Genomic DNA, 67,507 nt, shown 5'->3' with positions numbered 1-67,507 from the left:
TTTATGCATTATATTATATATAATATATATTTTGCTGTATGTGGGTTTAATGAGATAAATCTTTTTAATTACTCAAACTTACTTAAATTTTGTTTAGCCCTAAATTTTATTTGGGTATAAACATATTTTTATGTGGAGTTTAAATTGTAATTAATTTATTACGTTTTTAGACGAAAATAAAATTTTATGATAGTTTAATTTTTTTAATCTAGATAGTCATAACGAATTAAAAATTTGAAATAATATTTTATAATTTTTTAAAAAATTAAATTTTATTTAAAAATTTCCTTGTGAAACTATATTTATACATATTTAAACATGTAAATAAATAAATAAATTTCCACCAAATAAGAAGCAAAGTTATGATGCGAAGACTAACACACACCATGTGGAAGAAGCAACTGAGTGGGGTGTGGGACCCACCGCCCATGTCAATGACAATAATTTCGGCTCTCCCCTCCCAATCGTCGGTGCTCTTTCAAAATCTTTTATATTTATTTATTTTTTAAAAAAAATTATAATTTTGAAAAAATAAAATATCTTACAAAATTAAATTTTGGTTTGTACTTCACTTTTTGATTTAACATTTCACCAAATAATCTATGTAATTCCCCCATTACTAACCACTCAATTATTGATTTTACTTGTTATTTAAATATTATAAATTTTAATTTTATCAAAAATATATAATTTTATAAATATATTATGAATTAATAATAATCAACTTATTATAATCATCTAACACATATAATTCATAATTTTGTAAGCATAGTATGCATTGTTGGTACTTAGATCTATGATGTTTGATGCGATTATATTATATTTTTTATAATAAAATAATATTTCATTTGGGTATTTATAAAATTTTTAATTATATATTTAAATAATATATACTTAAATTGTAAAGTTCCAGAATTTTAATAGAAATAAAGTTATAAATTAAATGCGGAAGTGAAATAATAAAGTTAGCGTTTACATTCCTTACACAATAATTTAGAATACCCAATAGGATTACGAGAATATTCATTCTAAAAGAACAAATAAAAAAAATAATAATAATAAATAAAAGACAAATAACTAAGCAATCCTATGACGACCTTCACTAGTTTTGAATTAAGTTCGAGTGATGACCTATTTATAACTCCCTTGTTGATCGTGATATGGATCTTGGTTCTTTTGATCTGAAACAGTTAATGAAGATGTGAGCTACATTAACCCAGTAAAAATATTACACTAATCACAGATACAGAAAACTGAATATTGGCAAAAATAAAGAAAAAACTAATAGAGCATTTAATTTAATGTAAACTTATTTACTATAAAGAAAACTATATATTCCATGTATGCGTAACAAGTATTTCCTAATAATAACTTATAAAAACTCATTCATGCACTATTATTTATCACATATAAGATAACAAGAAACGATCATTTTACATTTTTACCCACTTACCGGTACCCTTGGAGGTCCATAGGATTGTCCTCCTACTCGTGAACCCAATATCTAATTAAACAATTAACCAGCAATTCTCATACCCCGTCCGATAATGAACGTCAAACATTCCACCATCTTAATATCTCGTTTGATATAAATGTGAACAATATCTTCCAAACCTTACTGGTAAGGGACTTCCTAGTCCCATCCGACTGAGGTAACTTTCACGGTAGGATTTCCTATATACCATGTCCGTCCACCATTTTCCGAGTACCTAATAAGTCATTTCCATATAAATTTCCATCAGTATAACAATCAACCATACAATAACCATATCTCATTTTATACTCACTGTTCACTTAAACAACAATATAATTTAACATACCCAAATAACCAATGACCAAAATACCGGCACGTAATGCAGGGGAAACAAATAACAAAATAACCAAAAAAATCATAAAAATTATCAATTGACTTACGCACAGTATAATAGTAAATAAATATAGGCAATACAAAAAAAAATAAATAAGAAATTGAAACAACTCTGAATTAACAAATTCCGCCTCTACTAGTGACCTGTAATTATTTTTAAGGTTATCTAATTTTTCATAAAAATACACAATTATTAATTATTAAGCCTCAATTTACCGTAACGGATAAAAATATTATGGATCCTTACCCGAATCGGTGTCTGAAATACCGAACATTCTACTGCGCCTACTAGCAGTCCCCAGATTTTCTAAATTTCCATACGGAGATTAAAACACGTTTCACGTACCTACAAATATCCCAAAAAAATCTAAAATCAATGTTAAAAATTATTTTCGACCAATTTCGGGATTCTGGCTCTCGGTCTGGCCGTTTTCGACCAGTTTTAGCCGGTTTCGGCCACCTTTATACATATTTCTGCAAAAAATTACATTATGGGGTCTCAGTTTGCCGAAAAAATCAGAAAATAGAAACCTATCGGTTGTGAGATTTTCTGGGTGCGTCGGCTCCACCGGGTCACCTTCGGGACTGAAATTTTTTTCTTCGGTCAAGCTGTAGAAGATAAAACAGTGAAAAAATTACACGAAATGAAAAACGGGAAGGGGTTCATCGGAGGAGGTTACGGGTTTTACTCGCAACGGTGTCGTCGGGCTTTGCCTGCAGTTTCTGACTCACCCGCTATTCGTTTTGCTCTGATATGGCCACAAGGGTGCTCGAAATCGAATTTCAAGTGGGTAGAAGAATTTTTACCTTTTTTGACGATTAGAGGTGGCTCCAGTGAGGCGATGGTCGGCAGTCGACTCCCTTATCCGGTGACTGGTTCTTCTTATTCGGCGGGAGGCTAGCAACTAGAGTTTAGGTTCAGTATGATGTGAAATATTTATACTCATATCGTATTAATCTGAACGATTCTTCACATTTGATCTCGACCGTTAGATCGCACTAAGGAGAAAATGAATCTGTACCGTTCATCGTGTTTGATCTTGACCATACGATCACGTTTAAGGAATAAATAAATCTAGATTATTCATTGCATTTGATCTCGATCATCTGATCACGTTTAAGGAAAAAATAAATATGAACTTTTTATCGTGATTTGATCTCAACTGTTCGATTGTGTTTAAAGGGAAAACAAATTCGAACTGTCCACGCGCGCAAGATCAATCCTACCGTCCGATCGCGGAGCACGCTGATTGCCTGCGTGGCACCAACGTCAGCATGCCTTGTCATGCGTCGTGCTCTAGTGGTTGCTGATTGGGCAATCTTACGTAGCAAATTTTTTTTATTTGCACTTTAACCCCCAATTTCTGATTTTTCTTTCAAAAACACCAACCGAATCTAAATTTTCACCCATTTTTCTCAAAATTATTTTCAGTTTTATTCAGAACCTATTTTTTTTCCATAAATTTAACAAAAACTAAGATAAATTTTTTTATATATTTAAAATATTAAAATTAATCCTGAAGTAAATTTCGGATCTAGGAATTACATAAATAAATTTAAAAAATAATGTAATTTAAATTCAAATAAAATAATCTAAAGTACCATAACTATTAAATATGTATATTTTATTATTTTTCTTTAAAAAATTAAAATTTAAGAATTTGGTTACATTTTCATTTGACTTTTTCTTTATAATGCCCTTGAAGCCAAAAATCTTTTTTAAAAAATAAAATAAAATTCATTATAATAAATAAATTAAAGTTTTAATTATCAAACATAAAGAATGTATATGATTATTTTTGTAATACCCAGACCCGGAATTTGGACTGAGATTAATTTTAACATTTTAAATATATAAAAAAATTAAATTAATTTATTTTAATTTTTATTGAATTTATGAACAAAATAGGTTATAGATGAAATTAAAAATAATTTTAAAAAAAATGAGTAAAAATTTGGGTTTAGATGGTATTTTTGAAAGAAAAATAAAAAATTAGGGGTCAAAATGTAAATAAAAAAAAATTGTCACGTAAGACCGCCAAGTCAACAATCTCGACGAACCGGAGCACGCTGCGTGGTAAGGCACGCTAACTTTGGTGCCACACGAGATGTCACGCGGGCAATCCGCATGCCCTGCGATCAAATGACCCAGGATTGATCTCACGCGCATGGAAGGTCTAGATTCATTTCTTACTTAAATGCAATCAGACGGTCGCAATCAAATACGATAAATGATCCAGATTAAGGCGAGATGAGTATAAATATTTCGTATTATACTGAACCCAAACTCTAGCCACCAGCCTCTCACCGGAGAAAAAGAATCGGTCATCAGATAAGGGAGCCGATCACTGACCGCCGCCGCACCGGAGCTACCTCCGACAGCCAAAAAAGGTGACAATTGCCCTACTCGCTCGAAATTTGATTCCAAGCACCTCCATGACCAAATCGGAGCAAAACGAACGATGGGTGAGCTAAAAATCGCGGGCAAAACCCGTAACCTTCTCTAATGAGCCCTTTCCCATTTTTCTTTTCGTGCAATTTTTCTACCGCTGTGTTCACCATTCTATTTTCTACAGGTTTACCGAAAAAAACTTTAAGCCGTAAAGGTGAGCCGGCGGAGCTGCCGCACTCAAGAAACCCCATTGCCAGTAAGTTTTTATTTTCTGATTTTTTCAGTCAACTGAGGCTCCTTAACATTTTTTTTGCATAGATATGTATAAAACCGGTTAAAACTTGCCAAAAATGGCCAGGCCAGGTAAACTACCGCCGCAAGCGGCAGTGTCATCGCCATAGCACGGTGATGCTGCCGTGCCAGAACTCCAAAATTAGTCGAAAAAGATTTTTTACACTGATTTTGGATTCGTAGGGTATTCTTAGGTACGTGACAAGTGCTTTGAATTCTGTAGGGATAATTCAATAAATCCGGGAACCGTTAGTACGCACAATAAAAAGTTCAGTATTTCGAACATCGATTCGGGTAAAAATCCCTCATTCTTTTATATATTATGGCAAATTGAGACTTAATAATTAATAATTGTGTATTTTATAAAAAATTAGAGAACTTTAAAAATAATTACAAGTTACTAGTGGAGACGGAACCGGTTAGTTCATAGTTGTTTTGATTTCCTATTTATTTTTATGTATTGCCTATATTTGTTTACTATTATACTGTGCATAACTTAATTTATGAATTTTAGGGTCTTTTTGATTATTTGATTATTTATTTTCCCTACATTGTGTGCCGGTATTTCGATCATTAGTTATTTGGATGTTAAACTATATTGTTGTCTAAGTGAATTATAAGTATAAAATGAGATATAATTATTGTGTGGTTAATTGTTATACTAATAGAAATCTATATGGAAAAGATTTACTAGGTACTCGGGAAAGAGTGGACAGGCTCGGTACATAGGGAACCCTACCGTGAATATTACCTCAGTCGGACAAGGCTGGTAAGTCCCTTACCAGTAAGGTTTGAGAGATATGGTTTACCTTCATATCGAACGGGGTATCAAAATGGTGGAATGTTTGATGCCTATTACCGAACGGGGTATGAAGATGACCGATTAATTATTTAATTAGATATTGGGTTCACGAGTAGAAGGACATCCTATGGATCCCCATGGGTACCGGTAAATAGATAAAAATGAAAATTGATTGTTTCTTGTTATCTTATATATGATAAATAATAGTGCATGAATATTAGTTTTCATAAATTATTATTGGGAAAGACTTGTTATACAAATATGAAATAAATGACTTTCTTTATAAGAATTGAATTTACATTAAATTAAGGGTTCAATTGATTGTTTTTCTAATTTTTACCAATATTCAGTTTTCTGTATATGTAACCAGTGGTGATATTTTTACTGGGTTAGTGTAAGTCACCATTTCATTAACTATTTCAGATTAAGATAACTAAGATTTATATCCCAATCAATAAATGGGTTACAAATAGTTTATCACCCATACTCCTTTTAAGAGCTAGTGAAAGTCATTATAAGATTGCTTAGTTATTTGTCTTTCGTTTATTTATTTGGTTTTCATTTGTCATTTATAATGGACATTTCCGTAACCCTATTGGTCATTCTAAAATATTATATAAGCAATGTAAATCCTAACTCTATTATTTCGTTTCTATATTTAATTTATGATTTTATTTTCATTTAAATTTCGGACATTTATAATTTTTAATAAAAATAATTTAATAAATAAGATATTATTAATTGCAAATTGCAATTGATTAACTTCAAGGGTCTCCTTCACGTTTCTATCATATAAAATATGATTTTTCTCATGTGAGTATTTTCCTTTTTGTCATGACCAAATTATTTGGATATTAAATCACATATATTGTGTATATATATATATATAATTATAAAAAGGATAATATCAATATGTGTAAGTATAAATTACGATAATTATTTTGTTTGGAAGGAAATATAAACCATGAATTATTAAGAATCAAAATAGATCTAGATCTTGATTTCGTTTGATTTTTTTTTATTTTCCATGCAATTATAGATTCAATCAATAATTATTTTATATAATAAAAATAGTGATATTATTATTATTTAAGGTTTCTTTTTATAATTAAAAAAAATTAATTTTTTAATAAAATTTTCACATGTCAAACATACCATTCAGTAAACACCTCACTATTAATTAACCATAATACTGTGAATTATTATTTTTAATTTTAATTACTCTTTATATTAATTATTTATATACGTACATCTTATTTTATTTGTTTTATCTATTATAATTTTATAATACTTTTATTATGTAACTTTATATTTTATTAAATATTATAATAAAGAATTATTTTTTGTCATTATAACATAAAGTAAAAAAAAAAAATTACTAAAAATGTCATATAAAATAATTGCTTAGTGTTGAAACAATTAAAAGTTTTGCATTATTTATTTACATTTTTTGTTATATATAATGTGATATACAACATAATAATTACTCTTATTATTTGACACATTCATTTTTACATTTTTAGTTGATAAATAATTTAGATTATAGTATTAAATTCATAAATGTGACTATTAGTACATACATATATATATATATATGTATATAATAAGGGACATTATTAAGTTTTATAAAATAAAGATAAGTGGTATAATTTTTTAAATAAAATAAAATTAAACAAAATAAATTTAAATGTTAGTGTATGTATAAATATAATATTTAATATTATTTAAGAAATTAATAATTGGTGTAAATTAATTAAGAACAAACAAAATTTCTATTGGTTAAAGTTAAAAAGCATGTTGAAATCATAGTACGCAAGTGTACAAGTAGAGTACAGTTCAAAAAAAATAATAAATAAATAAAGGTTTCCCCATGTGAACAAAATAAAAAGAGTTGCTTGTTTTTGGTACCAAAACTTTTTAAAAATAATTCAATCTACACGGTTTAATGCCACGTGTCGTCTGATTAGTACGGATCCTCACGAGTACTCCATGTGCTCGCTCGCACAGTAATATATCTCTCCTTCTCTTTCTCCATTTCGTTCTTACGCTTCCACACAAACAACAATCCCTAATAAGCCTAATCTCAGACAAGGAGAGATTCAAAGGGAATCTCCTTTTCTCTCTCTCTCTCCCTTCTCACCCGGAGAATGCGCTCAGTGAGTTGCACCAAAGGTAACATGCACTGCGCTCTCTCTCTCTCTCTCTATATATATATATATATCTCCCTTCTTCTCTCTTTCTCTCTCTCTCTCTCTCTCTAGGGTTTGTGGAATGTACCCTTTCTGGTTTGATTTTCTACCATTTGAACGGTTTTCTGATTCTCATTTTCAAAATTTTGCTCTGCGTTTCTGTTGCTATCGTCTTTCTGGAAGTAGATTTTCGGTTTGTGTTGTATCTGGTTGCTGCATTGCGTTTGTTTCGTTTCGTGTTTGGTTGTCGAGAAGATAAGAGGAAGAATAATAGGACGGAAAGAGAAGGAAATTTCTCAAATGTCGTGGTAATTTATTTTTTTTTGTGTGGGATTTGTAACAAACGTAGGGGGAAAAGAAAAGAGTGCTAGAAAGATGCCTTCCCTAACTGTGTCTCGACTGTGTTTTCTTCAATAGAATCAGTTTGATTTTCCATGGGTTCTCAGTGTTTGGTTTTTGTGTTTTTTCGTCATTTCCATACGTTTTCTCGGTAACCAAACATGTCTTTAGATTTTATCTTATTATTTAATTATTTTTTCGGTCTGAGAAGCCAACCCTTATTGGTTGGAACTTAGGGAGGGTAGTCAACTATAGCATGGAAAAGAACATTGCCTTTTTTTTTACCTCTCACGTTGTTACCTGGTAATATTTTTTTTCATCTGTAACCTGGAAACTGGTAATTAACTCAGTAGAATGAGAATATCCTGTGATTTTGAGAGTCCTTCATTAGCTCGTATATGGTTTTTGAAGGTTTTGACTGGGAAGCTATTATTTCTAAGATCTTGCTGTCAATTACTTTGGGTAATTCTAGTGGGTTAAGGAAAGTAAATTAGGTAATAATCCAATCATTGAGATAACATTTTCATTATTAACTTTGACGCGGTTTTATCTATTTTTCATGGTATAATTTAACTTGTGTCTAGTTTGTATTTTCATACTAAAGAATATCCAATTTTTGAATTAACTTTGTCTTCTTTGTTTGTTCTTTCGTGTTTTGACATTTGCAAACAGAATTAATATGAATAGTTCGTGGTTTTTTGACGAAAACTTCAATGGCCTCTCTGATGACTTCTTTGATGATGTCGTCAAGTGTTTTGACTTTCCATTAGAAGATGTGGAGTTGAACAATGGAGAAGATTGGGATGCTGGCTTTCAAAACCTTGAGCCACCCCCTGCTAATGTCTTGGCAGGTTTATCATCTGATTTATCTGATAATACTTGCAAACAGAATGTGGGAGTTCAGCAGAGCCGCCCTATGCCGGTGCGTTTTCTTGTTTGGTAGCCTTGATAATTGGCTATGCCTTGGTATTATCTTACCATAGGTTTGCTTTAGTTACTTTACATGCATATTAGGTAATCGATGACTGGCGATAATTATCATCTGAAAATTATTTTTTCTGAATGCTTGTCATCCTTCATGTCACGTGCTTAAAGTCAACTCACTCAGTTTGGGCAGGCAAAAGAGATACAGAATGTTCTGTGCCTGGTTATATGTAAAGTGACCTATATCACGGTTATCTTCCTCTTCTTATGGGATGAATTCACATGTGTGCACTACAGTGCATGGAGTATAGCTATAACTGTGTTTATTGCATATGGACCACTGATGCTTGTTAAGTAAAAGAAATGTGTGGTTGAGACTTTTGCTAAAACACATACTAGTGTTGGTGCAAAAGATAAAGAGAAAATAACACTTAAAGACTGAGATTGAGACAAATTTGGTTGCCCTTCAAATTCTGACTTTTTGGAGATATAATATGTCTATTATATATATATATATATTTTTTTGTATCTGCAACATGAGGAAGCAAGTCTGCTGAAATGATCAGACAAAGCTATACGGAAGCACGTTAGATTTAGATGATCTTCTCTATATTAAAACATACAGGTGTTGGCGTTTTTTTTTTTTTTTTTTTTTTGAGTATATGTTCTTTGGTTCAGGTAGTTAACAGATACTCCGCTATCGATCATATTATGATTATATTGCTGATTTTATCTATCTTAACTGCTTTATACTAGATGTTCCTTGCCCTATTCTGTTAATCACATGTCTATTCATGGGTGTCCAGATTGTATCACCTTATTTTTTATCCTTAATTGTGAGATATTCAGAAGTTTGTTTAAACTCTCTGCCCTCAAGAACCATAAAATCAGTTGTTGCATTAGAAATTGTTACAAAGACTTTTTTATTTGAACTTAGTTATTACTTTTCCTCAAAGCAACCTTCCATGGAACTAGGCCATTTTTGAGTATATTTTTTAATCTTTCACATGGTTGGCAATCTTTACTAACATTTGGTACTTTGCTAATCTGTCTTTTTGTTGAGCGGTATGGTGCCATTCTCTCTTTGTTGGAAATAAAAGCATATTGGTAGATTGCCTCCCGTATCTTGTCTTCAGTTTTTTAACTAGCGCTGTGGTTATTTGTCCATTATCTCAAAAATGATGTACTTAAATTAAAATCTTGTCCTCTCATCTGACCTTTGTTGAATTACATATTAATCTCAGTTTCAGTACAGCGGTACTTCTGAGGTGAAACAACACCCAAGCACTTATGGAGCTCCCTCCAGCAGAAGTATTTTTATCCACAAGTCTACTAATGGCAAAGATTCACGGCTGCTTCAAACCTCCAGTCCAGTTTCTGTCCTTGAAAATAGCAGTTCTTCCTCAGCCGAAAATCCTGCATCCTTAAACACTAAACTTAGCATCCCAGTGAAGCGTACTCGAAGCAAGCGTAGACGCCCCTCAGCCTCCTACCTGCAATCCACATTTCGTTTCATCTCTTCTGTGACTGCTTCTGGAGAATCTCATGCTACTGTTGAATCAGAATCAGAAAGCTGTCTGGCTGAGAAATCGTCCAAGAAGAAGCAGAAAAAGAAAAGGAATCTGACACTCCTCTCAGGCTCTGGTGAGACTAAGAAATCCCTGCCAGACCAGTCTGTCCCAACTAGAAAATGCATGCACTGTGAGGTGACTAAGACCCCACAATGGAGGGAAGGGCCAATGGGGCCAAAGACTCTTTGCAATGCATGTGGGGTTCGGTACAGGTCTGGGCGTCTCCTTCCAGAGTATCGTCCAGCTGCCAGTCCTACCTTTGTTCCATCCTTGCACTCAAACTCTCACAAAAAGGTGATAGAGATGAGAAAGAAGACTGAGCAGTTACCCTCTAAGTCTGTGACATACACTGTGACACCAGAAAACTCACATGGTTCGTGTCTGCTGGATTATTATTAGAAGAGGAGCTTTAGTGGAGGAGAGCTTTCTTGTTCTCCATCAGTTTTTCTCCCCGTAATATGTCTTGTTTTTTTGTCTGTCTTCTTGTACAAGTAGGTATTTTAGATGATAAAAAATGTTTGTTCGTAGGAGCAGATAGGAAGTAGATGTTCAGAGTAGGATTAGGTATCTTATGTGCCCTCCAGTGTGCGTAACATATTTGGCCAGTTGATTACTAGGAGCTGGAGGTCCAGGACAGTGTCAGGTTCAAATACCCTATTCTTTTATTCTTAACTATAAAGTTTTCTTATCTCTCCTTAGTGAAATAATTATCAGGTACCAAGTATAGATGTGAACTTGTTACATCTGTCTATGATCAGAATGCCTTCTATTACGTCGTCTTTGTAGCAGGATGAAAAGCAATCGGTTGAAATGTGGCAAAGCCCGTGGAGGTAAAACTAAATTAGTTCAGGCCTTACATTGTTTTTATCATTTTTGTAAGCTTGCTTATTTTGATGCAAAAGACAATGTACAAAATAGTGACCTTATTTCTTGCTAATGCTTACTGAGCAAGCACCCTGGCTGCAACCATACACCATTTCTTCATGTTTTAAGTTCCGTGATTCTTATCCTTTGATAGTCTTTCTACTGTCCGAAACTCGCAGAACCTGAGTCTAGTGTCACGTGAAGACAAAATAGAAGATAAATAAGGTTTTTGATTGTTGATTTGTTATTGTGGTAAGAAAGAGGAAATGTAGGAGAAGTGCCGAATGGGCCAAGATATGAGGTGTTTGATTCAGAAATCTGTTGGAACCATGAAGAAGGTAATGTGTGCTTTTTGAGGGCAACAAGAAGCTCAAATTTGATGGACCAACAAAGCGGACAGCTTCGAGGTAGCTATCAAATTTGGGCACTCTTGTTGCAAAGTTCCTTGTCAGGGTAGGTTGTTACCTTTCAGAATCAGGGAGAAGAGATGGAGCCGCCCTCTTCCGATTAAGTTTGAATCTTAGCAAGCTCTCTTGGCTCCCACAAGACAATTTCCTTGCGGCAAGCGGCAGGCTAGCTCAAACTGCAAAAATAAAGAATCACTCGTAGGATGTCAGAACAACACAGAATTCATGAGGTAGGGCTCTTTTAGAGCCAATAATTTTATGGTAAACAATCATGGGTCCTGTGCAGCAGTCTGCCTGACTTGTCTTTATATCATGCTTGACTTCACATCCTCTCCTGAGGCATGGATGAGAGACGAGCAAAGCTTGTCTGCAACTCTTGTTTCTCGTTCCTTCAAATGAAAGTTTGATTTATGTTTTTTTACTAGGCAAATTATAGGTGATAATGTGGGAGTATTGAGACAGAGATCCTTCGGGTTCACTCAAGACATCTATATATCTGTCTTATACCTAGAAAAATAACATGAGTTTTTGTTTAATTGCAGGTTTAAATGTAAATCAACCAAGGGAAGTATAGGGCAAAGTTAACTATTGAGTTCTAACCGCGGTTTCGTATCAACTGGGATCAAGTCTTTTTACTTATACGAATTACCTATTAGTTGAATAGTTGATATTTTCGTCATTCTCTAAAAAAAATTATATAATTCAGAAACTTTTTTTTTTTTTTTATATATATGGAGGTTGTGAGTTGAAGGTGTATTTTTTCTTATAAAACAATTAATTTTTTTAAAAAGAATCCTTTTATTCATGATCTAACCCATCAAAGGTGAAGCTCAAATCATGTTGGGCTGAAACTAGAATTGTGCCTAAACATGAGTTTAGAATCACTCGGCCCAAATCATCTTAGTAGAAAAAGTTATTAGAAAGTTGAAATCCAGCAAAAATGTTTTTTCTTTTTCTTTGGACTAATCAATTATTTGTTCATGTTTTAATTATATTCTCTTCTTGAATTATCAAACATAATTCTTCTCAATGATAATTTGTATTCTTTATGGACAAAACCCATATTATTATTGATCGATTTCACATTGTAATTTTCCAAAGTTTCATACACACACTCAAAACCCATATGAAACCCTTGTAGGACACCTCCTATAATGGAATTATTTGGGGGGCATAATCATTTTCAAACTCCCTTATAATAAATATTACAAAAGCAAATGCTCGTAACCTTAAAAAAAACTTCCACACAATGTTCAACTCACAAAACCCCAAATATTATATATATATATATATAATATCATCAAACCAATATTGAAAAAGTATCCCTAAAATAAATTTAAATTTATAAAAATAATAAATAATTTACCTCCAATCATTTAATTTTGTTATATTTGCATTATCTATTTGAAGATTTATTCAATATTATTTTAAGTAATTCTCAATATGGTTTTTGAAAAAGTAGTAAAAAAAATAAAAGAAAGCAATATTTATATAAAAATAATAATAATAATAAGAAATAATTATGAATTATTAAAATTTTGCAATATAATATTTGGTATTAGTGTCTGATTATATAGACTGCAGAATTGGCATGTCTGTTGTGTCCTTTCTTGCAGATAACATTTATAACCCATTCTCATTATTATGGTTATAAATGAGAATGGGTATATAAAGTTATAATTTTATTAATTATTACTTTATAATTTCTAATAAATCATTATTATGTAAAAAAAAGAAATTAAAGCCCTCCACGTGGCAGCGAGTGAAAGAGGGAACCAGGCCGAGTCAACGGGTCAACTCAGCCGAAACGGACAAACGAAGAGGGAACTCTGTCCTGTGTATCTGAGGACATAACGACAGAGATTCCTGGGCCTGTCACAGAAGTGGGCCCCATCCAGCCCATCCATCACAGTGCTTCTGTAACGTCCCATCATCATATCATCACCACAACCACCTTCAACGGGTCCCACCGCGTCATCAATCATCAGGAGACTTCATTTTTTTTGGAAAAAAAAAAATAATAATAATAATAATAATAAAAAGAAACCAATAACGAGAGCCACCCTGATCTTGCCACGTGTGCTTCGCAAATTAACCAGGTCGCCCGCGGGTCAACTCTGTACGACCCGCTTAAAGCGTTTTTTTTGGGGAGGGGTTGTTTTGTTATTGTTCTTTAACCATACCCTTTTCTATAGAGGGCTTTAAAAAGCTTTTGGGTGTTAACATGCACGCACGGCGTAGGATAGCAATTGAATGTCATTAGTTGTGTTGTCGCCACGTGCGGGGGGGGGGGGGGTCCCCCTTGTTTTTAGCTTTGATACAGTCGGTAACTCCACACACATTTTTTATACGTCTTTAATAAATAAACAACTTATAAATATCAATGGGTTTATCTTGAAATTTCTATTAATTTTTATCATTAATTTAAATAAATTAAAATTTAAAAAATATAATCTTATGGTAAATAAATACTTGGTTACCGACAAACTTACTTATTAAAAAAATAATAATATAAATAAAAATTTAGTGGGAATTTTAAATGCCAACCAAAATTGTTGTGTGGTCATGTGCATTAAATTAGGGTTTGATGCATTATGTCGGTTTCAATGTTGATTTTTCACCAACCACCACACTTTGTTATTTCTTCGTCTATTTCTCTAGCTTTTGTGGGGGGTTTTTTTTTTTTTGCCTCGTTTGGATAATTTGATTTATTTTTGTGCTTGGTGACATTTCTTTTGAATCTTACTTTTAATTGGTGTATGCAATTATTGTGTCTTTTATTTTATTTTATATTTTTATGTGAATTTGGCTTTTGGGTTTTTGATTCTTTGAATCTTGATGTTGTTTTTTCACCAAAAATATTTGGTCTTTGTATTCCCAACTATGGTAACCCATTAGAGATTCCACCGTGCTCTTTACATCATTTGGGTATTAAATCGAAATATAATTATTTTTTTAAAAAAATAAAATTTAATTTTACCATTATATTATATGTACATATAATTATATAATCATACTACCCGTTATCTTATTTATAAATAAATATAAATTTTCGATATCATTCTCTACGTTGAGATGTTATCATCAAATTTTTTACTTTAACATTTTTATTTTTAATCTTAAGAGCACCTATTAAATATTTTTAAGAATATTCATAATTTTTTATTTTAATAAAATACATTTTTTAAATAAAAATTATAAAGTTCAAGTAAAATAATTAAATTTTTTATTACGATAAATAAATTATTGTTAAACATTTCACACTTAACACTATTTGTCAACGACATTTTAGCTAATCAAAGTCACATGGGCAAATTTTTTGCCTTTCCCCAACCACTATTTCATGCAATTTAACTAAACCCACCCCATTCCTCTTTGCATGAATACGTGTAGGTGTATGTATATGTATGTGTATATATTACAATATTCACCTTCCCAAAATATTTAATTAAATTACATTTCTTACATAATATAATTCTAATATTATAAATCATATAATATTTCGTGATAATTTAGTACTTCGATGTTTACTATTTAATTCTTGCTTCTTAAATTTATTCAACTTTCAAATTTTGCACACTCACATTTAAAATTTGAAATTATATGTGTAAAATCATAAAAATAATTAATATAACACCGAATTTTAGATAAGATATTTTTTTTGAAAGAAAAATAAACTAAATTTAAATAGTTAAAAAACAAATAATATGAAATAAAAATTGTAATTTTTTTATACTAAAACTAAATCTAACATATTTTAAAGAAAAATTTTACTAAAAAAATAATTAAAATGAGAAAAATAAAGAAATCTAGTAAACGTGTTAGTATATGATCAGCTTATACATTTTTGAGTTGATCTCGACCAAAAGATCAAAGAGTCACCCTGCTCCACCGAACTCTCGACGATATTCATCAATATGGGTGCACAACATTGACCAATTAAAAATCAAAATTTTAATATTTTTACTTTAAATTTGTGACTTATTTATAACTATAGTTAATATCAGAACACAAACATATAAAATCTTAACTATAATTAAATTTTATCTATTTATAACTGCTCTGATACCGAAGCAATAAAAATTATAATATTTCGGTAGTTGAAGAACGAGTAAACTCACGATATTTTCGTGTATTTTTTATTATTTTTGTCGCGCTACGAATTTATTAAATTATTTTTATTTTTTAAAAATAATATTTTATTAAATTACTCCAATCATATTCACCAATATAGTTTAATACAAAAATCACATATTTATGAGAAGTTTAAATGGTAATAAGATTAATAAAATACGATATTACTAAAAAAATCACCAAAGTTTATTGTCAAAAGTGAATCCATAAGGGTTACCATAGAAAATATTGTAGTCATTATACAAATTTATAACTTGAAACTTGTTTAATCTTTAAAAGTTTTTAAAAAATTACTGTTTTTATTTGTAAATTAAAGCATATACTAAAAAAATATTTATAAAAATATAATATAATATTAAGATTTGACTGGGTAGGAAAAGTAATTTCTCAATTTAACACCACTTTGTAAATGTTTTTTTTTTTAATTTAAAAAATATAATATATTTTAATTGCTTCATTAAATAGTGACCCAAAAATTTAGCAAAGAAGGATGAAACAGTTTGTTCGGAATTTAAAGACTGTTTCTTGTTTGTTCTATTTCGGTTCTAGAGGGAGAAAGTTGGTTTTTGAGACGATAAGAACACGATCAGGAAAATCAGGTGATGGAGAGAGATATTTTCTGTGATATCGTCCGTACTCGATTATGGCTGCCACTCCAACAAAAAACTACTCTGATGCCGATTAAAGTCTTTCTGCATGTGAAGTAAAAGAGAAAGAGAAAGAAGAGGACTCTGTTTTTTTTTTTTTTTTCACAAAACCTCTGCAAATCTTTTGGGTGAAATCAGAAGTGAAAGCAGACTTCTTTCTTTTCTTTTTTTTTTATTACCTCTTGTCGGTTACTTGTTTTGAAAGAAGAAGAAGAAGAAGAAAGAGTTCGGGGTTTGGTATCTGGTGAATGAATTTATCAGTGTCTGTCTCCATTGAAAATCTCTCTTTCTGTTTTTTCTTTTTGGTTTTGGCTTTTTTTTTTTTTAATTTTTAACCTTACCAAATTTGTTGTTTTCACTGTAAATCCTGTAACCCAATTTGAAAGAATTGTCATGTGATGATGGAGGACTGTGTGAAACTTGTTTGGTTTTTGTGAAGTTTTGATTTTTAAAAATAGTCAAAGAACTTCAGTATATACACCATTTTGTTCTGTTAATCAGAGTCTTGAAAGCTTGACTACGACCCACCAATGGAGGAGTGAAGAGAGTAAAAAGGAAGGAAAACACCCTTTTCAAATTTCGTTCAATCAGATCAGTCTCGCTTTCTTTATCTTCTCGCCAGTCAACCAAAATCCAGGACTCAAAAAAATCCGATGAAGGAACAAGAGAAAAGCTTGGATCCTCAACTATGGCATGCATGTGCAGGATCCATGGTTCAAATCCCTGCTGTAAACTCCATCGTCTTCTACTTCCCACAAGGCCATGCCGAGCACGCTCAGGCCACCGCCGTCGATTTCTCATCCTCGCCGCGAATTCCTTCCTCCGTTCTATGCCGGGTGGCCGCCGTCAAATTCCTCGCCGACACCGAGACAGACGAGGTTTACGCCAAGATCAGACTGATCCCACTACCGAACAGCGAGGTTGATTTCGACGACAACGTGGTTTTCGGGTCGGATAATCCGGAGAAACCGGCTTCTTTCGCCAAGACCCTAACTCAATCCGACGCCAATAATGGCGGGGGATTCTCCGTTCCCCGGTACTGCGCGGAAACAATATTCCCCCGGCTGGATTACACGGCGGATCCTCCGGTTCAGACGGTGATCGCAAAGGACATTCATGGAGAAACATGGAAGTTTAGACACATCTACAGAGGGACTCCGAGGAGGCATCTGTTGACCACCGGGTGGAGCACTTTCGTTAACCAGAAGAAACTCGTCGCCGGCGACTCCATCGTGTTTTTACGAGCGGAAAACGGTGATCTCTGCGTGGGAATCCGGAGAGCCAAACGTGGGGTTGGTAGTGGACCGGAGATGATTTCCCCGTCTTCTTCTTCCTCTGGCTGGAGCACCGGTCAGGGAAACTGTACCCCATTTGGTGGGTTTTCGGCGTTTTTGAGAGGAAATGAAGAGAGCAAGATGTTAAGAAATGGAAATGGAAGCTTTAGAGGGAAACTGAGGCCGGAATCGGTAGTGGAAGCGGTTGCTCTGGCGGCTGCAGGGCAGCCATTTGAGGTAGTTTATTATCCGAGAGCAAGCACGCCGGAGTTTTTTGTGAAAGCATCGGCTGTTAAAGCCGCCATGAGAATCCATTGGTGCTCTGGTATGAGGTTCAAGATGGCTTTTGAGACTGAGGATTCTTCCAGGATCAGCTGGTTCATGGGGACTGTTTCCTTTGTTCAGGTTGCTGACCCTATCCGCTTTCCCAACTCGCCATGGCGCCTTCTCCAGGTCCAGTACATACATAGATACATATATATATATATATATATATCTCTCTCTGATTTTTTCAGTTGTGGGTTTTATCTGTTTAATAGTCCACAATGCTTTGCCTGGCTGTTAGGGTTTCAATCAAAGAACATGAAAACATTAGTTTATGACTAAGTGATGGAGGATTATGATTGTTTCCGATTCAATATGATCAACATTGATTCATTTCTTTAGCAGAATTTCTTGAGACTAGGTGATTTAAGTAACATATGCTTATGTTTTTCACTCAATGTTGTTTCCTTGGGCTCGAAATTGGGATTCTACGGAGAAAATTTCATGTCCTAGATTAGGAATTTAGACAGTCTGTGTGATTTCTTGCTACATGCAAAGTTTATGGCTTTTTGTTGACTAATTATTCTATCACCCTTTGAGCTAAATTTGTCAGAGTAGATGTTCAAGTTTGTCAATGTTGCATTGTCCATATCTTTGTTAGATCATTCTATTCTTGAATCCGAAACTTTGTAAACCCTTGATTCTGGATTCGAACACTGTTTAGGGTTTTGATTCTTCTGTAAGTAATATCCGGTTAGTGTGATAATCTGTTCTTCCATCTGATTTTCGTCATTGGTAGTATTTCAGGTGGCATGGGATGAGCCGGATTTACTACAGAATGTGAAGCGTGTGAGTCCATGGCTGGTGGAATTGGTATCAAACATGCCCACCATCCATCTCTCACCATTCTCACCTCCGCGGAAAAAGTTGCGTCTCCCGCAACCTTTGGAGTTCCCCCATGATGGGCAACGTTCAAATGCAATGCCGTTATTTACAGGCAACCCCCTTGGGCCTGGCAGCCCGTTGTGTTATCTATCCGATAACACTCCTGCAGGCATACAGGGAGCCAGGCAAGCTCAATTTGGAATATCTTTATCAGATCTCCATCTTAATAACAAGCTACAATCAGGGCTGTTTCTTTCTAGCTTCCAGCGGTTAGATCAACACTCTAGAACTTATGATAGTGTCAGAACAACAGGGCACACGGAAGGCAACAATGAGAATTTGTCTTGCTTGTTAACGATAGGTAATTCTAGTTGTAATTCGGAGAAATCTGATAAGACGAAGAGACACCAGTTCGTACTCTTTGGTCAGCCAATACTCACAGAGCAGCAGGTTTCTATTGATACAACAGTCACTTCGAGAAGTTTATTAGAAGAGAGCAAGGAAAAAATTAAAGAGCTTTCTTTGCAATCTACTTCTAGGGATCGAGTTTCCCCCGAAAGGTTTGCACCCGCTGGATTCTCATGGCACCAGAGCTTTCAAACCACCGAATCTGGCCTTGATACCGGTCACTGCAAAGTGTTCATGGAGACCGAGGATGTTGGCCGGACTCTTGACCTCTCTGTTCTTAATTCTTATGAAGAACTATACGGAAGATTGGCCAACATGTTTGGCATAGAAAGATCCGAGATATTAACCCACGTGCTCTACCGGGATGCAACTGGTGCTCTTAAACAAACCGGAGATGAACCATTCAGGTACTACTTTTGAGAGTCAACTTTTTTGCGCCCCTGAAATTGGCTTCTAGGTAGGTGCTGCAGTCTTCGGTTTATGTTCTCACCCACCATCAATCTTTCTCATTCTCTGTTTTGCAGTGATTTTATGAAAACAGCCAAACGACTGACTATTAAAATGGGTTCGGGCAGTGAAACTATGGGTAAGAAAGTAAACATCTTCAATCTTTTCTTTTGTTAGGTTTGATTGGAAACCTTGGTCATCGAAGGGACAATAAAGGCAGCGGCACTAATAGTTGAATTTGTCTTTCAGGGCATGGATCACAGGGATTCGGAATGCTGAAAGTGCACTAGATTCGCCCAATAAGACGGGTCCATTGAGAATATTGGTTTGATATCTAGTGGCAGCCAACAGCAGAAACCAGAGAATTGAGAATTATCAAAGAGTTTTTCTGTTGTTTGGTTGATATAACTTGGAAGATGTATAATGGACAGAACTCCTACCTTTTTCTGTTGGTGTTGATTTCTACTAGTATTTGTTTTGAGTCTTAAAAAACCTTGTGTGTATTTGCAAGTGCAAATGTACCTTTTTAAACACATAGTTAATCTGCTTTTCCACCTGTCTTTCAATATCTTCCTTCCCGATTCTTACATCGGTCCGGATGTGATTCTATCCGAACTTTTGTGGGTTTTACTTGTCTTGCTCAGCAATTGTAAGAAATTTCTCGCCTTGTCGGGGAAAAATGGCGTAGGCATGAGCTTATATTCTCTTACCTATCTTCATCCGATTTCGTACGACTCTCAGTATGGTGTATGATCTATCTTTCTCTTAATCTTTCTCCGAACCTGTCGAAGAATTCTCGTCCAATCCGGGGAAATAATGATACGGAAAAACTTCGAAATAACCGGATCGGAATGGTTTTAGGTTTTTCCCGTCATTGCCGGAATGAGTTGATTGCCGAGCTTGGAGCTGGTTTTACTTGAAACAACAGACAAATAACCCTTTGATTTTTACTCAGTTATAATAAAACAAACTTCAAGCATTAATAAGAACAGAATTATTATTATTTTTTTAATAATTATTTAGTATCAAATATGTAATTAATAAATCCAGCTATCCTAATGATCAAATTATTTAATTGAATCACATGAAATATATAATAAGAAATAAATATTTTTCGGGATCTGAAGAATTATCCGGAAAACATGAAAGCAAGCTTGACTGTGTCTCTGTTGTCTTCGACGTGCAAACTGGGTCTGGTCTGGTCTGGTCTGGTCTGGTCTGTTAGGTTTGGTTTTTAGGGTTTTGAATTTTTGTATATCGCTTTTTTATTTCTATTTTGCAAATCCCATTAAATTTTTGTCTAACTTCATCTTCGTGTGTATATATATATATATATATATATATGTATATGTATATAAAAGACTCTGAAAAACATTAACTGAGACAATATTATATATACCGCCAATACCCAGTGCTAATAAAATTAAATTTTAATATATTAATATAATTATAATTGAATCTTCTCTTATATTTAAATTAAAAATATTAATTAATTAATTATTATTATTTTAATAATATATATATATATAAAACTATTATTTAAAGAGAGGAGATTAGGTAAGTAATCGAAACAAGCACACGTGAGGGTGGGACCCATTTAGCAGGAAGAAATGGCCCCCACGTGCCGTTCCCTTTTCTGTCGCCGTTTCGTTGGTCGGGCCCTCCCTTCCTTGCTTAGCTCCTATTTGACTTTACTTTACCCCAATTTTATTCACTTTTAAAATTTTTTTTTTATTTTTTTTTATTTTTGTCTTGTAGTTATATATATATATATATGTGTGTGTGTAAATAATACTCAATTTTTTAAGTAAAAAATCTTTTTAATCCTGTCAATTATGATTTATTCCATGTGTGATTGATCTATGTCAAACATAATTGTTTGTAATTCAATTTTGATATTAAATTGTTGAAATTTTGAATTTTTTTTTTTAGTATAATCAAAATTAAGATAAGGTATGACTTCAATGATTTAATTTTATTGGGTTACTGTTTTTAACACTTATAGTTTATTTTTTATTCTTTTATGTAAATTTTTTTTACAAGTATGTGGATTTTTAGAGGCAAATATGTAAGAAAATTGGCAAAAAAATAAATTAAATTTGAAAAAAAAAAATTGACTAGAGGCTTACTAAATAATACTCTTTTAATAGAAATTAAATCACGTAGTTAATTTAAAAAATCACAAAATTAAATTATAATTTACCCCCCCCCCCCCCCCCCCAAAAGAAAAAAATTAAATCATGTAATTAGACAATGAATTGAATTTTGGAAAAAAGAAAAATTAAATTACATTTGATAAAACCCATTAGTGAGTGTAATATATATACACACACACACACACATATAGATATATACAATGGATACCCACTAAATGTAATGGAATATGTTATGTGAAAATTAAATATATAGTCAAAGAGTCAATGACTTGGAAGTTAGGGCCAAGGCATGGAGAAAAACCAAGAGACAAAAAAATTTAAAAACAAAAAAAAAAAAAAAAAAAAAGAACATATTTCAAAGCATATTTTATTTATCACTTTCTCTGAAATTAATTTTTCTCTCTTTGTTTTCAGCTCCAACCCTAATTTCATGGGATCTGGTTTTCTCTTCTTTGGGATAAACACTTTTTGTCTTTTTCATTTACCTTTCACAATATGACAATATTTAGGTAGTGCAATTGACATAATAATTTGTAACCCAAAAAAAAAAAAAAAAAAATTTAATTTCTAATAATTTTATGTAATATTTATAATATTTAATTTAATAAAATCAAAATAATAGAATTAAATTAAATACTTTTTTTACGTTTATTAAATTTATGATATTTAACTAATTAACGTATTGATGAGATTATACTGACCACGTTGAGTAAGTAACGATTAATTTTCTTTCTTGTTTATTGTAAATAATGTTTTCATTTCATATATGTGCTTATTTATGGTTATAAAAGAGACATTTAATTAAGAAAATGTACTCCACACTTCCTTAAAGACAAGTTTTTAATGAGAGAATTCATAAATGAATGAGTAAGAGATTGTGATAAATGGGCATTGATTAGTTGAAGTCCCAATAACAAGCCTAATGGGTTTAATTAATTTAATTAATTAATTAATTCACCTTACCCAATACACTTAGAAGGCAAGAAAAATTCAACATAAAGTGCTGAATCCAACAAGGCTGTTAAAATGGGTATTGAATGTTCTACACAAGATCCAAGAATAACCCAGTCAACAACCAAGTGCTGTAATTTTAATATTTAATATAACTAAAAAAATATATATTTTTAAATAAAAATTAGTGTGCTAATAATACACACAAATTAGAGATAAGTACTCATTTTAAATTTAATTAACTCTTGGTTTGAAGACAAAAAGTACTACAAACAACACAATAATTTTTTGGATTATGTACTTGAAAATAAATAAATTTTTTTTTTTTTGGAATTATGCAATTAAAAAATACGGACAAAATTATTTTCTTACGTGTCAATTACCATATTTTAATGGTGAAAAAAAACATTATTATTTATTATGAAGAAAAGTCACGGTGCGTAAACAGACAGAGATTTGATGACGTGGCCCCTTCGTGCGGTGAGGCCCACTTGTTTTTAATTTTTTCGTCTTTCTTAACTCTTGTGGCTTCTCAAACCGTCGTTTTAGGTTGACACAGCGGTTACGTGTAAAGACGAAAGCCAATGAATCAACGGCCACGTGTACGGCCAGGATTGATCTTGATTAGTTAGTTAGTTTTTTTTTTTTTGTGGAGATTTCGTGATCCGGTTTCGCCGGATGTCGAAGATATTGGGGACGACAAAATGAAAACCGCATTAAAACGATATTATGACCTTTCGCGATAAATAAAGGTTTTTTTTTTTTTTTTTCTTCTTCGTCTTCTTCTTCTCTAATTTTATTTTATTTTTTAAATATTCTAAATAATATTATAAAGTTTTTTTTTTTTTTTATAAGCAATTAAGAAATAGTTCTATTTATTAATCATAATTTTTTTTTTATTAAAAAAAAAATAGGCATTGAAGGTGGGATATAGTCGTAATATATATATATATATATAATAAATGCTGGAACATGGCATGTTCGTGTTGTAAAATGGGTTTATTAGGGAATTAAAATATGTTTATTTTCAAATAGTTTTTGCAGGCTGAATAAGAAAAAAGTCTTCAAAGGAAGTACGAAAATTACACCCCCATTAAACCAAAACATCACATATCTATGCTACCTTTTCCCCTTTTCCCTTTTTCCCTTTTGCAAATGCTCATAAAGCTCATCATGCAACATGTAAATACACACACACACACACATATATATATATACATGAAAAATGTATGTATGCAGGTAAGCTGTCCTTTATTGTCTCCACTTTTTTGCTATACTCAGATATTTAACAACCCACTTAGGATCTAGCCTAGAAGGGGTAAAAGGTATGGATCAATAGAAGATTAAAAGAGATAAATTATACAATTAGGTTAAAACCAGGTAAAGATAGAGATCTTTACCCGATTATCATTCCGCTACTAAGGCGATTACAGCTTTCTATCACTCAAGGAAGTTTCCGTTCTCTTTTTTCGTTCATTTTTTTCACCATATATAATTTATAAATGACAAAATTTCAATAAATAAAAATATCAAAAAATTTATTATAAATTAATCTTAAAATTTTTATTTTAAACAATTTGATCGCAAAATTTATAAATATAAATTAATTGTAGAACTTCATATTCATTTTATTATAAAATTATAACGAGTCATCCTACCAGCTAATTCTAATAAAATTTATTATAAACTTTTTAGAAATATAGTGTACGAGAGTATCATATTACTAGAAAAGAGAGCAAAGAGACAAGCAAAAATGGTGGCTCCAAATTTAGTGGATGCTTTCTTTCTCCACCATCAACATGCACACCATATTATGTTGATGGGACACCATATTGCATAGTGAAATTAGTGGATCATATCCACGTGTGTGTGTGTGTGTGTGTGTGTGTGTGTATGTATAACCTGTCATACAAATAACTACGCTAAGTGAAAAAATTGTGAAAAAAGAAAAACACTACATAAGACTATTAGTGTAGAATCACAGATATTTGGAGATTCGTTGCCTTCCAGAACACCTTAGTATAAATATAAATATATATATATATATATATACATGTAGATAGTGTGTGTGCTTGCTTGAAGAAACAGATAGATAAAAACAGTCTTCTTTGAGAAGACTTACAATGCTAATAATACAAACAGATCAATTATATTAGTGATTAAGGAAAGCAAAATGATTATAATGGTGAATGATGGAAAAAAAATGTATCCCAACGACTGTTGCAGATGATGACTAGATGTTCTAAATAGCAATCAATGTCAATGTTAGGGACATATGATGATGGCTAATATGAAGATAAAGACTTGGATTATCTAGTGGCTACGGCTATAGTCAAAATACATTATCATAGAAGCATGAAAATAATGTATATGACACAATACTTGGGTTAAAAAAGCCATCAACGTTGCGAATGATGATGTTCTCCAACAAAATCAACTAAATATTGCATTTAATACAAGTTTTGTCAATTTTAATCATACATGGGTTTGGTATCTGGATGAGTTATTCAGGTTTACGAGTCTTGAGGTTGTGAGTTCGGATAATCTCATGTCATGACGTTCCAAACTTGAGCAAGGGCAATGAATCCAGTGGTTCGTTGTAGCTTCCTAAGTCTAAACTCCTTTTCAGAATGCTAAAATGAAAATCATGACAAAAATGCCATATGGGTCATTGCTAAAATTCAACTACTAAAAAAGAAACAGTTCTTTCAAAAAGTTTAGGAAGGTAAATATCATTAAAGACAAAATCTTGGAATATTTATAAAAGGGCAGTAAAACTAGTTCAACAGAATAAGAAAAATACTGGGAGCATATGTAAAATCACACGCAAAGCATACGTTCATCAGTTATAGACAACCGCGTACTGCATATCCATAGTTTAACCAAGTATATAGAGTCAGGAATATCCAGACACCAGAGAAGAACATGGTGAAGTTCATGGGCATATTACATAAGGAAAGAAAACCAGTAGCGAGCCTTCATCAAGCATGCCATGCATCTCTCAATTCTCAGAAAATAGCTAACTTCCAAATCCATTTTCCTTGTTTTAGATGGATATACAAAACCTGCAAAGTGCAAATGGACAATCCACATGCAATTATTGAACAGAGAAGTTTTTGACAAGGATATCAAAGGTATCAATCATGGATATGATTATCCCTAATATTACCATGAAATCAAGAAACATAAAAGTCGCTAAGAATCCATAAAAAAAATTCAGATGTATCGAGTAAGTTCCACTACATATTATAATTGTTCTATCCTATCTAATGCAGGTAGGGCACCGATAGTTTAATTGAAAGCTCCGAAGGGCTATGAACCAATCCATGTACCTTAAAAAGTTACAGCCAACATTGAGCAACTTCTGACAGTTCTTTTGGAATATAAAGCCTAAATAAAAGCCTGGAGAACATATCTGCCATGGGTTTTTCTATAGCTTAGTTAAGATTACTGGTTTGAAACAAAACAACCCGCACATACCAAAAAGTTGCAGGTAACATTAAGCAACCTCCAATAATTCTTTTGAAAACAAAAAGCCTAAATACAAGCCTGGAGACATTTGCCATGGGGTTTTCTGTAGCTTAGTTAAGATTTATGGTCAAGGAAAGTTCAGTAACATATTCGAGCAAAATGGCTAAAGAGAGAATTCTTTTCTGTGCAAATGATTTTAGTATATGAGATAAACCACAGCAAGGGGAGGCAAAGCGCAATCATTTTGCTCATGGTTATAACAAGAATTAGAATTTACTTTTGAACTCCCCAATCCACTGACCTTATTCTGTTTCCTGGGTTAGACCTGTGAGTTGTTTGAGTACGAAGGTTGACCTATAAGCAAAAGTTAAATGGATGTATAAGCAGAGGATTTCAGTTTGAAAATTCCTCTTATAGAAGGTCCTGAGCCTATATCATCTAAGGATGGGGCTTAATACTTAATGGTAAGATATCCATATTTTCATGTAGAAACTGAGAGGAAATCAAACAGTTCTATACAGCTAAATAGGAACAATTCCATTTTGCTCCTGCTTGACTCGATAGAAATCAGATATCCCACCAATTTTGAATTAAAATGAAACTGGAAACAGTATATCATTTATCAATCCATTTCTATGGTACCCATATTCCAGTTCTATCACTTCCAAACCAATCATAACCAATCTAATTTGTTCTTCAGATTATGGAAATCCTTTAAACAGTTTGAAGGTTAGAAACTTCTTTGGCAGTCTGAACCAGCTTATATTTCTCCTCACTCCTCTTCCATGCGACTATTACTCACTTCCCCATGATTAGCTAGCTAAGCTTGTCATATATAATCTGCCTTAGCTAATCTCGACCACAAACATAACCAATCTCAAAATTCAATAACGTTAATGGCTTCATAGCATGCACTAATCAGATACTAGCAAACAAACATCGTGATCAAGCCAAAGACGGTAATTGAAAAAATAATACTTAATTATTAATTGATAAAAACCGGGAAATAAACAGAAAGAAAAAATGAACAATGATCGATCAGTGAAAAAGGATGGGGAAAACTAACAGGCATACCAAGGGAATTTAGTTGTAATAGAGCTCGAGGCCCATTCCGTCGTGGATCTCATAATCCTTAAGGGTGATATGGTCTTTGTAAATGGTGTACCATTTCTGAATCCGGATCTTTTCGGGTCGGGTTCCGGTATGTGCAGCAACCAACTTCTTGAGGTCACCGATGGTGTCGTCCTCGTTGCATTTTACTCGGACTTTCTTCCCCAGTCTATCGTTCAATACCACCTCTATCATCTTTCCTTCTCCCTCTCGATTCCTGCTTCACAGCTTCAGTTCTCGAGGATGCTTAGAATTCAACCCGGCACTAACCCTAACTCTACTGAAACTCTGCTTCTTCTTTTTCTTCTTCTTAGTTTCTCGATGATTCTCTCTGAATGGAGAGAGACGATTTTTGGGGTTCAGAGATTTATTATGGTTGAAGAGTTGAGAGGAGAGAATCGAACTTCTGGAAAATTCGATTCCATTTTCCGAAGTGTTCCTTCTGCATGACCATTTGGTCCAGTACACGTGGCGTGATGAGATAGGTCATCGAAAAAATGCCATGCATGATGATAATCCCAAATATGGGTATTTTCTTTGTTTCTTTAAGGTTTGATTTTTTTAAAAACACATTCAAAATTTGGAATTTGGACGTCATCAAAAACAAAAAAAAAAAAAGAAAAAAAAATTAGAATTTGGATTGATGAGTAAACTAAATCATCATATTTTTATTTGCTTAATGAAAGGAACTTGGTTCGTTCCAATATATACATTTCGGAATTTTATTGTTCGATTTAAATATGAAATGTTTAAAATATCGATAAATAAATATAATTCTCTTATCATAAAATTAGACTTGTTTAGCCAGAGTTACCACTCAATTGATAACATTTATAACTAACAAAGTTAATTAAATATTTAAAATTGTAACTATTTTATTTATATCTTTCCATATATAACTAGAAAATAGAAACCCGAGATTTCTAAACCTAAGCCCTGTATCCCTTTTCTTCCAAATTCCTATAGAAAGGTGAGGCACTTTTCCTTATAAGGCCTATCTTTGGACATTAAAAGATGAGTTTCAAAGGGTTTTCTCCTATTTTATCAGGCGGATCATCTAAGGCACATTAACATAACATGCTTTTTCTGTTCGAACCAAGATTTGACACCGAACTTCTCCTCAAGAAGATGACATCAAACTTCTCGAGAAGATGACATCAGATTAACTTTGCATGTATCTAGTATAGTCTAGTCTCATTTGATAAATAAAAATCTTCAAATAATTAAAATTAATTTTCTTATATTTTCATTTCCAAATAAAAAAATTTATAGAAATACTTAAAATTAGCCCTCAACAACCAACCATTCAATTGATTAAGTTATTGCAGTTTTCTGCTTTGCTTGCTAAACCTTTTCCATTCAGGATTCATAAGAAAATAATTTCAGGATGCCGCCGCTGATGCTTACAAATATTCTCCGAACTGCTCGTATAAAGCTAGAGATTCAAGGCCCAAAATGCATCTGCTTCCGCATGAAATTATTTTCGGTTAAAGACTTGCTACTTTTACCAAAAATCATAGTACAGGAATTATAAACAGTTAAAATACATAAATTTAATCCAAACAAACAGTACCCAACTTCCTATATTTAGTCAATTCACAAATCAATCCTGCAAATCGAGGACTTCAAAGCCAAATCTTGCTGTGCTGACCATCTGAACCCCATAGCAAGATCAGATTCCCACCCGACATCTTAATCTTAATCATAAGCAAATAATACTCTCTAATTTGAACAACGTAGATGAAACGAGATAAGCACAACCGACTCTAAATCCCATTAAGGGAAGTCCCTACTCAAAATTAGAAAATGCAAAATCCTTCAATATGCAATGAAATCCCCGATAAAAATGGAAGAAAAACAAATAAGTATTCCAGCTAAAATAAAAATTTAATGGACAAAGGGCCCCGTGTGTCAGTGACAGAAAGATGAAAAACCTTGAATAATAAACAACAATAAGAGTAGCAATAGCTAAAGAGCATTATAACCATAACACAACCTACCGTCCAATCCCCATTTGGATACAAAATTATACTGTACATACCAGTGATCCTAAGCCCTTCTCAGCCAAAAATGGGGTGTGGCTGTTGGGAGTAAAGTATCAGGTTAACCCAACCCAATCCGGACCCAGCCACCTCACTCCAAAACTGCAACCTCTTGGTCAACCCTCCAATAGTTTGCATCGTTAAACTCTTTAATGCCAGCCCCACCATCTTCTGACTTCTCATTTTCCGGCACCTTTGGTACAATGTTCCTCTTCAATGGCCCAGCTTCTCCTACTATTCCTTCCTTTAGAGCCTGTTCCATTGCTTTTTCAGTACCTTCTAACTCCACCCCTACAAATTCAACATCCTCTTCAAACAATGAAGGCACAGGGGGAGATCTCTGACTTGCATCACTGCTCACAGATCCATCGCTGCAATCCTTGGATGTTGGAGAACCATTTGGAAGCATAGAGTCCCCGCTCGAGGGAGATTTAACATCAGTCATTGGTACATCAACCTCCCCAGAAAGATTGACATCTGAATTATCATGATCAACAAATGGATTGAAACTTGATCCACCCACTTGCAAACCTGATGACTCCCCCCATCCAACCCATTCAGGTAAGGGCCTATCAGCAAACAGTTCTTCATTGTCTGGTGTATCAAATCTGAAAAATCCCATGTCATGAGTAGCATTTTCATTCACACTTTGTTGGTTTAAGCCTCCGCTATTGATGGAATTGATTCCCGAAAATCCATTCATCACGTTCGCATTGGAAGTTGATGCGCTGTTGAGGGAATCCTTGCTTTCTGTCAACTCATCATCCTCTCCAACAACAACCTCATCATCGCTACTACTATTACCACCATTGGAAGTCCCATTCAAGTTTATCTCATCCATCACTTCTGAAGGTGATGTACCCACTGGTGTATTACCAAGTCTATCGTCTTGGAAAGCAAACCAGTTTGAATTTGTAAATAGACTGCTGCATGTAGAAATGATCGAAATTACATTCCAGATACATAGCTAAGCTAATTAAATCATAAGCTTCTAGATATTATGCTCAGCCATTTTTAAGTTCTTACATGATTTCCCTCTCATGAGACAAATTTGATGCAGACAAACTCAAGGAACAGTTTCCAAATATAGTTGATGACCCTGAATTTTTCTTTTTTTCTTCTTTTAATAAAAAATCACAACTAGAAGCCCACATTTGTTCAGGCTCAGTATCTTTTCATTCAAGCATTAGAAAGAAAAAGTCTATCCTGATGGGATAGCTTTGTGCTTATTCATGGCAGCCAATTTTGTAAACAAAATTTGAGTTTTTAACAGAGTGATGGCATTCAATGGTCGCAGTAGCATCAGAAGAAGAGTAGTTTTGGTTGATTACAGGATCTTTCTAATGCAATTTGATACTAGTAAGATTTTATTTGAAGTTTAAATTCTTTTTTTAAGCTTTCTACTGGCAACATTTGGACGTTAGAATTACTAAAGGAGGTTGATTTTATCATTTTGCAATAGATATGCATTCCTATAGTAATAAAATTGTGGATTTCCGAATTAATTCCAAAAAATTCACTTGTTCCAAATGTAGCCTTAGAGTTTCTAGCTAATCAAACCAGGATTAACTCAAGCCTATAAATACTCTTCTAATTTCTTTGAAGAGAATAAAGCTATGTTACTATTCAGATAATCTTCCAACAGATTTCTTTTGTATGATTGCATAACGCAATTGTGACCAATGAAATCATTCTTAGGTATGATGTCTAATGACCTCTAACGTGATGCATAGGTTCATACTTATTTCTTAAGTAGGCAGATTCTTACTAATTTGTCCATTGGAATTGGAGATTATATACCACAAAGTGCCTTCTGAATCTAGAGGCCTATACTCTCTACTTATACCACATTTAAGTCTTAAAAGCAATTAGGCAAGCCCCACAAAACAAGCCATATATCTTTGTAACATATGCTTCCTTCCGTTACATTTCGGGGAGTGGGGAGGGAGGACAAGGGGACTGCTTTCAAAAGATTGTATCCTACATCTGTTGTCCTTTGTATTATTAAAAAATTGAACATAGTTGCACATGCATGCACAATTATAGAAATAGGGCCAACAAGGATTCTGTCTTATGAGAGCCTTTTACCCCTTACCAAAGCCATAGCATTGTTATTCAAAACTTACCTCCCTTGATCATCACCAAGCCTGAGTGACGATATGACAACTTCAGCAGATTCATCATCAAAGTAGACATCCTGCACATTTTGAATAATGTTCATATAAAATCAGAAGACAATCAAAAACAGCCTTCAGTATAGTTCCAATTCTGCCTCACAGCTGTTACCTCATCATCTCGATCAAGAGTACCATGGTCCTATAACCAAGATGATAAGAACAAGCAGTCAAGCCATCAACAGTTTTAAAATGGAAACTTACAAGAAGAGGATGCACCAAGTCCAACTAAATACCTCTTCGGTGTCATCATTCCCATATATTTTGTATCTAAAAGCTTGGCTTAAATTATTAGCTAGAGCTGCAACATCATAATCCCTGTCATGAAGGTCATCCTCATCACTATCCCTTGTCCTATCTTGCAATGCTGTTGGGCGGCTGCATATAACAAGGAACAAGGTAAATTTCCACAATCAACCATGAATGCAGCAAAAAACCCAATTTGTCTGCACATGCATGCACACAAGTAGACTGAAACAGGTAAAGCAGAAGCTGTCAGGAAATGAACATCTCTAATACTTAAAGTTGCAGGTAACAGGAAACGATTGTTTCTAATATAACTGCTTACATTTGTTTATGATGAAAACAAAAGTAAATAAAGAAATTACAAGTAAAAAAATAAACTTTCAATTGAAAATATGTTAAAAGGTCCTAAAAGTTTTATTTTTATTAATTCTGTTTCTGATAAATAAATAAATAATTGGATAGAGAAAACACTGTTGAGTAGTAGCTCTATTCAGAGAGATCTCAGTAATATTTTTTTAAAAGGAGGGATCCTGGTAAAGTGATGGGGGTATAGAAGGCTACCTTTGAGCCTAAGGGTCTTTTTTATCATGGGAATATTCTTGTAATTTTGGGTTCTCTCCCCTTTATATAAAAGAAAAGCCTAGTTTTCTTCATAAAGACAAATTTTGCATGTGGCTCCATGGAAGAGCACATTGCCGAACCACATAAGAGTTTATCTTATTCTCTTTCATTTTCCCTCTAATTATGTGTAGTGCATAAGTTATTTCTCCATAAATATACTGAGGATCACCATGAAGACAATACATCTAGCAACTTTTCAATAAATACTACAACAAGGATCATTATTATATATATAATGCAAAACCTTAAGCTCTACCTAATAATTGTCAGATTGAACTCCTACAAATGTGCAATGCAGAAAGGAAAGAGCATACCCGCAAGCCCAACGGTAAACATTTTCAACTGCATTACGCTCTTGCAACACACTAAACTGCCACTCATTCCATTCGCTGTTTTCCTAGAGATACCAAATGAACATAAACCAGTTAGCAAAGACATTAAAGAAACAAAATACAGAGAGAATGACCTTCCATTTAAAGATTTTTATACCATCAACTTAATTGAACACAGAACTTCAATTTCTCTATTTCTAGAAATGTTTAACACCATTTCTTAAAGGCAAAAGATTCTATTACAAGCATCAAGAGGGTGCAACACAAAACAATATACAAAATTTATGATCTCCTACAGAAGAAAAGAACAAAAAGATCCAAAACATCAACACCATCTAAAATGCAGTGCCCCTCAAGCAAAATACATAGCTAAACCGGGGGATCTCTAATATGATAAAAAGGGGGAGAGGAGTTGTTGAAAGCTCTTGCTTTGCTCTTTCCATGCGAACCAAGTGATCGAAAGAGGAATGCTTGAGAAAATGTTATTGAACTTATGGGGTAAGAAATGTTTAACACCATACATATGATATAAACTAAGTACAAGATAACATTTTAGAGTTAAAAACAGTACTCAAAGGGGGCTTTTCTTTTACTTCTTTTTTTTCACTTATAAGAAGCCTTAAACATCTTATTCATATGAACCTGTTCCATAATGTCATAAGCAAGGTGATATTAAATGCCAAATAAACAGTTTATCCCAAAGATAAAAAAAAGCATCCCCCTCTAGCTTTTTTTTAATATTAGCATTGAAAGTTCATTTTCTTATTTATCCTGCATATTTGTGTCTAAAAAAATTTATAAATATTTTTTCACAATAAGCACTTTTAACCAAATAGGTAACAAATCATTTTTTTTAATCGAAATCTAACTTTTTAACTTAAAAAGTTAAAAGCATGAACCAAAGACAGCTATAGATTTAAGTATAGAGTTGCAAAGCAACAAGTCCTATCATTAGTATGGATTACGTTGCATCCTCCTTTAAACAATGTTGCAGCGGAAGACCAATGGCACGCATAATCAGAAACTTCGATAGTTTCCAGACACTACAGGAATCAAACATAATCAAACATAATCAAAATCTAAGATGTACCTTGCATCAGTACATATTTTGTCCCTTATGTAAAGTGAAAAATATAATTCTCAAAAAAAAGTGAAAAATATATAATATAACATATCCAACCTGATACCCACCTGAAGACATGCTTGGATTCGGCTATTACCACTTGCCAACTGAACAAGTTTATTAGAAATTCTAGTAATATGTCCAATGTTTCCTGCCCTTGGAGCCCGCTTCCCAGCAGCAGGTAAAGTTGGCTGCAGTACAGGAAAAATATCGGAAAATTGTTAAACTCTAATTCAATGGACAGCAGTAAGGGGACAGTTCATTATCTGCATAAAATGTATGGTATGTCAAATTCTCGAATACGATTGCAATATCTTTTCTAATTTCTCCATATGCATTAATCTTCTTTTACCAAGACATTTCATCTGCCAGGCCGCGTGCAAGTTTACACTACAAGCCATATATGATCATCAATATAACTAACTAACTAGTTAATATATACCTGATTATCACCAGAAATAGTTGGATGTTTATCGGTTTGAAGAAGTTTTCCAATCAAATTAGACTCTCGAAGAAGGTGATCAACCATTGTATCATTTTTGGTTTCCAAACATGATATTATTATACTCTCCACATGATGATGCAATGCATTATTGTAGGGGTACCTGCATAATTTAAAATGATAAAGCAATCTTAGAGCAAGGTAACATCTTTCTCATATAGTCCCAGATGAGAACTTCTATAAGTCACCAGATTAACAAAAGGGATAGAATGGAAAAGCTTACTCAAAGAAAAGATCAAGGACTCTCTGAATGGTCCCTGAAGAAACTAATTCTCTTTCAGCAGCTTCATTGTGAGTTCTCAACAGAACTGCAATGAACTCCACAATCTAAAGAAAAATAAATGATCAGAAATGTTGTACAGAGATCAATAAGACAACACCTTCTCTAGAGTTCCAATTTTAACAAGAGACATACTCTACATATAAAAGCCAGACAACTACAACACTCACAGTTCGTATATTAAACAATAAGCAAGGAAAAGAGCAAGTCAAATCTCAGAATTGAAACAAGCCCAGACTCAAAGCCTTTATTCTTTCAAACCTTTAATCTATGCTTTCCAAGAGGTGGCCTTAATTCTCCATAAGTTGTAGGCAACAACTTGTCATCAGATGACACATTTAAAACCCTGAGCAGGTCAGCTGCACAAAAATATGTAAAATCTTTAAAATTCAAGGGTATGAAAGAAATTTAGATAGAATGTGCCAAATCTTAGTGAACCAACAATTGTTAGATTTTATATCCGACAAGGATGCTGCCAAAAAGGTATTCTGCTGTAAGAATAAACTGTAACATAAAAGCATAATAGTTGAAATTTCATTTAATTTCGGAAAAAGAGGAATTATCTTCAGATTGACATTTTGGGATTATTTAACCATTCATCTCTAAAAGAAATCTATTCGAGAAGGCATGGAAGAACCACAAACATAGAATAGAGAAGCTAGAACTTAACATCAATAAGTGCATGAAACATCAGAATCACAAGGAAATGTGTACATCATGAAACACTCTTATCGGAATAGAATACACGCTTACGAAGCTTAGGCAGCATGGCACTAATAGTCTCCTGGTTCACGGGGATAGGAGACTCAAACATGTGTTGACTTCGAAAAGAATGCATCAAGGGAGAAGAAACTGCAGATCTTTTTGGATCCAACAAAGATATACACACTGACAGCGCATGAACAAGTCCAGATTTTGAATGTGAGTCTTCCAGAGCATGAAGAAATATCCTTGTAACAAAGCTGCAATTAAACCAAATATCTTAGTCCCGCTCAAAAAATTTTGAACAGGCATGTATGTGCACACACTACAAAGTTCTTTCAGTACAAAAAAGGAATGAATTCTCACAAACCTAGGACTAGAGAGTTTAGTGGCTAGGGCTGATGGGGCATTTCGAGTAATTGCACATAGTGTTTCCGCAGCATTTGCATGAACTTCAGGAGGACCCTGCTCCATGTATAACAATGATGTCAGATACTCATTGTAGATTGTGTCATGGTTCTTTATCCCCAAAGAAATGAAAAAGAAAACAAAATAAGTACTCCACTGTTGACCATTGGTGCACAACAGGTTTAGGTACTATCTTTTTCCATGTTTGATCAGGGAATCTTAGGTCAGGCATCAAATTGCTAATTTTTTGTCAAGTAAAAAGAAATGGAGGCAAAGAGTTGTTAACCAGTCTAACTTAAAGGATCCAAAACAAGCAGCAGATGTCATCAAAGTTCACTTAAACAATGATATTTGACATTCACAATGAAGTAGAAGGGAAGAGGATAAATAACAGATTCAAGATAGTTTCAATTTTCAAAACCAGAATTCAGGCCACATTTCCCATGATTTTTCTTCCTAACCCAAAAAATTAAACCAGAGTATAAAAGAAAATTACAGAAAATAACTGCCGCAATTTTTTTACTTACATAAGGATTCAATTTATCCACAACCATTTCAAGCAAATCACTATTAGCCAACCACTGCATCACATCCATAAAGTTGGGATAGACATGATCATCAGCGCCAACTAGACGAACCAAAACCTGGATAATTACAGAAAACTTCAATAACATGTAAACAACCAGAGAAAATAATGGGAAAGGCAAAAAGACTAAGGTAAACTAAACCAGTTACCTCCATGATTGATGTAATTCCTATCAAATCGACAAGTTGGCGAAAAACATCCTGATGGACCTACAATCATTATTCAGAGTTAATTTTACAAGAAAAGAAGGGAAGACCAGCTATCATGATATAATGCACTCAACATACACAAACAAAGACTAAAATAAGAATTTTACTATCATCTCCAGCTATATTAAATTAGCTCTGCAAATACAGGGCAGGATCATTCACATATAACAGATTTTTAAAATGGTATAGTACATGGATTTACCAAACAAAGCAAGAATATAAGTTCTGATAGCTTAAGAATTATGCACAAGAACCAGACAGGACAGCCTGAAAATGAAAAGGCTCAGCAGAGTTTCCATCAGCATATCTTAGTAGAAGGGCTTATAAGGACAGAAATACTGACACTTCTGCTCTTGATACAAAGGGTGGTTTTGATGATTGAGATTTGACAGACTTCTAAAACTCCAAAACAACAGGCCCCAAGTTCTTCTGGTTCAGTTGACCCACAGTGACAATAATACAACACAGACAGATAGCACTGGATGTTTAAGCTAGCCATGGCTGGGAATAAACAATTACAGTACATGAACATAACTTTTTCATATGTGGAAAAATTTTCTCAGTAACTGCTTAAAACCAAGACCACTAAATTTGATAAATGCATACATATGCATTTAACTCACTCCACCAAGCACAAAGTAGTTAGTCTCCTATTGCTTTGGCTTTTCCGCAAAGATAAAGAATCTGAAAAACTAGATTTCACACCTCTCAAAAGTGCATTCCTTTATTGGCATTTTATTTCAGTATTAGTATTGTGTAAACTGCAAACCCCACAACAACTGCCAGGGTACTTGAATATGTCCCATTGTATGCCATCCAAGAGTAATGCGTAGTAAACTAATTTAACCATCTTGCATAACCTCAATCCTAAATTTGCACCAGATCTCAACTTAATCAGGAAACCACTTGTACCATGTACAAAGCAATTAAAGACTGTAATTGCAAAAAAAAAGATGCAAAATTGAATTGAAAGTATTGGAACCTTGTGTAGAATAATCAACTGTGAAAACCTCACCAAAGGCTGTCGTGGTAGGTTTTATACACCTTGTACATGTGTACCCACTCATGCCATGCGCAAAATAAAGCTTTTATATTTCTACAAAAAAATTTAATTAAAAAAATTCACCAAATTTCAGATTAAGTGCATCTTCTTGTCTCTTTTAATAATACCTTCACACAAATTACAATGGTAATTACAAGGATAATTTTCATGAGATTTCCAAGATGCACCTTCCTCCAGTCACTCTAAACTTATGAGAATAAAACCTAGTTGTTCTAAAAATACACAAGAGACGTGGAATAAAAAAAAAATAACACAAGGGATGCAAATATACTAAGGCCTCACCTTCAGTTAGCTATTCAAATAAACAGCAAAACAAGATATCGACCGATAAAAAGAATACATGAAACACTAGACATATTATCAAACTTTTTGACACATCAATAGCCAGAGAATGCTTGCAACAGCATCTAAAATGGAAAGATAAGCAAGAAAAAGAAACATTACTCACTTGTACATAGTTCATGAGTGGGATTGTCTTTCGTATCATGAGGCACACGACCACCTAAGATAAAACAGGGGAAATCTATTATATGGTAATAATCCAGTGCATGAAGAAATGAAAATTGTTCAAAAATGCATTATTTAGGTACAAAGTACTAAGAAGACACACCTTGCTAAAATATCCAGCCAGCAATGCACTATGAGGACGATTTGGTTCCAAGAATGAGAAAAGTAAGTTCATTAACTGCAGAAAGAAAAACATGTAATACACTAAATCAGCTTAAAAACATACACGTGAATTTCTTGAGCACAACTGTTGAGGCCCATACCTCTTCCTCTTCAACCAAAGTCTTAAGAATAACATCAATTTCACATGTAAATATCTCACAGGAGATGAATGGGAACCTAACATAGCAAAAAAAAAATCAATAGCAAGATAAAATGTTCTATATAAGAGCAGTTGCAACATGGGCAAATAAAATGAATTCTTGGTTTACTATCAAAACAAAGTGTTATACTTGAATGCTCGTTTGCTGTCAGCGTCCTCCGGGGGTTCTTCAACAATATACCGTATTAACTGCTCCACTTGGGCTCTATCTCTTAGACTGCATGTAAATATATCATAAGGATTTCCCGGTTAAACTTTGTTGTTACATTGCTTGCTAAAAATTTAAAGATGAAAGAAAGTCATTTATACTAATAGTTGTCCTAATAATACTGGGAATTAAACTGAATCCATATATGGGGAGGGAGAGGGAAGCCAAATCATAAACTCAAGGTGCCACCAATGAAAATAACTTACAAATTAATGAGTCGACTGTTTAAAGCTTTGCATTCTTGGATTATTTCTTCCTCATCCAGAAGCTCTTCCAATGTAAAATTTTCTTTGTCCAATACTGATTCCACCTGCAGGAGGTGATTAGGAAATCACAACAAAAAGAGCTGAATCGATCAGCAAAAAAGCAGACTACAAGCCTCCTAACGGTAATTTAGATGAGAAACTATGTTGAAAGGAAACAACATACACGTATAACTTTACTGAATATCTTCCCTACATTTCTCAGAAATAACATAAGAGGGAAACACAATCAAGTGAAGCAACAGTGAAAATTTGCACATGTAAACCGGAAAATTAGAAGCAGGAAAGAACAGAAACAACAAAAAAAAAAAATCGGCATTCAAAACACAATCAATTTTAAGTAAGTCATTCAACATTTAACAAATGAACATCAATTGCAACAAAATGCACACAAATCAGAGAAGAGAAACTGCCACTCCGCATGCCAAATTACCCAGCGAAGCTAATTACAGTGAGAATGATAATCAAGCTCAAAGAAGAAGTAAACAAACTTCTGGAGGACAAACACCCGATGCAATTACATATAAACGACATAAAACAAGCTTAACAAGACCAGAAAAAGACAAATTACAAAAACAAGTAAAACGGAGCAAATACACAAAAGGCATCAAAAATAGAAAGTGTGAAATTAGGCACGAATTCGCTTACAGGCGATGAGGTGGAGAGAGCTGTGAGCTTCCAAAACATGATGGAGAAGAAAACGGAAGAGACGAGATTTTCTTCAAGCTTAGTACAGAGGAAGAGGAAGAGAAGGCTAGATCTGTAAGACCTAAAAACAAGCAGCAAATCTAGGTTTTGTTTCCCGTGTCAGCCGAACAAGAAGGTTAAAATAAAGTGAGCGAGCACGAGATTCCAGATGTTGAAACGGAGAAGAACCTCTTATTCGCAGCTGCAGAACTCGAAACCCTAACTTGATCGAGAAAGAAAGGAAAAGAAGAGGAAACAAAAGGCCTAAACCGTGAAGATCGCGAGCAGAAGAGAGAGATAGAGAGAGAGAGAAAGAAGAGTCCACCAACGAAAAAAATCGCAGCTACTGTAAAATTAAAATTTTAAAAATTAAAAAACCCAATTTATATTTTAAATAATAAAAATTAAAATAATATTTTAATCGGAAAAGTACAAATAAGGTACTCCGGAATTACCCACATAACTTTATGCTGGTATGTATGTATGCATGTGGATGTATGAGAGTTTTAATGGTATGGATGATGTTTATGTGATGATCGTGGTGAACTTAACTTACCCGACGGTGACGTACGTTGAACTTCACAGAAAACTTTATAAGGTGGTTAAATCGGATTAGAACTATATCTTGTCTTTTATTTTTCTCTTACGTCACAGCTTTGACTGGTAAGAAACAGTGAAGTTGGTTGACAACGAGAATTACAAATTCTGTTAAAAATTTATTTTTTTTAGTATTTTTTAGTTTTATTTACTTGGTTCTAATATTATTTCGACATTAAAAATGAAGTTATTTTGTTTTGATTTTTTTCCAGAGTTTATTTTAAGAAAAATAATAATAATTTTTCGAATTCAAAATTTTATTTGCATTTTTAAAGTTTTTATTATTGCTAATTTATTGATTAATAATTTCATTAATAGTTAAATTAGTTAACCAATTAATTAGAGATTTTGAATTGAACAAACTATAATTATAGTAAAAATAGTAAGAATTTAAAAAAAGAATATCAAATTTCATTAATAAAATATATGTAACAAACCGATGTAGCTTAACTTATATATAAATGTGTCCGATCAAGTTGTAGTTATGCATGGTATAATATTTTTGTATAAATAAAATTTGGTCAATTGTTAACTTTTATATGTTCAATATGTTATTTTGTTACATTTACCTCTAACTTAATAAGTTATAATATTCAACTCTATTTGTCTATTAATATTTTTTAAACGTTAAAATATATTTTTGTTCTTAATATTTTTTTATTTGATTTGGTATTTATCTCAATTTTATATCATATTTATAAAAATAATTTAATCAGTCTATTTATATCAATTAACTGTTAACATTAATAATTTATTATAGATATTTATATATATATTACATTATACGTAATGTGATATTTTATGTGAAAAAAATACATATAAAATATTATTTTTTATTTTAAATTAAATATAACAAATTAAATAATTTGAATCTATTTAGGCTGATCTAAATATTTTTTACGGGATATATGCTGTAAAAAAGATTACTAATAACAAAATAAAAATAATTTTTAAAATAAAAAAATAATAATTTATATAATTGTCAAAATTTTAACTTGTAAATAGATAAAGCAAGATATATGAATATTTGATTAAAATGAAAATATATTGCACAATTCAATTCAATTTGTGTGATTCATAATTGATTCACATAATTGCTTAAGAATTTATTATTTATTATTATTTAATTATACATTGTAAATTATGTTGATGTTAAATTAAATTATATAATTCGAATCATGAACATTAATAATAATGTTTAAGCATTGATAATATAGACGATCACTTTTAGTTCATTTTAAATAAAAATACATATAATTACTACACGTTCAATAAATAAATATTTTAAGTTTTTGTCTTGATAAAATATTAAACTGTCATCTATATTATTTTTAAATATTTAGATTAATTTTTATATTTTAATCATTATATTTTAAATACTTTTTAAAAATAAATAACCATTAACTTTATAATTAATAAAAATATCAAATAAACCTAAGTTGAACATGTATCACGTTATGATTGAATTATTATTTATATAAAATGTCACGTTACATATGATATATATAAAATATTTGAATAATATTTAATATAATAAAATAAATAAAATTTTAAATATGCAATTACAAAAAAATTATCAGGCCTTTCTCTTATTCTTCATTCTCTACCCCGGTGATCCATCCCCATTTCCATTATCATTGCAGGTGATGGAATAAGTGCTAACATAAGTTAAGTAGACACTTATCCTATAATTAATTTATCAGAACCGACAACATAAAACAATAATACAAATATTATTATTACTGTCAACTATAGCAACTCATGTATCCACACTCATAAATAATTTATTCGTTATGTGTGTATTCTTATTATAGTATTATTACTTGTATTTTATTTAGTGCGTATTTGTAATTTAATTGTTAAAACTTAAAAATTTAAACTCAAAATTTTTAATAATTAAATTAATAAATACTTTAATATATAAAATAGAGTCTTATGACTCTTGTGGAATGATAGAACTAAAAACACTTTATTAGTAGATTATTAATTCAATAATAAATAAATAAATAAATGTTGAAATTAATTATTTTATGCCATGAAATTTTGAATGGTTTATGCCTTATAAATTTCAGAAAATGACCAACGATGGATGGTTGATGCCATAAAAGTTGATCCCATGCAACATGTGGCTACAACGTCATATACTGCACATGGCCCCCACAGGATACCCTTCCCGCTTTTTATTTGAGAAAAGCGAGTCTATTTGTGTGATCAAAAGGGAGGGTGACGTAGACTTCTTGCAACCTCACATAAGATCGAGTCCTTGGAGAATTGGTCAACCAATTGGGCGATCAGATAAAGCCCTCAGTCAACGGATTGGGACACGTGTAAAGCATCTAGCCGGTGACATATCGTGGTTGACGAATACACCATCACGCCTCCGTGACGCTAGCATAATTCACTCATCTGTCGCACTTGGTCGTCTCGCAAAGGGCGGGCTCATGCTTAATGTCAATCAAAAATTCATCTGTGGGTATCCATGGATCATCATCATGTGCATGCAAATGCATGTAGCATACCAGGATCATCACTTGTTTTTTTTTTTTTTTAAAGAAATTTTGATTAAAAGTTAAAGCATTTATATTTTTAAATTTGTCTCAATTTCAGACGTTGTGCTATGGACTATTCTTTTTAATGGGTAAAAAAAGTATGTAAAATTCTTGATATATTACGATTTTTCAAACTAAAATAATTTAATTGTCACATCATATTTTTTTATCAAAAAATATAGTAAATTTATTAAAATGTAATATAATTTGGTGACTGTAACACCATTAAACTAATTTTTTAATTCATAATTTATATTGTGCTACCTATTTTATTAAATTATATTTTACCTTAAAATATCTATAATAGTATATATTTTTTAATAGTACACACAAGCGATGCATTTAATAAATTTGTAATTTTGTATAATTTATTCAATAAATTATTTTTAGGTTACTCAAAATATAATTGTAACACCCGGACTATAAATTTGGACCGGAATAATTTAATATTAATAAAAAAAAGACATTAAAATTTTTTATTATTATTATTTTTATAAAATTTTTGAAAAATATGAATTTGGGGATGAGTTTGAAATCAATTCCGAAAAAAAAAACGAGTTAAACTGTAAATAAATGGAGATGTGTTTGAAAAGAAATCTGAAAAATTGGGTAAAAATATAATTTAAAAAAATACGGCCACGTGGGATGGATACATCAGCAGTACAACGAGTTAGAACACGCCGCGTGACAAAATACGTTGACATCGGGGCCACGCTGGAGACCACGTGGGCAATCCGCGTACCTGGGAATCCGACGGTACCGATCACGTCTAACGTGCATGGATGACTCAGATGTATTTTTTCTTTAGGCGCAATCGGACGACCGAGATCAATCGCGATGAACGGTCTATATTCGCCCACGAAATCAGCCTAAACAAGCAACGATCGGATGACTCTCTTCGCTTCACATTGATGCAAACAGACAATCCAGATTGACGCAAGATATGTATTTAAACATTACGTCGCAGAAGAATCTTAAACCTAACCGCACCTGCTCTCGCCGAAGAAGAAGAACCAACTGCTAGAAAAAGAGATTGACTCTTAGTCGCCGCCGCATCGAAACCACCACTGACTGCTAAAAAAGGTAAAATTTTCTCATTCCTGCGTGAAATTTGATTTTGAGTCTCCCTGTGGCCATATTGGAGCAAAAAAGACGACAATTGAGCTAAAAGCCATGGGTAAAACTCGATAGAGCCGCTGCATTTGAAATCCTAAAACCCCTCCGATGAGCCCCTTCCTGTTATTTATTTCATACAATTTTTTGACCATTGTGTTCACCGTTCTTTTATGTCCAGGTTAGATGAAAAAGAAACCCCAACCGCGAATGAGAACCAGCGGAGCTGCCGTACCCGAAACTCATAGTATTTGTACCTGGTTTAGAAAACTATTTTGGGAACGTCATCTGCCTTGATATTTACCTAATGGTAACATGAACGCAACTCTATTTTAGAAAAGACCTGGACACCCTACAACTGATCAAAAAGGTCATCGATCTTGGGGAGCGGGTACTTATTCTTGATCGTGATCATGTTTAGTCCCATGTAGTCAATACATAACCTTAACGTCTCATCCCCCTTCCTTACAAATATGACTCCAGTACTTCAAGAAGACACACTATGTCGGATGAACCCATTGTTCTACAATTTATTGATCTGTTTTCTTTATATTTTCTATCTCAACACAGCTCATGCGGTAGAGAACAACCGAGATAGGCTGGGTCTCTGATTGAAGATTTATGGTGAATTCAACTTCTCTGTTCACTGGCAGTCCGGGTAGTTCATCAGGAAACACATTCCAAAAGTTTCGGACTACTAAAATATCTCAAATGCAAATTTTTTTTCTTAGATTTGTCCTATATCATGTCTAGGTTTACTTCTGCATCTTGCTGAATAAGGTTGTAAGTTCTGCCCTAAATAGGAGGTATGACTTGGTTTTTTCTTAGGTTTGTCCTATATCAAATAGTTGTCAACATCCTATCGAAGTGAACCCTTATGTGCTGCTCAATTTAGTGGAAGTTTTCATCTCCTCATATATATGCACGTGCATTTTACAATGAATGGTTGAACGATAATTCATTTTTTTGGTGTTTCCTTAGGTTTTATATAAGGAATGGTTCCAAGGAACTGAGCTCTGATACTAACTGTAAAGACCCATAACTTAAATGAAAATAATGTCATAAATTAAATGTGGAAGTGTATAATAACATTAGGGTTTATATTTCTTACACGTAAATTAACATGCCCAATAGGGCTACAAAAATGTCCATTTCACAGTATTTCATAAAACAAAAAACGTAATAACGTATGAAGATAGTAAATAAATTTTGTAGGGAGATTAACATCCACTAGCTCTTGATAGGATCCGGGAGGATACCTATTCACAGCCCTCATGCTGATAAATATTTGAATTTTAGTTTTCTTGATTTGAAATTATTTATTGGGAATGGGGTGAGTTACACTACCCCAATAAAAATATAACACTACTCACTGATACAGAAACTGAAGGTTGGTAAAAATCATAAAAACAGCAAATAGAGCTCTTAATTTAAGTAAATTCATTTATCATAAGAAACAATATTTATTGCATACTTACCGTTTCAAGATTTTAAAAACCGACCTATAAATAACTCAAATAACCATATTGATCTCATATTAATGTGAGTAAGAACAATATTTTTTCCTTTTTATTTTGCTTACTGGTATCCCTGTTGGTACATAGGGGTGTCCCACTACGCGTGAACCTAATATCTAAACTTGTCAACTAATTGGATGTCCCATTACCTCGTCCGGTATGAGCACCAAAAATACTATCCCTCGATACCTCGTCTGGTATGAGGGTGAGTCGAGCTGTCTTCATAGCCCATCTGGTATGAGCGCAAAAATACCATCAATCGATACCCTATCCGGTATGAGGTAATGTTCACAGTAGGGTTCCTTATGTACCCGGCCTGTCCACCATCTCCCATAATATCTAGTAAGATAATTGTTTATTAATTTACATAACCAAGCAATTTTTCATTTGCATATTAGTTTTAAATTTCACAAATCAACCGTAAATCACGCAAGACAAGTGATATATGCATCAAGGAAGTACAACTGAATTTATTTAATAATTTCAATATATTATCATGTATTTAGAGCTGTAAATTCAAATAATCAGTTAGCTGGACAAATAAATAACTAATCAGTTCTGGCTCCATTAGTGATATGTAATTATTTTTAAGATTTTTTTAAATTTTATAAAATATCATATTATTGATTATTAAGCTTCAATTTCATAACAGATAATAGGGTGAGGAATTTTTACTCAAATCGGTATCCAAAACACCAAACTTTATATTGCGCCTACTAGTAGTCCCCAGGTTTCCTGAATTTTTATGTGAAAATTAAAATACGTCTCACATACCTAAAAATACTCAAAAAATCTAAAATCGATGTTAAAAATCGTTTCCAGCCAATTTCGGGGTTCTTATTCGGTGGCATCGCCGTGCTCCGACGATGGCACCATCGCCCACAATGGCGGTTTACTTCCGCCTAGCCATTTTCGGTCGATTTTGGCCCGTTACGGCCACCTTTATATATATCCCTGCGAAAAAATATGTTAGGAGATCTCGGTTGGCAAAAAAAATTAGAAAACAGAAACCTACTGGTGTTGGGATTTTTCGATGCGGCGGCTCCGCTGGCTCACATTCGCAGCTGAAATTTTTTCTTCGGTCGACCTGTATAAAACATAACGATGAAAAAATTATACGAAACGAGAAACAAAAAAGGGCTCATCGGAGGAGGTTGCAGGTTTGTGGAAGGGTTTTCTAACCTAACTTCTCCTCTGACTCGATTCTTAAAAAAAACATTAAGTTTGAGTGGGACGAGAACTCTGAAAGATGTTTTTCAAAACTAAAGAAACAGTTGACTACTGCACATGTGTTGGCTTTACTGAGCGGATCAGGTGAATATACAGTTTATAGTGATGTCTCCTACCTAGGGTTGAGTTGTGTTTTGATGCAGCATGGGAATGTCATAGCCTATGGGTCCAGGTAGTTGAAGAGTCATGAGAAAAACTACCCCACTCATGGCTTAGAACTTGACGCAATTAGCGCCATTATTTGTATGGGGAGATCTTTCAGATCTATACCGATCATAAGAGCTTAAAACACATATTCACTTAAAAGGATCTCAACATGCGTCAGATAATGTGGATAAAACTCCTTAAGGACTATGATTGCTACATCTTGTATCACTCAGGTAAGGGTAACGTGATAGCCGACGCACTCAATAGGAAAAGTACAGATACATCAGCTCATTTGATGGTTTCAAAATATAGACCGGTAGGGGCCGCACAACAGGTATAACTTCAGAACTTGAAGAGAGTCACATGTTTGGGTCACATGAGTGTTCAACCTGAGTTAATCCAGAGAATAAATGAAGCTCAGTCCGCCGATTCTACCATAGCAACTCTCAAGAAGAGATACAAAACAGAGAGTTAATTCAAAATTTCGAGTCTCTACCGATGGGTTGCTCAGATTCTAGGACAGGGTATGTGTTCCAGGTGACAGTGAGTTGAAAAAAGACATCATGACAGAGGCTCATAACTTAAAATTTGTCATGCATCCCGGAAGTACTAAGATGTATCAAAGTATGCGACCCCGATTTTGGTGTAACAAGATGAAAAAAGATGTGGCAACTTTGTTTCTAAGTGTTTGATATGTCAGCAGGTCAATGTAGAACATCAACGCATAGGCGGGCTACTTCAGGCATTACCAATTCTGGAGTGGAAGTGAGAACATATCACAATAGATTTCGTGATAGAATTGTCTAGGGCACTCTTAGGACATGATGTCGTCTGGATAATTGTTGACCGACTTATCAAGTCTTTCCACTTCTTAGCCATCAGGATGATCGACCCTGTTGTTGCACAAGTTAATTAGAATGTATATCCGGGAGATAGTCATATTACATTAGGTGTTAGTGACAGTAGTGTGCGACATGAACCACAGGTTCACTTCTCGGTTCTGGTATAGTTTTCAGCAAGTCATAGAAATAAAACTATCTCTTAGTACTGCATTCCACTTTCAGATTGATGGACAATCAGAAAGGACGATCCATACACTTAAGAATATACTTCGAGCTTGTGTTATTGACTTTATGGGCCATTGGGATGATCATTTATTCCTGATAGAGTTCGCCTACAATAACAGTTACCAAACAAGTATCGACATGACTCCGTACGAGATGTAGTATGGCTACCCATGCAGATCACTGAGATATTGAAAAGAAATGGGTGATAGAAAACTGTTCGACCAAGATCTCGTAGAGGAGACTACAGCCAATATAGTTAAGATCATGAAGAACATTCAAACGGTTCAGAGCAGGCAGAATAGTTATGCGGACACCCGGATGAGAGATTTAGAATTTGAAAAAGACAATCAGGTGTTCCTTAAGGTCACTCATTTCAAGAAAATTAGTAGATTTTGCAAGAGGGAGAAGCTAAATCCCTGATTTATTGGGCTATTTAAAATCTTAGACATAATTGACACTGTCACCTACAGATTGGCACTGCTTCCAGAACTTTATAGGATCCATAATGTATTCTACATGTCCATGCTACGCAAGTATAACCCGGACCCCTCTCACGTCTTAGCTCACGATTCTCTTTCGCTACAGGAGGATCTGTCATACGAGAAAGTATTGGTCGGCATTGTGGACCGAAAGAGTAGAGTACTCCGGAACCGAAAAATTTTTTTTGTTAAGGTTCTATAACAGAATCACACTCCGGGAGAGGCCATAGGGAGGTAGAATCAGACTTCAGAGCCCAATATCTCGAACTGTTTGATTGAGTAGGAGAGAAACAAACTTAAGCGACCAAATTTCTTTTAAGGGATGAGAGTTGTAATACCCTTAATTAATTTTAAAATGTTTAAAATTAATCTATAAATATAATTTCTACAATTTTTGAATTTTTTATTTAATGTATAAAATTTAATTTTTAATTTCTTAAATTATTAATGTAAAAATAAAAAATTAAATAAAGGATGAAATTAAAAATAATTTTGAGAAAATATGGTGAAAATTTGGGTTCTGATGGTATTTTTGAAAAAAATCTGAAAACTGGAGGTAGAAACGTAATTTAAACAAATTGTACCACATATGACACTCAGTCAGCAGACTCGACAAACTAGAGCACGCCGCGTGGTAAGGGACACTGACGTGGTGCCATGCAGGAGACCACGCTGGCGATCCGCGTGCTCGCAATCGGACAGTTCAGATTCATTCCCACGTGCATGGACGATTCAGATCCGTTCCTTCCCCATACACGATTGAACGGTCAGATTTAAACGCGAACGGTCCAGATCCACTTCCTATTTAAATGCACTCGAACAGTCCAGATTAAATCACGATGAACGGTCCAAATTCACTCCCTATTTAATTACGATCGGACGGTCCAAATCAAATGTGATGAACGGTCTATATTAAAAGGGGACGGATATAAATAACCTTATTCACACTAAACTTTAACCGTAGCGGCCAGACCCCACCCCCCGCTGGAGAAGAAGACCCAGTCATTGGAAGGAAGCCGACCACCGTTGCCGCCGCGCCGAAACTACTTTCGACCACCAAAAGAGGTAAAAAAAAAAATTATTTGCTCGATCAATTTTAAACACATCCATGGCCAAATCGGAGCAAAAAGACTGGCAGATTGGCCGAAAATCGCGCACAAAACAAGACAGCACTGCCGTAGAAAATTACAAAAACTGAATTCGATGAAACCCTTTTCGATTCTCGTTTTGCATAATTCTTTCACTATTGTGATCTCTGTTTCATTCTCTACAAGTTGACCGAAGTAAAATACCTAACTGCAAAGGTGAGCCAGCGGAGCCGCCGCATCGGAGAACCTCACCGCCGATAAATTTCAGTTTTTTGATTTTTTTTGGGCCAACCGAGACATCTTAACATATTTTTTTGCTAGAATTAATACAAAACTGGCCGAATTCGACTGGAAACGATAAAAAACAACCGACTCGATGCAAACCGCTGTCGCCGGAGCACGACAACTCCTGTAATTGGCCAAAAAGGGGTCCTGGTATTGTTTTTATATTTTTTTAGGATATTTATAGGTGCTTGTAGCGTGTTTTAATTTCTGAAAAAAAAAATCAGGAAATTCGGGGACCTTTAGTAGGTGTAGTTAACAAGTTTAGCTTTTCAGGTATCAAATTGAGTAAGAATCTCTCACTCTATTTTCTGTTATAAAATTGAAGTCAAATTAACAATAATACGGTATTTTGTGTAATTTAGAAAATATCCATAATTAATTATGGGTTATTAATTGAGCCATAACTATAAATTATTCACTGTTGATTGATTTTACAGTTTGAATGCATGGTAGTATATGATTGATCGATTTTATAGCTTTTAATGTATGTATTGTTTGTTTTATGTGTTTGCGGTTGAATTAAAAAAATGATGATTAAAGAAAAACAAAAAATTGCGTTATTAAGTGAATGGATGAAATGACAGCTTTATTAGATATTATGGGAGATGGTGGACGGACCGGGTACATAGAAAATCCTACTGTGAACGTTGTCTCATACCAAACAGAATATTGAAGTTTGGTAATTTGACACTCATACCGAACGAGGTATGAGGACGACCCGTTTCACCCTCATACCGGATGAGGTATTGAGATTTAGTAGTTTGACGCTCATACTGGACGGGATATGGGGACAGTCCGTTAATTAAAAATATTAAAAGAAATGGTTCACGCGTTGTTGAGACATCTTTATGAACTCCTATGGATACTAATAGACTAATAAATGATAAAATTATTTTTTCAATTAATTACATATGAAATCATGATCTGCGTTATGTTATTGTCTCTATAAGTTGTTTTGTAAATCTCGCTACGGTAAGTAGATAGTAAACGATTTTGTTTATGGTAAATGAATTTGTTTAATTAAGAGCTCCATTAGTTGTTTTGATTTTTTTATCATCATTCATTTATGTGTCGGTGAGTAGCGTGATATTCTTACTGAACTAGTGTAACTCATTTCTTATTTAATCATTTCAGATTAAGAGAACTAGGATCAAGAGCCCGATCCACAATAGAATTGCGAGTAGTATGACAGTTTTATTTATTTTTTGTTTATTTCCTTATTTTTTTTGTATTTCCTTCAAATTGGTAATTTCTGTAACATTATTTGGTACTTTAAGTTATTGTATAAGGAATGTAAACCATAACTAATTATTTCGTTTCCGTACTTAATTTATGATTTATTTCATTTAAAATTCTGGAGTCGTTACATCATCGACTATAATTATCTTTTTATTTCATTTGTTAGTTTTTGTATTTTTTTTTTGTGTGAGACCATAAATAATATTATACGTGGCTTCTTAGCTTTGTAATATATATATTAGATTATTAATGATGTTAAATAATATGATTTCATCAAGTTGGTAAATAATTTTATAATGATAAACCATTGTTAAATATCACCATGCTATTAATTAAGATGTATAAATTTTTAGAAACTCAAGTGGTATAATATACCAGACAAAATTATTTATGGGTAACTATTTTTAACTAAGAAAATTATTAGATAACTCAAGTTCTCTATTTCTCATAAATTATTCCAATGTTAAAAAATAAATTTTAGAGTCATAAAAAAACAATTTTTAGTTAATAGGATATAGAAAATTAAACGGTTTATTAAAAGAATTGCAAGTTAAAAAATAATGTTAATAATTGGCTAAAATTACATACGGTTATTAATGGTAGAAAACTCAAGGGAACTTTACCAATGATTGCTGACCAATCTGCCCACTAACCTTGACCAAATGTTACAGCCAATAGCATCGCGCGTGCTAGTTAACAGCTCATCAACTTGTGTGATTTGACCCTTTCTTCTCCATTTTCCATTTGTAGAGTCTGCAATCCTTCGATTCCATTCCTTTTGTTCGCTTCTATTCTTCAGCTTAAACCTTCAAACTCGAGTTGATGATGCAATGAACTAGGGATTATTGGTCTGGTACGTCACGCGCGATTAACAGTTCAATCAGTACTCTGTTCTTTTAGCTCCCTCTTTTCGCTGGAGTCAGGTGCGTTCTACGTATACTCGTGTTGTTTTTCTGGTATTTAATCAGATTCCGTGTTTTGTACTTGAGGTTGTGTTTGCATATGTTGGATCGTCTTCTTCTTTTTCGGTTGTCCGAAAATTTGGAGAGAAAAGAGAAGGTAGGGGAGGGATTTTTGGAAATTTTGATTTCATTTACAGTTTTTGATGCCTTGAAGTTCTGGGTGTGCCGTTTGGTGGTTGTAAAAGGAAAAATAGTTTGTTAATTACGGCGTATTATTCGTTATTGAGATAAATTTAGTACTTAAAGAAGAAGAAAATCTTAAATATAGTTTCCTTATGGTTTTCTTAGGGAGCAAATGGAGTTAGGCAGTAAATCTTGTAATTGGCAGCTTGGTTTGATTATTGTTTCATATATACTTGTTTGGATTACTAATTTTCTTTAGTTTTTAGTATAGGTGCAGTGAATTAAGGAATCGAGCACTATAAACAGAAAATAGCAAAATTTGATAAGCTGAGAGAGAGAGAGAGAGAGAGAGAGAGAGAGAGAGAGAGAGAACGAGCTATGAATTGAAGTTTGTGGTGGAGAGAAATGAATGTGAGCCATGCCTCAGTTCATCCAGTTGAAGATCCTCCAACCACTGAGGGCGGTAATGCACCAAGGGTGAGGATGAAGGACATACAAGGCATGCCGGGCACCCCTGGAGGGCTCACATTGCGTTTGTGCCAGTTTATGTTCGCTGTTGCAGCACTGTGTGTCATGGCAACCACAAGTGACTTCCCTTCTGTCACAGCTTTCTGGTAACAATCTCATAGTTCTATAACTGTTCTATGCTATTATGCAGAGTCTCACACCCCCCCAAAAGAAAGAAGTTATACGCAGTCTCTTGTTTGTCAAATACTAATTGTAGAAGCCTTAATGAAATTTGGTTCACAATAGTAAAATAGGAAGAAGGTTGAACTTGGGCGTAATTATTGGAAAGAATCTAAAACGTCAGATATCCAGAGCTACTTTTAAATGGATATTCAATGTTTTCAGTGAACATTGATTGGCTTTACTTAATAAACTAGATCTTTATTTGGTCTCAGTGTGACTTTGAGATGAAGTCCGTTAATCAATCAATGTGACTAGCAGTTTCCTTACACGTCCTCTAAGTTTGCAATCACTTAACCTGGAACCAGACAAGGCATTCTCATTCTATAGCAATAACCTTATTGCTACCTTCCTTGTAATTTTGGAACATTAGAAATTTATATCATCAACAATCATGGACAGTTACAATAAATTGTTTTGCGCTCTTTAGTTTTTGTCACAATATATTGTTTTGTATAAACAAATAGGACCCTAGAAAAGAAAATGTAAAAATTACTAAGTTTGGTGGTAAAGAGCCAATGTTATCTTATGCTCTGAAATTCTTATCTCACTGAAATTTAGTGCTCACCTGTTCGATTGCATTCTCAATCTAAACATTCGGTTGGGACTTAATATAACTTCTGTACAATCCTAATGATGTGAGGCACCTGGCAGTGATCGGTTACTATAGAATAAATATCTTACATATGAATGGACAGAAGAAAGCATCTCCATTGGTGGTAAATAAACTTCCAGTAGCTTAAGAACTAAAACTTAGGTTTTGTAAGTACCGGAAAGATGTACTTTATATGATACCTTTGAATGAACCTTCTTTGTCGTCACATCTGTCATCTGTATAGCTTTAGGCTGAGCCCTGAAATTCACATTTTTATAATCCATTTGATACCGCGAACAGAGACACCTTGGGGTATTGGAGATTAGGGGGTTTCTCTTAGGATATTGGATTAGGAGATCATGCAAGGGGGACAGATTCCTCCATTTTTTTTTTTTTTTTTTTTTTTTTTTTTTTTTTGATAAAGCATGCAAGGAGGTGGATAAGAAAGAAGGGTCTCCGAATAGAGCACTGGTAACTAAATGGTAATGCTTTTCACACCTTAGCAGTAACTCTGGGTGTATCTTCTCCTTTGTTGGGTTCTGTGTCTCAGGTTTGACCCTATACAAACCCTTTGGGCCAAGCAGAAAAAAATAGTAACTCTTTTTCTCAGGGTTAAATGACAATGATTTGAGTGCTCTCATGTTTGTGCCTTCTGGTGCTTTGGGATGACACTAGCATTCATACTCCACATATAGCACTCTGCTCAACCCTCCCATAATTGTAACTAAGATGCTGTAAGGTGATGTTTGCACGTCTTGGTACTTTTGGCTTGGTCCTATAACATGTTCACATTGTGTTTCATGTCAAGTGGTCATTTCGTGCTCTGTTTGATGTATCTCACTTGAGGATTGATGTGAACCTGTCAGAGATTGTGGACTTCCCAGATACACTTAAATAAGTGACTAATCCGAAAATATGAGAAGGAGAATTTCCAACTTAATTTATTATTCTTATTCTTATTCAAGCAGCAGTAAAATAAAGCTCTGTGAGCAATATGGATAACGTTAAGTCACCCTATTTGATGAACGAATCGGAACAGTTAAATGTTTCACATGTGATCCTGCTGCTAGGTTTTGATTTAAAACAAATTTCATTCATCACTTTTGATTCCTGTGCTGGTAATTGCCTTTTCATGATCCATTTGTTTTCTACATCAGCTATCTCGTTGCTGCTGCTGGTTTGCAAAGTTCGTGGAGCCTTTTGCTCGCTATTATTGACATATATGCTCTTTTAGTGAAACGGTCCTTGCAGAATTATCGAATTGTCAGTTTGTTCACAATTGGCGATGGGGTAAGAGATTTTTTTTTGGGCAGTTAGTACTAAATTAGATTGTTGCAACACTGAGCAACAGCTTTGATCACTGAACTTATTATGCTGATGCACTTGAACAACTAAGAAGCCTTTAACTGTTTTAGTCTCTTGCCTATTTCAAAGAAAGTTTTCAAATTTTCTTCTTAGGGCAGATGAAATGATACTTTGTCAATCAACTTGTTTGTTCTTTAAAAGACAAGGCTTTTTTTCCACAACATTCAATTTAACTTTCCGCTGGGACCTCGTTCTGGTTACCGGATCTACCAATCTAGTGCTGGTGCTACCCCAATAATTGACCTACAAGTTTTACCTTATGAGACTTGTGGGTTGTTAATAAGTTAAGGCATGCTGGAGCAGTCTAGTCTGGCTTCTATTATTCTTTAATTTTAAATAATTTGCGATTAATTTTAAACCACTGAAGAACAGTTACCAGAGTACCATTCTCTTTTTAGTTAGAGATGGCTGAGTTCTGGTGGATTAACTCCAATAACATGGCAGTAATTTTATTGATCTTCTTCACAATACTTCACGGTTTAAAAGAGGAACTTTATCTCCTTGAGAAACTCTAATAAAGTTCATTGTTAGTCATGAGTATATGCATTCCTACTCTGGGGAAACTGTAAAGGTAGACAGATTAAATGAAAGGAAGAGAAAAAAAAAACATAGAGAATTTTAATGTGGATTGATGATGTGTTGTTTTACTCTTAAAGAACTTAATCTTAAGATTTGAGAATTTTCCTTTATATAATTGAAGAAGAAGAAAATCCAAATTTTAGAATACTTCTGTGATAAAAAAAACTGTCAAATGCGCAGAAATCACATAATTACAATGGAGGATTCGCTCCCGCATCCCAGTGAACTTGCCATAGGACAAGGCAATAGTTTATCATTACCCATCTTGGTAGTTTATGCAATATTAGGAACTCTTCAGAATTTTAAAAAGAAGCTTCTTTTTATTTTTATTTTTCACAATGTTCATTTCTTACTACTTTCCGAAGTTAGAGCAGCTAAACTTAGAGCCACTTCCATTTGTTGATTTTTAGTGTATGAGACCTGTCCTTTCCTGCAAAATGTGAAAATTATCACCTTAAATGCCCCAATGTATATCTGCATCAGCTTCTGAACTTAGTTTTAGTAATTATGTGTTACCAACTTGCACCTTGCAAATAATAAAAGTATTGCTCAAGATAATTTTGTACTCTATGTATGTGCTTATGCCGTAGTCTCTCTTACTATTGTTGGTAGATTCGTAAATAATTCTATCAATTTTACTGGCCATTCTAGTATTATCTTCCAGTGATAGTGGATGGGATACCATGTCAGTATATTCATCTTACACAATAATTTTTCAACGTATCTAAGATCAACTTTGCCACTATCATTTTATTCTTGAGGAAAAACTAGAATGACATGTAGATGGATGATAAAATAGCTTCCAATGTTATTTTCATTTTCCTCTCTGCAGATCACATCAACCCTGACATTTGCAGCAGCTTGTGCGACTGCGGGGATCACAGTCCTCATTGACAATGATCTTCAAAGTTGTGCGCAAAACCATTGCGTGCAGTTCGAAACTGCTACTTCCATGGCCTTTATTAGCTGGTTTTCTGCCTTACCGTCTTTTCTCCTAAATTTTTGGTCTCTTGCATCCCGATGAAAAGACATTAACGTGAACTTTGAACATAAACCCGAAAGCCACCAGTAACATGCAAACACAGTTGGAATCGCATTGTTCATGTACCGACTTTTCTACTTCGATTATTATTGTGGTGTGGAAACCCGAAGTCCTTTATTTACAAAATGAACAAATGGGGGGTGTGTAGTGCTTTTTGAAATTAATTTGTGTTGTTGTATGTATAGTTTGAAACAGATATTGAACCATAATGAGTTTGTCTAATGAAATCTCACTGTTGTTGGGAGATTGAATTGATCTTGGAGTATTACTTTTAAACTGGTGAAATTATATATGGCATGGAGAAGAGCTTGCAGTATGCGCAGGTATACTTTTTGTTCATTCTCTCTTTATTGTCTGTTAACTTCAGTTGCCTGCCATTTTTTTCAGTATGTCATTCAAATAGATGGAGGAATAGCTGTTGATGCTTTTATTTTTTTCTAAAAAAAAATCATTAAAAACTAGCACCGATTGGACCAGAAGCCTCCTTTGTTTCAAAGAAAAGAATGTAAGTTAGTTTCATTTTATGGTTAGAAGTGAATTGAGAGTTAACTAGTGGTAATTTTTTAAGAAAAAATAGAGATGTCTCCTATATTACCATAATATGTAAAAAATATAAACGTAACTCTTGTAGAAGCTTTCGGTTCGAATGCTACATGAAGATCGCAAATTAGATGATGGAATGGGAAAACTTGGGAAGTAGAAGATCATAATATGAGTTATTTCATAGATTTGGATCTCAATGTATCCACTTATGTAGTATTATATTCTATCATGTATATATATAAGATCTATTTATATAAATATCATCATCTACATCTAGAAATCCATATGCTTTGAAAGAAATTTATATAATTTGAGATGGAGTTTTGATTGATCACAAGAAGAATATTCTTTTAAGTACATATGTGGTATACCTTTAAGTATCACGATACATAATAAAAAAAATTATACTTAAAAATAATGAACAGTTAGTATATTTTTAAGTACGACGATACACAATATAAAAATTACACTTAAAAATGATAGACAGTTAACTAGAACGACGAATGTGTAGCGAAACTAATTATAAAAAATAAAAAAACTTAATTTATCATGCATCGGTAATACACTAATAAATTAAATATAAAAATCTTTACATAAAAGGTAAAAATTTTAACTATTATAACATCATGTCGTTCTTTATTTTTTTTTTTAATTTCAAGTTTAACACATTAGTCATATTAATTCTTAAATTTTGTCAATTAAAAGTATTTTTGTTCAAAGAATTTTGAGTTAATTTAGGGTAAGTATAAAATATCAAACGAATCATATATATATATATGTATTATAATTCTCACATAAATATCATATATTGTTATGATGCATTTTTGAACTTAGCTAAATTAACATCAGTAAATAGAACACAAAACAAATTATTGGAAATATGATATAGCAAACTCACGGTAAAATTCTAGAGCTCTAATAAATATAATTATATCATTATACACACACATACACATGTATGCATCTGGTAAATAATATATGTATATATATATATATATATATATATATGTATGATTGTCATTTGCCACCTTGGCAAATTTCTTTGTGAAGCCATAATAATTTCAACCTTGCCACCCAATTGCCTTCTGCGTATCTACGACCACCATTAAAGAGAAAGCCATCATTATTATCATTTTAGAGCCCTGTGAAAATTTTTGTTACTTTCAAAAATCCCCAGCAATTTAATTTGGAGAAATGATTTTTTTATTTTTAATTTTGTAAAAACAATATTCATTTTTAATAAATATAAGTAACAAAAAAAATTTAATTTTATAATAAATGAAGCTCTCTTTATATATATATATACATATCATAATTAGATTTTCCTTCATAATGTGTTATGAGCATAAGCTTCTTCAGCGTACACTTGAAGTTAAAATTAGAATTATTATCTTCGCTTTCTTTGGGAAAAAAATCATTTAATAGAAATCTTCTCGTGGAGATTTTGTAATTTTTACATGAATTCAAGTTCAAGTTTTATAAAATTATAAAGTAATTTTTTTTTTTTTTTTGTGAAATAAAAATGGATCATCATTTTTCTTATTTGTTTTTAATCGTATTTAAATATAATTTAATTATTTAATGTTTTTGTTAAAAAATTAAAAAATATATATATACGAACACACTCGAAATAAATAAATAAAATTTTAAAATTAAATAACTTATCTTAATATTCTTTGTGTAAGACACACACTACACTAGCTTTTCGTTTAAGGCACCACCGATAAAACATTTTCATTGCATGTAACCAAAAAACCCAACTCAAAAAAAAAAAAAAAAGTAAAAAAAAAATATATATATTTGACTACCCTTTTATACACATAGATAGATAGATAGATACACCCACATGTATATATATATATATATATATATGTATATGTATATGGTAATAGCTATAACGGTAATGAAAAGTATATATAGTAACAAAGCATAAAGCACAAAAACTTTTTTTTGGGGGAGGGGGTTTCACAGGCGGTCCATGGTTTGTTTTTGTCCCAACAAAGAAGTAAAAAGTAGAGAAAACATACATAATTACACACATTGAAAATCAAAATATCATTCTTATAAACATTCTTCAAAATCCTTACAAATTTTTATTTTTTCAATTTAGGGTTTTTTTTTTTTTTTTTTTTTCTTTTGGAGGGGCCACTTTGAAAATTGATTAGATTTGATGGGAAACTCAATCATTACACCACGTTTTTAATTCCCCTAATTTTTCAGTCCCCAATTCAAATTTCACCCAAAATTAAAGAGATTGTTGTTGAAGATAAAAAAAAAATATGAAATTACCCAATATATATATATATATATACACACACACCCAATGAACTTGTTAAAAAAAAAAAAGGTGGGGTTTGGTGATTATAACGAAAAACCCAGAAAGCCTTATTGAGGTCTCTTGAGTCACAGGACACTGCCTCCTCCATGTGACACAGGCCGACACAAGGTTATCCCAGTTGACCAGGACATGGCTTCCTGAAATCACTCTTAAGACTCAGGAAATATCTACAGTCTTAAATCTACTTGTTATAAAGTTAAATGACTCGAAGTTTGAATTATACCCTTTTAACTCATCATCTCAACTATATAAACAATGGGATGGTAGAAAACCATGGATACAATAATATTCGACTAAAACATTCCTAACCCTAGTTTCTATCAATTACAAAGCTAAAACCCACATTATAATTTCCACTACTACGTTTCTCTCTTCAACCATTACGATAACAAATACTTCCTTGACGCCGACCCTGATGGGCATTAAACATTTTACTCTTCCACATCTTGAACAAATAAAAGTTTGAACTAACAGCTTTTAGACTCGTACCCAGTTGGTAATAAGTAGAAAAAAGACAAGTTTGTTTCAATTTATGAGCGTTGAGAAATGAAGAAAATGGCATTAATGGCTGGGAAGCCTGCAGATAGTGTCCAAAAAGAGCCAACAAGACTTTTTGCAGACTTATTATATAGTACAACGATTTATAAAGACAGCAACAGTTCTCCTCCGTTCAAAACCCTAATTAATGCAGAATCAATCCACCCAGAAAGACAAAACAACGAGCGCCGGATTAAGTACCACAAACTTTTTACTGCGGTTAAAAATAATAAACGACTTTTTTCTTCATGATCTGGAAAAAGGAGTTGAAGCCTGTAAAACTTCACCAACCACTAAAAGAATTCAAGATTCCATCTCTTTTTTTGTTTTCCCCCAAACAGTTTTAGTTTCAAATTCCAAGATTAATAATACGAGTCGATCTACACAAGGAATTTACATTAGGAAAATTTGGAGCAGTAAAGAAAAATTTAATTAAATTAAATATCATCCAAGCCTGCATGAAGCTGGGTTTAAAAACATTACAAAACTTTTGGGTTTTTTCTTTTCCTTTTCCATTTCTTTTTTACCCTTTTTTCCCATAGTTTTTCCATTTAATCAAATGGGAAAACTTGAAAAAGGGTGTTTTTAAGTTAATAAATTATCTTCACACAAAAGACCAGTTTACAAAGGAGAAGGCCAGGCAATGAACGCTATTTTCTTCTGCAGCAAGGACTTTCCAAGCAACTGCTTGCTCGTATGACACGTGTCGCCCCATCGTCGACATGCAGATTCCGGCCGGCAAATAAGCAAATCCCTGGTGAGAAAAATAAGATTTCAGAAAAACCCAGTTCATAAAAGCCAGCATAAAATTATTAACTTCTGATATTTGATCATAATTCAGTAAATCTCTTCTAGTAATTAATTAAGCATTGCATGGTAATTCAGTTCTTGCGGAAAACGTTGAGAAGTTGTCAATATCATAGATTTTCCAAAATGGTTCAAACACAAGTTCAGAACTTATACCTGCTGCATTAACTTCGAAAAGTCAGCACACAACGACTTCCGTCCAGACTCGTCGAATATCTTATCCAATGTGATGTCTTGTAAAGCCACTAATGTTGTTTCAAGCATGTCAAGCCCTGCCTGATTCGCGAAGATGAAAACTGGCAGCGACTGCAATAGTATAACAGAAAATTGTAAATAGTTTCGAAAACATTCACATCAAATGGTGGTCTATAAATCCACTGTACTCCAAGAACATGTACATGTTGTATACCTTCAATGAACAGCATAATATAGCATCTGGGTGATGCCAAAGATGTTTCAATACCGAGTCACCACCCGCAGAATCAGATCTCAACAGCTCAGTACCCATATGGAAACTGATCGAAAAGAGAAACAAAAGAACAGCAACAAGTTCAAATATTGTCTTATTGGTGAATTAACACGTGCCAACCATCAGAACATATAATATAGACTTACCTATAGCTCTGACAGATCCAGTGAGCAAGAGTAAGAGCTTCAGGGGATCCAGGAGATAACTTAGGTCCAACGGCGGGCCCTAATCCCGTAGGAGATATGGCCATGGCAACACGCTGGACCGATGAAATCACACTACGAACATATTGGCGTGCCATAGTTGCAACATTTTCCTGTAAGTTGCTCTCGAAAGGGAACTGAAAGGCGATAGTCAAGACTGACCGCGTGTTATTACACGATGAGCCATCTCCACTGGTGTTTGTTGCTGGACCCACTTCAAGACTAGATGTCAGATCTAATGTCCGATGTCTATTCAAGGTATCCTGAGGATCAGACTGCAGGATAAACCGTTAGTATCAGAAAAAAGCCTATGCAGCTAGTCCAAAATGAAGATTCGAAGGCTAAAAGTTAAGCAAGCGTAAAGTTAACCCAACTGTTTTTGAATCCAATGGTATGATGCGGAACCCAGATGGAAGAAGTGGGGCGTCATCGGGAAACATTTCATCAATTGGTGCAAACACAAGTTCTGAACAGGCTCCCACAGCATTCTCATCTATTCCGCTACATATCTGCCATATATTATAATATATTATTAGCATATCTTCAGATTAGAAGAATATTTATGAAAAAGGTTACTTATAATTGTACTAAAGAAAGAAGTTACAAAAAGATTAGACATGCAATAATTAGCAATTTGCCAATCTAGGGTAAGATATTATCCAAGAAACAAATACTTTTGCAATGTAAAGAATCCAAGAAGACGGTGAAAATCACCTGCAATAGATGAATGTCTCTCGAAACAAAAGCATCTTCCTGTGAAAGTGAATGTCCTTCAAGTCGGATAACTTCAAGCAACTGGAACAGAAATTTAGAAGTAAAATTATTACTTGTTGTCAAATCTACTCAATTTCTAAAATGAACCCAACATCTAGCACACTCGAAAGCCTGGGTAGATCAACATTATAGGAATTTCATACCTCTTCATGTTCAATAGTGTGGCCAAGAGGCATTATGATTTGGCTTCCGGTAAACCTTGTGGGCCTCATTCCAGGGTAAGCAAATGAACCAGCTTTCAATGATGCAGCAGAATATGCATCAACATTGAAATCAGCCCACTCAGAACGATGCTCCCTTAAAAACCGAACCAAAACAGCAGGGGGGACATTCTAGAAGCAAAGATAAAAAAAAAAACACAATATAATTAGCTCCAAAGTCAACAATATTTTTGCAAGTATCCTGTTCGATAAATTAATAAGAAACTAATATGATTCCAAAGTCAGACTCGTAATAACCTAAACAGGTTGAGTTGGATAAATATTTGTATGGTAAAGCATATCAGATAGATATAACAAATGTCAAATGATGATAATTTTCTCTAGAGTAATTTGAGCTTTTCAAAACATACTTGAAGGAGCATAGAAGCCTTCGCGCAGAGTACCCCACCAAGGTACGTAAGCGAATTAGCATGATTTGCCGAGGTGCTCAAGTTTTTCGTTGAATTAACTGCAAGTATCACATCTTCAGCGCCATCACAATGCATTATCGTCCATCCATCATCATTGAAACCATTTATAGCATCATTAAAACCTCTGCAAAGAACAAAACAAGATATTAAGATAATCTCGACTAGGACAAACATGATGAATTGTCGATTGCACCAAAACGTAATACATCGCGGTTGAATGTTCATGCAACTACCTGCTTAGTCTTTGGCTGAACGTTCTCAGAACAGCCGGCTGTCTGCCCAAACCATAAACCACTTCACCGCTTGTCTCCTGGGCTATTTGCCTAATGTAGCGAAGTGCCTATACAAAACCCAATTAGTGATTACCTTCTCAATATGACACATGACGTATGTTGTAGGTAATATGGCATTATGCTATCCAATTTAACCATCCGAGAACAGTCTAAACACTTCACAGAAATCCATTAGGTTATTTCACTAAAAGCTAATAATATATAATTAAAGAAGGGCCTAAAAACATGTGCATCTTGAAATATTTGAATATCTATAGATGTTTTAAGATGAGTGTTGTAAACTAGATAACCTGATACGTTGGGAGCAGTTTAAATACAAGTTGTTTCTCTCCTGGAAATTATTTTTTAGAAAAAAGAGCTACTTCATCAAATTGCCAAAAAGCCTACTTACTGAAATGGTCATCTTCTGAGCCACTACTTTCGATGATTCATAGAGTGGTCTCAGCACCTCTGGCACACTCCACGCCTAAAATAAAACATCACAGAAATTTAGTTCGTTATTGGATTGGTTCAAAGGCAACCGATTGATGGAAGGCATACCTCAAGATTCAGGTGGTCAACAATGTGGATGATTGACCCTCCACCCTCACAAGGCCTGATCAAGTAGCCACTAGGAAGTATTTCAGCTCTTACAAACTGAGCAGCAGCAGCTGCATTTGGACCGGCACCAGAACCAGAAAGAGACCTCTCACAGACCTTTAAATATGGAGAGCAAAAGGTTATAAGTGGCCATTCGGACTGGCAACTGGAACTGTATTCTACGAAGTATATAATTACAGAAAGAACCATATGCAGAATTTTGTTCAGTTGATTCACTTAAGTCAATCGTATAACAGAAATAAACTACTTAAAATGGTAACAAGAAAACGATATAATATGGGCTTCAGACGCGTAGCATACCACAAGACTGCCATTGTCTAAACTTGTCGTGTATCTCAGCGTCCAGAAATCCCGAGCAGGAGCCAAGGTAGTTGGAGCATACGTCTGCAATTTTGATTTTACTCATTTATTATGAAGCAGATGAATATTCATAACAACAACAACACGACAAGCAAATAAATAAGTGCTCATTCTTGATCACCCATGAATATACAATTTTGATTTTACTCATTTATTATGAAGCAGATGAAGATTCACGTCGACAACAACACGACAAGCAAATAAATAATTGTTCATTCTTAATCACCTGTGTGTACACAAGTTCAATTGTCCCCCCATTTCCAGCAGGAAACATGGTGAAAACTTCAAGGCTCCGACAATCCCGGAACCAAGAGGGGCGATCTTTGAGGATCTCAGCAATCTGTCAAAATTAATGATATGAATTGCATGCACTATAAGAACAAACACAATAAATTATAATTTATCCAGTATCAGACATACCTTTGTAGGTTCTAAACTAACAAGACCACATGCTCGTGCTGCCACCCCGCTACAACTTTGGGAAATGGCAAAGATCCCAACCGAATCCGGACCAGGCTGACAACAACAACATTTGATAATTGGCCTTTAGATAGGCTTCCAATTTAAGAATCACCCATAAAATTAACTAAATATAGAAACATAAACCATGAGTGCAAGAACAAAAAGATTCTTCCATGCAACGAACCTTCATCCCAGGCATCTGGACCCAATCGACAGCAGTTCCCGTAGCCTTTGAGAGGAACTCTGCCAAGGTCTCCTCCGCAATGGAGAGTAGTCTGCAAAACATAAAGCACCGAGATGTTAGAGAGACAAAACCAATAAAATAAATAATCAAATTTCCATGGCTGGGAAATTTACCCAGCAGGGTTAGTTGCATCTTTCAGTGAATGCTGAGGAGTGGTAACCACAGAGTCACAGCTTGCATCAGTTGCTGCTGATGCCTGAAGAAACAATCAAATAAAATCTCATAAATTTCCTTAAAAAACACCCATACAGATTGAAAACTACTTAACCATCTTCCAATTCAAGCAGCTACCATAATGATCTCTCATGAAACAAAAAAAGGAAGTTGTTATAAATACCCACTAAAAGTATGCGAGAATTGAATTGCATAAACAAGGGGAGATAAGACTGGTATAAAGTACTAAACTTCTACTCAACTACACAAAATGGGACTTAATTGCGTGTTGCATACATAACTATATAAGGAAAAAAGTTGAATTTTTAATTTGTTGCACATAATTATAAACAGAAGAAGAGTAAGAGAACCTACATTTACAGTTTGCAGCTGCTGCCGCATATATCCATTCTCACAGACCAGCTGGGAAACCTGTTTCTGCAACCTATCATTCTCCTCCATTAATAACTTGTTCATTGCTGTCAATTTCCTGTTTACGGTCTGAAGCCGAGAAGCCTCCTTTCTCTGTTTCTCCCGGCACCTACACATCGCAAATTTCCTTATATCATCACCATGGTTAATCTACTCAAAACTTTTTTTAAACAAAAAAAAAAAGAAGTCCAGATTCCACAAACCCAAATCTTAATCAAGCATTGAAAACCCAGTTGAGCAATCACGAGAAAGGCTTCATCTTTACCTGCGATTTTGAAACCAGACTTTGATCTGCTTCGGCTCAATGTTGGAAAGAATGGGGCACTCCCGAATTAACTGCTGCCTGCGGAGCGAGCTGGGCTTGGGACACTCGGCGTAGACTCTCTCCAGAGCCTCTACTTGCTCGGCTGTGTATCGCACGTACTTTCCATTGTCGAGGTGCTTGTTGATGCTTCCACTGCTACTCTCCCTGTGCTGTGCAACCGCCATAGCCATTTCTATCCACAACCCAGAATATCTGCCTATTCTGAAAAAACGATGATAAAGAGTAAGGGAGAGAGAAAATGAAGAAGAAAGGATTATTTAGAGAGGTCTAGAAATTGAAAAGCTGCTAGTTTTCGGTTTTGGGTTTGCGTTTTTTCTCGCTTTTTGGAGCTTATCAGCCAAGATTCTTACGTTTTTTTTTTCCCGTCTTGAGATAAATGAGAAAGAGAGAGAGAGAGAGAGAGAGAGAGAGAGAGAAGAAAGAAGGTAAATGGAAAGAGTTGGATTTGACGACCAGAAGATTCCTAGTGTAGCTTGAAGAGAAAGGTTTAAAGCGAAACAGGTCTGCTTTTTCTCAGAACTTCACGCAATAAACCTGCGTTTTTTCTTCGTCAAAACCAGGAGAAGATGAAGAAGAAGGAAAAGAAAAAGAAGAAGGAAAAGAAAAAGAAGAAGCTTCTTGTTGATGATCAAGTTTCAAAACAACAAAACAGAAAATACTAAAAGGAAGAAGAAGAAGACATACCAATCTGTCTCACTTCCAAAAAAACGAACACCACAGAACCGACCCTCTTCTTTTTCCCTTTTCCTCTTCAACAATTCCGATCTCCCCTAAAAACCAGAACCTCTGCTGGTTTTTCCCCGAGCCCAAATCCTGAAAATGCTCGAAAGAACCCACTAAAAACAAAACCCAACCGGCCACACCCAGACCTTTCTATCACCCGAAAACCTCAAAAAGCTACAAAAATAACCGAAGAAGAAGAAGAAAACAACAAACTTTCTCGAGAAAAAAATAACTGACGGGCTCTCTCTGCGAAGAGAGCCAACGGCTGTCGCATTACAGACACACCACCACTGAGAAAGCAAGAAGAAACGGAAATGAACAGCTCCTCACCATGACTTCACCTCAACAAGAAGAAGAAGATGATGAAGAAAGAAATGGTGGGGTTTTAAAACAAAAATTAAAAAGAAGAAAAAATCAATTAAAGAAATTTTGTTACAGAGACAATGAGAGAGAAAGAGGTAAAGGAGTGACAGTGAGTGATCTAAGTCTGAGCTTGAAACAGTGGGAATATAAAAGAGAGAGAGAGAGAGAGAGAGGTTTATGTGCACGCAAACCGACAAGGTGAGGAAGAGGGGGGAAGGGGGGGTTTCTTTATAATTTTTTCGGCGCATTTACGTCGCTGTCCCTGTTCTTTATCTGAAATGACATTTCAGGACAAGATCCACCCACAAAATTACATTATTACCTTCTTATTTATTTTTTAAATTTATTAAAATAACCACTTCTTTCACATCACCGGATTTTTTAAAAAACAAATAATCAGCAGGCTTAATTAAGGGAAAACCATATCTTATTTTCTAAATCTGATTTTTTCTGAGAATCCATACATACGTCACGTTTGGACACGTGTCATTTTCTCAATTTTTCAGATTTTACATTTTTTTATTTTAAATATTTTTCAAATCTTGTTAATTTTTGTCCGTTTGTGTACTAATTAAATCTTAATATTTTATTCTTTTTATATGCTTTAAAAAAAAAGATAATGTTTTTTTTTATTATTATTAATTTAAATTATTGAGTGTTTTTATAATAAATTTTATCATTTGATCTTCAATTAGTGGTACGGTTGTGGCTTGATTGGTTTGCACAATAATAATGTTAACGACATGAATTTATCCAGTTTAAATTACATATAATCATAATTATATACCATATTTATTTAAAATTACTCATACAACACTTCATTAATTAGGGGTTTTAGTTTCAATTAACCAAGCATTGACTTTTGATATATTGGAATATGATTGTAATTAACCATTTCATAACATAATAATTACATTA

General features: G+C 33.7%; 5 protein-coding genes and 1 pseudogene across 12 annotated transcripts; 3 read left to right on the top strand and 3 right to left on the bottom strand.

The window, feature by feature from the left end:
* The first annotated feature begins 7,386 nt into the window (after nucleotides 1-7,386).
* LOC110813426 (GATA transcription factor 11-like) lies at nucleotides 7,387-11,346 on the top strand. Its single transcript, XM_022040557.2, has 3 exons — nucleotides 7,387-7,524; nucleotides 8,553-8,802; nucleotides 10,049-11,346. Exons 2-3 carry the CDS (start codon nucleotides 8,560-8,562, stop codon nucleotides 10,772-10,774), a joined length of 969 nt encoding a protein of 322 aa, XP_021896249.1. The 5' UTR covers nucleotides 7,387-7,524; nucleotides 8,553-8,559; the 3' UTR covers nucleotides 10,775-11,346.
* A 5,587-nt stretch (nucleotides 11,347-16,933) lies between these two features.
* On the top strand, nucleotides 16,934-20,271 carry ARF10 (auxin response factor 10). Its single transcript, XM_022040505.2, has 4 exons — nucleotides 16,934-18,154; nucleotides 18,773-19,665; nucleotides 19,783-19,844; nucleotides 19,955-20,271. The coding sequence occupies exons 1-4, from the start codon at nucleotides 17,081-17,083 to the stop codon at nucleotides 19,993-19,995; spliced, it is 2,070 nt and encodes a 689-aa protein (XP_021896197.2). The 5' UTR covers nucleotides 16,934-17,080; the 3' UTR covers nucleotides 19,996-20,271.
* Nucleotides 20,272-25,603: 5,332 nt separating this feature from the next.
* On the bottom strand, nucleotides 25,604-27,779 carry LOC110813454 (ubiquitin-like protein 5 pseudogene; annotated as a pseudogene). The gene is made up of 2 exons (XR_015817413.1): nucleotides 27,358-27,779; nucleotides 25,604-25,877 (listed from the first exon to the last, which is right to left on the bottom strand). The product of XR_015817413.1 is annotated as a ubiquitin-like protein 5 pseudogene (transcript).
* A 1,461-nt stretch (nucleotides 27,780-29,240) lies between these two features.
* On the bottom strand, nucleotides 29,241-40,014 carry LOC110825499 (uncharacterized). 4 transcript variants are annotated; one of them, XM_088214466.1, is made up of 19 exons: nucleotides 39,630-40,014; nucleotides 38,925-39,028; nucleotides 38,641-38,727; nucleotides 38,452-38,527; nucleotides 38,292-38,366; nucleotides 38,130-38,183; nucleotides 36,559-36,618; nucleotides 36,351-36,467; nucleotides 35,786-35,880; nucleotides 35,467-35,675; nucleotides 34,975-35,072; nucleotides 34,657-34,760; nucleotides 34,374-34,536; nucleotides 34,000-34,122; nucleotides 32,791-32,873; nucleotides 31,846-31,987; nucleotides 31,722-31,751; nucleotides 31,562-31,632; nucleotides 29,241-30,361 (listed from the first exon to the last, which is right to left on the bottom strand). In XM_088214466.1, the coding sequence occupies exons 1-19, from the start codon at nucleotides 39,666-39,668 to the stop codon at nucleotides 29,527-29,529; spliced, it is 2,565 nt and encodes an 854-aa protein (XP_088070592.1). In that variant the 5' UTR covers nucleotides 39,669-40,014; the 3' UTR covers nucleotides 29,241-29,526. The 4 variants fall into 4 exon arrangements, with proteins under 4 accessions (XP_088070592.1, XP_088070593.1, XP_088070594.1 ...); XM_088214467.1 differs by having other exon boundaries at nucleotides 29,241-30,358; XM_088214468.1 differs by lacking the exon at nucleotides 31,722-31,751.
* An 11,693-nt stretch (nucleotides 40,015-51,707) lies between these two features.
* Nucleotides 51,708-56,583, top strand: LOC110820467 (CASP-like protein 5A2). Of its 2 annotated transcripts, none has more exons than XM_022049945.2 (4): nucleotides 51,708-51,902; nucleotides 52,336-52,678; nucleotides 54,504-54,636; nucleotides 56,123-56,583. In XM_022049945.2, the coding sequence occupies exons 2-4, from the start codon at nucleotides 52,470-52,472 to the stop codon at nucleotides 56,312-56,314; spliced, it is 534 nt and encodes a 177-aa protein (XP_021905637.1). In that variant the 5' UTR covers nucleotides 51,708-51,902; nucleotides 52,336-52,469; the 3' UTR covers nucleotides 56,315-56,583. The 2 variants fall into 2 exon arrangements, with proteins under 2 accessions (XP_021905637.1, XP_021905645.1); XM_022049953.2 differs by having other exon boundaries at nucleotides 52,331-52,678.
* Nucleotides 56,584-60,167: 3,584 nt separating this feature from the next.
* REV (Homeobox-leucine zipper family protein / lipid-binding START domain-containing protein) lies at nucleotides 60,168-66,792 on the bottom strand. 3 transcript variants are annotated; one of them, XM_088214463.1, is made up of 20 exons: nucleotides 66,188-66,792; nucleotides 65,854-66,037; nucleotides 65,444-65,704; nucleotides 65,122-65,287; nucleotides 64,707-64,789; nucleotides 64,534-64,624; nucleotides 64,308-64,403; nucleotides 64,114-64,227; nucleotides 63,828-63,911; nucleotides 63,468-63,623; nucleotides 63,319-63,393; nucleotides 62,868-62,974; nucleotides 62,575-62,758; nucleotides 62,147-62,335; nucleotides 61,944-62,024; nucleotides 61,604-61,738; nucleotides 61,173-61,504; nucleotides 60,967-61,072; nucleotides 60,714-60,863; nucleotides 60,168-60,504 (listed from the first exon to the last, which is right to left on the bottom strand). In XM_088214463.1, exons 3-20 carry the CDS (start codon nucleotides 65,671-65,673, stop codon nucleotides 60,355-60,357), a joined length of 2,529 nt encoding a protein of 842 aa, XP_088070589.1. In that variant the 5' UTR covers nucleotides 65,674-65,704; nucleotides 65,854-66,037; nucleotides 66,188-66,792; the 3' UTR covers nucleotides 60,168-60,354. The 3 variants fall into 3 exon arrangements, with proteins under 3 accessions (XP_088070589.1, XP_088070590.1, XP_021905657.1); XM_088214464.1 differs by having other exon boundaries at nucleotides 65,957-66,037; XM_022049965.2 differs by lacking the exon at nucleotides 65,854-66,037.
* Nucleotides 66,793-67,507: the final 715 nt, after the last annotated feature.

The sequence above is a fragment of the Carica papaya genome, chromosome 2 (genome assembly GCF_054855325.1).
Source record: "Carica papaya isolate Zhongbai chromosome 2, ASM5485532v1, whole genome shotgun sequence".
Lineage (NCBI taxonomy): Eukaryota > Viridiplantae > Streptophyta > Magnoliopsida > Brassicales > Caricaceae > Carica > Carica papaya.
Note: the sequence above shows the minus strand (reverse complement) of the source record. Positions and strands in the feature narration are given on the sequence as shown.

Bases quoted from the DNA above. Each gene is read 5' to 3' on its own strand.
- LOC110813426 (XM_022040557.2), top strand. From the start codon at position 8,560: ATGAATAGTTCGTGGTTTTTTGACGAAAACTTCAATGGCCTCTCTGAT. The intron at 8,803-10,048 runs GTGCGTTTTCTT...TATTAATCTCAG, and splicing joins AGCAGAGCCGCCCTATGCCG to TTTCAGTACAGCGGTACTTC.
- ARF10 (XM_022040505.2), top strand. From the start codon at position 17,081: ATGAAGGAACAAGAGAAAAGCTTGGATCCTCAACTATGGCATGCATGT. The intron at 19,666-19,782 runs GTACTACTTTTG...TCTGTTTTGCAG, and splicing joins ACCGGAGATGAACCATTCAG to TGATTTTATGAAAACAGCCA. The intron at 19,845-19,954 runs GTAAGAAAGTAA...TTTGTCTTTCAG, and splicing joins TTCGGGCAGTGAAACTATGG to GGCATGGATCACAGGGATTC.
- LOC110825499 (XM_088214466.1), bottom strand. From the start codon at position 39,668: ATGTTTTGGAAGCTCACAGCTCTCTCCACCTCATCGCCT. The intron at 38,728-38,924 runs GTAAGTTATTTT...ATTTACATGCAG, and splicing joins AACAGTCGACTCATTAATTT to TCTAAGAGATAGAGCCCAAG. The intron at 31,988-32,790 runs GTATGCTCTTTC...TGTTATATGCAG, and splicing joins GTTTACCGTTGGGCTTGCGG to CCGCCCAACAGCATTGCAAG.
- LOC110820467 (XM_022049945.2), top strand. From the start codon at position 52,470: ATGAATGTGAGCCATGCCTCAGTTCATCCAGTTGAAGATCCTCCAACC. The intron at 52,679-54,503 runs GTAACAATCTCA...TTTCTACATCAG, and splicing joins CCTTCTGTCACAGCTTTCTG to CTATCTCGTTGCTGCTGCTG. The intron at 54,637-56,122 runs GTAAGAGATTTT...TCCTCTCTGCAG, and splicing joins TGTTCACAATTGGCGATGGG to ATCACATCAACCCTGACATT.
- REV (XM_088214463.1), bottom strand. From the start codon at position 65,673: ATGGCTATGGCGGTTGCACAGCACAGGGAGAGTAGCAGTGGAAGCATC. The intron at 64,625-64,706 runs GTAAATTTCCCA...TATGTTTTGCAG, and splicing joins GATGCAACTAACCCTGCTGG to ACTACTCTCCATTGCGGAGG. The intron at 62,025-62,146 runs GTATGAAATTCC...TTTCTGTTCCAG, and splicing joins ACACTATTGAACATGAAGAG to TTGCTTGAAGTTATCCGACT.